We start from the raw sequence: 60,948 nt of genomic DNA on the forward strand, positions 1-60,948 counted from the left end.
TCAAAATTCTCATCTCATCTCATCCTCCAAGCATCCCAAGAAACACTTCATATCTTGACAAAAAACTTGAGAGTACTCAATATTGCCTTCATTCGAGTTGGGGTTTGAGCAAAGGACGATTAATTATTGTCATTGTTTACTCCAAACTTATGCAACATCACATAAATGAAAGAACTTATGAATGAAAATGGAGTGTGTTTTCACAATATGGTAACAATCCGGTGAAGGTATTTGTCCCATGAGTTGATGATGGACAGAAGAAATTGCAAGTGTGTTTATTATGCACAAATGATCCGTATTTGTAGACTACAAGACAGTACTGGTTGACAAAAGAGCATAACCATTGATAAGGGGCACAATCAAAGGATTGTGTCAAATGGTTGTGTCCAAAGCGAGACACTTAGTATTGACAAACCTCTTTTAGTGTCTAAATTTCTGTAGAATGAGCTTGAAGGTAATTTAACATGAAAATGAGTCTTATTTATGCATGATCAATCCTTTAAAACGAATAAACTATGATGAGAAAAGTTGCAAAAGAAAAGAGATCAGATTTTCAATATTTAAGAATGATATTATATATGTATCTATAAAATTATCACTAATCTGAAGAGATTAAATTGATGAAAAGAGATAGACTTGATAATTTATATTTTGTCTTATGAACACTACTTGGTTTTGTTTCATTCGTCTCAAAAAGGAATGGATAATATTATATATTTAGTCTCATGATTTTGTCCCCTCATTTTGATTGTTTATTTATTTTATTTTATTTTATTTTATTTAATAATTAAGAAAATGACTATTAGTAAATTTATATATTTTTATTTTTTTAAATATTTAAAGATGTTTAAAAAATATTTAAAAGAAAAAAAATATAATTACATTAGTGATAATTTTAAAGAGATCTGAATAGTAGCAGAAAGAAAATGTTGTGACACTCGTCTTTAAGCAGCCTGCAAGTTTCTTCAGTTTGCACAAAAGGAACAGCTAGGCTTTTGTCTCTCTTTTTAAAGTGTTGAATCTTGTGCTATACAGAAAAGCAAGTGATTTGGAGACCCTTTGGGATGGGGGATTCCATTTGTAAAGGCTTAAAGTAAATAAAAAGTAAAGCATTTGCATGCATGCATGTTCCTCCAAAAGAAGAACGAAGTCACTCTCCATACAGAAGTATCGGATACTGATATACCACGAAGTATAGTAACCCAGCCCTAGGGCTGTGCAGAAAAGGCCTTGGACCCGATCTGTCCGTCAAAACCGACTTGGTCCACCCGAATAAAAACGGGTTCATCGGGTCAGAGTTTAATAACGGATTTTAAACTATCAACCCGTCGAACCCGTCAAAACCGAAATCCCTCTCTTCATCACTAACTCATCACTCTCTTCTGAATCCCTTTGAAACTATTGCGGAAACCCTAGTCTTCGTCGCCGTCGCCGTCGCCATAACTGTTCTCTGACTTCGAGCTTCTAGGCCTCCGTTCCACTGCCTCGTTCCAAGGTTATCTCTCCATCTCTTGGCTCTCTCTGCTTCGGTTCTCTCTATTTTTTTTTTCAATCACTCAAGTAGAACAGAAAAGTAGATTCTCAATCTCTCTGCCTCGTTTCACTTGTTTCTGTTGTCCCTTAACACCATCTGATATGTAGATTTGCTTTTCACTTCCTGAGATGATGTGATTTACTTACAAAAAAATAGATCATGTGAATTCGGGGTAATTGCAATAGGAATGAAGATATTCTTTGAGGTTAGATGAACAGATGATTATCATCAGCTATTGAGGGAAAAACTGATGTTTGAGAATGTGAAGATTCTTTTGTTTTGTTGGGTATTATGCAACCCTTGTTAATTTTCTGGGTTTGGTTTTCTTATCCAAACTTTTAGTATTTTTTTTGTTTGGGTGGTGATAGTTTACTCCAAAACAAGATGGGTCTTACCTTTATTGGATATCACTTGTAGGTTTACAGATTAAAACCTTGAACCTTCACTTAATGAATGGAAAATAAATGTCATGGCCCAAAAAACTAGTTACCCCAATCTGTGAACCCCATTAACATAATTGTATCGTTGCTCGAGAGGTATGTCATATGGTTTCTGTAACTTGAAATTTGCTTCTGTTAATGGGACAGAGGTGAAGCCATAAGTAGGATTGGCACCACATGATAGATTGAACTTCTCCAATGAGCCTACTAGAACCGAAAAGATAACCAGATAACTGAAGCAATTATTCATTTTTCTCATTTACTCTCCGTATAGGAATGTCGAAGCACTCTAAAGATGCAGACAACTATATGTAGTAGTTATGGTGTAATTATTTAAAGTTCCATGAATAAATAGGCTAATGGGGAAATATATATAGAGATTGTTTTATTTCTTTGGACTAGTGTGAAGATTCTCCTATTCACCTACTCTGGGAATATGACTTCTACTCTCTTGCCATTTCAATTTTCAGGCCTGCTGCTTGTCATCTAGTTACCTGTTCTTCGTTTTTTCATCACCGATTGTGGGTAAGGATCAGTAGAAAAGCTCATGGCATTATAATTTTAGTCATTTTGTATCTATTATATGTTTAATTAAACGCACAATTGTCTAGCTATATTTGTCTAATGCTTTTTCACATTGACATGCATAAGGGGTTGATAGAGAGATTAGTAAGCAGGAAAATGACTATTAAGTGGACATGGTTGCCTCCAATTCTGGAAACTGCATACTGCATTGTAAATCGAAGGAACTCACAGTAGCTGAGAATATATACTAAAGACCCACGACAATTTGAGTGTGATGTAGCCAACCAAGTTAATATGAAAAGTAATGTTTGCAGTTTTTCATTTCAAGTTTTGGCAAAATATAATCATCTCTTCTCGTTAAGTCAAAAACAAATTAAAGACAAAAAAAAACCTTTATAAATGATTAGATATATGTTTAGAATAGTTATAATGACGTTCCATATTATTGCTATGGTTAGAACTATTAGGAAGACAAAACATTACCAAAGGAGTCTTGGTTTAAGCAAATATTATATATTCATATAGAAACATACTGCATTATGGTTATTTAATTTGGGGAAAATGGGAAAGTAAGAAAATAAAGGTGAGGCTAATAATGTAGAAAGTTATGATTGTAAGATTTGAAGAAATTTCTGCTTTCACTCAATTGGATAAAGTTAATTATTATGGACATGGTTTGCATTCATATTCTTCTCATGCTCTAGAGGTTGATTTACTTATATAAAAAAATGGTCTAGAGGTTGATTTGTTATTTCTCTTAAGGTCCAGAAAATCAAGTTAAATTAGTTTGGCAGGAACAGAATGTAGCTTTAGATAGGTCTTTAATTTGTTACAAAAGCTGTAGCATTTTTTCCTATATCTCTCTTCAAACTAGACCATTCAATTCAGTAGAAAATTGAAGAGGATCTTGATCCTTAATTTTTATTAATAATTATCAATAGAGAATTAAAGAGAATTTTGATCCTTATGTTTTTTCTCTGAACAGAGCAGTGATATTAGGCATTATTGCTCTATTTTCATTTGGTTGAGTTGAATATTTTGACATTTCCTTACTTCTTTTTGAGTAAAAGTATCTGTGCTATTATTGATTTTGTGTTAAGACTTTTTCATAATGGTAGATATAGAGGAAGAAATGGGAAGCTGCTGTAATTTGATCGTTGGATGCTCCTTAGTCTTTTGTAATAGTTGATATTCATATTTTCTAATTTAGATAGTTTTTATAATACATGACTTTTGTATATTTTTTTTTATTAGTTTTTGTACAAATTTAACCTATATGTTGAAGTGAGGTTGGCATAAACCTAGTCTACAAAAATATGACATTTCAACCGTTGGCGATACACAATAATCACTGTGAAAAAAAAAAAAAAACACCGATCCGACCCGCACAGTAACGGGTTGGGTTGGACTGGATTGGCATGCAAACAGTAACGGGTCGGATCGGATCGGGCCCAAACCCGGTTAATTGTCATCGGGTTGCAGCCCTAGGGCTGGGCCAGCGCTGCAAGCCGGATAGACTAGCCGAAAGTCCCATGCACAACGCAGGCCTGAGAAATAGAGCTAGCTAGCCCAGTTCGAAGCCTAACTCAACTCGATCGCAAGGGAGAACTCAGCAACATGCATGGTGCGTGGTTACATATATATATATATAGACACAGAGAGAGAGAGAGAGAGAGAGAGAGAGAGAGAGAGAGAGAGAGAGAGTGTTACTGCAGCGTAAAGCAGAGGCTAGCTTGGATAACCATCCCCCTCGACTTTTGGTTTAGCAGGCCAGCATGGCTCTAGTACTGCCCCCATGCATCCCTTTATGGACTTAATCATTGGTGCCCAGATCTCCTTTATATGCAGTTTTACACCACTTGGGAAAGACTAGGTCGTGATCATCTTATATATATCTACCGTCCCACATTGGTTGAAGATCGTTCTAAAGTCCCAAATCTCAGCTAAAGCAAAATATTATTCATTCTCATCACAAGTCCAACTGGTATAAAAAGATGGTTAATTAGGGGAAAATTTTCTATCTTTTCCTCTACAGTAATGTTACATACAGTTATGAAATACGCAAACGGCGTACAGTTATTTTGAAAAATAATAGAATCCACTATTAAAAAATTTAATTATTTTTTTTATGTGAGTCTCGTATATATTTACTTTTTTAAAATGATTGTACGGCATTTATGTACTCACGACTGTAACTATAATTTCTCTTCTTCATCATGCCCATGATAAAATAAATATAAGCCATAGAATTATAGCTAGTAATGATTCTGAAATGTCTCGACAATATTTAGTACTCTTTTTGAAAAGGTCACAGCTTGTTTTTGTTTCTTTTTTGTGATCACCTTTACATAAGGTGTCACTTTTAGAGGCCAGGTCATGAGTATTTTTGTTGTGGATCGAAAGCCGGTCACTCCCCTGATATTATGAGAAATGATAGTTATAGTTGTGAGTCCGTAAATATCATATAATTATTTTTAAAAAAATAAATAAATATTAGATTTACATGAAAAAAATTAATTTTTTAATAATAGATCTCACTCTTTTTCAAAATGACTATATAAATATACTTACATATTTCACGACTATACGTAGCATCACTCTAATATTATATATAATACCTTTGTGCACATGAGAAGCTATCTTAGTACTGACTTTAGGAAGACCTTGAGTAGTGCGCCATGACCTTTTAGAGCAAGGGTTAACTTAGAAAATGGAAGTGCATTTGATGAAGTACGCCACTAACTAGCTAGTGAATGCGCGCAACTCGTTAATTTGTTTTGTTGGCATTGACATCAACAATTAATAACATATACTTTAATTCCTCGACTATGATAATGATAATTATGCTATGATCTTTTGAAATATTGGAACAAAAAAAACGATGCAATTAGGTATGGAAATTAATTACATAAATTTAAACATATTATAAGAGTACTGTTTTTGCATAGTGATCAAAAGTGATTGCATGCACATAGCACATATTTTTTTTTTCTTTTTTATTTTTTGAAAATGAACATTTTAGACGAATGATATTAAAGTGTTTCTATGATCATGATTTTTCTTTGACTTAATTAATAAAAAAAGATTAGATTAATACCTTATAATAAATGAAAAAAATACCATTCATTATAATTCAATCCTAGAGTATTTAGATTATTATTTTTATTTATTGAGCAAAATACTCTTTAACGAAATAATTTAATCCTTGAGCGAAATAATATTTGAAAAACTACTTTTCTAATAGCTGGAATTAAGAAAGATCGACCTAGAAATTAAGGGAATCCATTAGCCTAATATATATATATATATATAGTTTGAGGGAATAATGAAAAAAGTTACAAACGTCTTGCGAAGTACTCAAATTAAAAGGCAGATCAAGGAAATAAAACAGGGCAAGTAGTAGTGCTGGATGTTGGCAAAAGTAGGCCAGGTTTTACATCTTGATCATTAATAAAACTATATATAATGGCCACAGCAGACCACATGCACTTCCTATTTACCATTAATATTCGTGGGCATGCTTGCTCTCACTCCTGTAACACTAACTTCTATCATTTTAGAACGTACCACAAAAGATACATCCGTCAAGCAGCAATGAATTAATACATGAGGCCGCCAATAATCATCATGCACAAACAATACTTGGGCAACAAAATTAATTAAACCTGGTTATAATTATTAAAAAAAAAAAAGTGCTTTAATTTCTTTTTATCCATATTTATGAGAGGTAATTGGCTCTTTAATTGATGGTAATTCCCAGGCAAATCAATCCTCTTGATCAACTTTCACCAAAATGTAACATTCTACATGATCTTCTTCATTACCCTTTCCTTTTGTCATTACAGGACAGCTTCCTCTGGATATATAATCAAGTCAGAATGTAAAAAACTAAAAGTACAGGGAAAAGTACCATATTTGATTAACAAAATTCGTCTGATCAAATTAACAAGTTATTTTTTTTTTTTCTCTCCTTGTGAAAGCCTTCTGATCTCTGATAAAAGAAAACTTGGTGTGATGTATATATAGAGAGAGAGATATACTACCTACGTACGTACTGGGATGATCAACAAGAGTGGAAGGACAAAGCACCGGGAAGATGAGAATGACTGCTGCCGTGGTGATTATTATGGTGATGATGATTAGGCTCCTTCTCGATCCGCCACCGGAGATGAAGGAAATCGTCGGCCGAGCACGGTAGCCTAAGAGGGCCGGTGGTGTGATACCCATAAATCTCATGTGCTTTCTCCAAAAGTCTCTGGAATAAAGGATGGTAGAGATAGGATATGGGAATCACAAAACGTTGAAACTCGCCGTCTTCATCTTCTAATCCCACTTGAACTGCTAGCCATCCTTTCTTCACCTTCATCTTCTTGTCCTCCTGCATCTCTTCTGATGATCTTTCTTCGTTTGAGGGAGCCTTGAACAGGAAGATCAAATAGATTATAGGTTAAGAATATCGAACGAGCTTGGAATTAAGAAGGTGTTCTCATGGAGGAGGATGCGTCAGAATGAAGTGAAGGTGGTTATATATATAGGAGTACTTGATCATTTGGATTTGTTTTAGACTTATAATTAAATTAAAATAGCTAGGTTTTTTTTTTTTTTTTTTTTTTGTGTGTCAGGACTCCAATATATATCCTTAATTAATACGGATCAATCATATGTATATTGGAATAATTTTTTTCGTAGGTCTCTTTTCTAGTATAGTACATTGATATTGATGGCATGATATTCCTTGCTATGCCGCCTCCCTCCCTTTTACTTTGGAGGGTTCCTGTCAGTGCGGGGCCGTGGGGGACCCACGTTTCATGTTTTTCCTCTTCAAAAGTTTGCACTCTTTGCACTTAGGAATCCAAACGTTCCCTACCTTCTCGGGTATATAGGATATGCCGATATGAGAGGAGAGGACGCGCGATCATGTTTCTGACTAGCTGTCCTCGATAAATTCTACATAGAAGATTTATAGAAGATTTACATTACGCACGTTTACTTAATTAATATGTAATTTATTATTTTTAACATTCTATCTTATCTTAATGTTTAAATATCAATGTGTTTAAAGTAAAAATTTAAACTTTTCCTTTTGGAACCCTCTCTCCCACTCTAAAAAAAACTTTCAGATCTAAGTTTTACTAAAGGAGGCCTCGGCTTCCTTCTCTTTCCCCCTCTCTTTTTCTCATTTCTCCTCCTCTTTCTCCTTCTCATTTCCTCATTTCTTAGTTTATTTTTCTTCCTTTAAGACAAGAAAAGTCAGATCTATAATTTTTCGACAACTCTCGAGAGACACGTACAGAACAAGAAGACTTCTAGGCCGAAAAATCGTTCAGAGGGTTGTGGAAGTTTTGCTGAAATCACCACGTGTGGTCCTGACATGCAGTTCACAACTGCATGTGGTGCTCACGCGCCACCCTTCCGGCAGCTCTTCTCGCCACAAGCATAGGATCACCGGAATCGCCACTGCCACACCCGTCAACGCCTATCGAAGTTGATCCAAACTGTAATCCATCATTTTTCATTCTTCTTTTCCTTATTGTATTGTAAAAGTAAAAAATGAGTTCGTCTTTTGGACGATTTTTTCGTAGAGGTTGAATCATTCCTTTCCGTAAAGGGTGAGGTAAAGTTTCTGTTTAGGCAAAGTACTATTATCTCTTCAACGTTATTTTGTAGAGAGTATCAAAAATAGAGAAGTTCAGACTAATCCGGTAGTGTATTGGTGGAGCTCCAAATAGTTGATATGAGAATATCTCCAAATGTATCCGATCATGGATAGAAGTTACTCTTGATGAATAAATGAATGAATGATGACATTTTCTTAAAAAAAAAAATATCTGTGTTTAAATAGAAGATTAAAAATGACAATTCATGTGGTGGTTAGGTAAAAGTATGTGTGTGTTTAAGACTGCTTTGTAACAAATCTATTTTGAGTCTTTGTCCTCTTCAATGTATTAAGAACGTACAAGACATAGTGATAAGTTTATTTATGTAATTTGAAATTCAAATAAGGTTTATAAATTTGAGTAGTTTATAATGTGGAATATTTAATTTTCTAGATTAAAAAAAATAAAAGGATCAGTACTAGTAGTGTAATTATATTTTGAAACAAGAAATTGCATGTATATTAAATATATGGTCAGACATTAATTGATCTTGATCAAAGTCATATTATATAAATATGGCCTTATAATTAATAATATGCTATATATATGTATGTATGTCTGTATATATATTTCTCGATCTGATCAAAAGGTCAGCATTTTTATGTACTCGAGTCACTATATATCATCTCTTAAACCATGCACTTTAATTTGTTGTTATTTTTTTCTTGATAATAAATTTCTCATCCATTGTATTGCATATGATTGTGTATTTAATGCTCTAGTATATAGCTTTAGTGCCGCGTACCTTCCTAGCTAGCTAGCCACTACATATACACGTGATTTTGTACGTAGCTTAATTAATTGCTTCTACTTATAATTGGTTTGGTATATATGATTGGTGGACTTTATATAATAAGCAAATTTATTCGTCTTTATTTTTCTCATTATCATCTCATCATTTTATAATGTAGTATTAGATGATTAGAAATTATATATTATAATTCATTTGTAAACCTATCATCTATGCCACATCATAAGATGATGAGAATTATGATGATGAATATCATTATTCTTATAAAATTACCAACATATTACTACTTTGTTTCTTGGTTTACCCTTTGAATTTATATATACGGTAATATAATATTATAAGCGGAGTGGATTTCTTCCACTATTGATAGTACTAATCAAATTCTCCTCTATCTATCGGATTGCCGATAAACTTAGCTAATTAGGTCGTCTTAGCATCAAATCACAATTTTTTATTCTTTTTTTTTTAAAGGAAGTTATAACTTTATTCTATCAAACTCTATATCAGAGTAGTGATACAGTTAGGAATTTTCTCTAGCTCAATAAGAACATCATTAATCTCAAGAGCTTTCTTAGCAAGACAATGTGCTAACATACTAGTAGCCCTCTTAGTGTGTTGTATAGACCAGTACTCAAACCTGCTCAAAATCTTCTTCACGTCTGTGATGATCAACCCAGTTTGGCCCCAATTATCTCCTTTCCCCTTAATATCATTCACAACCTTAAGAGCATCACCTTCAAGCACTATCCTTTTTAAGCCAATACTTGATGCCAGTATTGAAAACTGAAGAGCAGTATATGCTCTTGCCAAGTAAGGGTCATGAAAGAGTGATCTTTTCATTCTCATTGTGGCAATTAACTTACCTTCCCAGTCTAGGATGACAGTCATTATGCCAATTTTACATTGTTGTTTATCCACTGTAGCATCCCAATTTATCTTATAATAACTGTTGGGGGAGCTTCCCGTTGGACCAAAGTTGTAGATTCTGTCGATGGGATATCAGGGCTCTTACAGTGCAGTAGCCTTAATTCCTCCAATTTTTATGTGTTCCGTTTCAGTAGAGAGTTAGGACTAATGAATTCTTGCTGAAAGACAACCTCATTTCTTCTCTTCCAAATTCTCCAAGCCACCACAACCATCTCTGCCAATACCTCATCATTCAATTCATCAAGCATTTTGATCATAAACTCTCTAAAAGTCTGTTGCCTAATGCTTCTCTTCTGTAGCTGGATAGAACATTGGCTCCATACATTTCTCACATATTCACATTCCCATAAAGCGTGTTCAACACTTTCTTCATGCTGAAAACAAATAAGGCAGCTAGAGTCTGCTACAATCTTCTTTTTAAGCAAATTAGCATTTGTAGGCAATCCATTATTCCAAGCTTTCCACAACAAAAGCTTCTCAGCATTATGAGCTGGTAATTTCCACAATCTATTCCATCTTTCCTTCTGTCCAACAAGGTTAGAGGATTGGCCCTGAGCCCTTTGTTGGATCTCGAATTGCAAGTGGTAAACACTTCTCACAGAAAAGATGTCATTTGTTGTACACCTCCAAGAAATCCTATCAGAACTGTTGCAAAGACTAATAGGAATCTGACTAATAGTGACAGCTTCTTTTCAGAGAAAGTTTCATTGATTAGCTCCATCCTCCATGAACTTGTAACTAGATCAATAAAAGCATCCACAATTGCCTCCGGTTCAAGATTTTTCACTAGACTTTGAACTTTAAAACATGCTGGGCATGGCAACCACTTGTCATGTCATATTTTAGTACTGCAACCATTTCCAATATTCCAAAATAAACCCTCCTCAAGTAAAGGCTTAGCAGCCATAATACTTCTCCAAATGAGAGAAATGTTTTTGTTAAGAGCAGCCTTTAAGAAATTGCCATCAGGAAAGTACTTTGTTGAGAGGACCTTTGCAGTTAGAGAAGAAGGGTTCTGAATCAACCTTCATCCTTGCTTGGCTAGCATAGTTAGATTAAACTGCTCAAGATCTCTGAATCCAAGCCCACCACTTGCTTTAGCTTGCCTCATCTTTCACCAAGAACACCAATGAATCCTCTATTTTTTAGCTTTCTGACCCCATTAATATTTCTGCATTAATTTATTGAGCCCCATTAAAATATTTTTGGAAATCTTGAATACTTGCATGTTGTATGTTGGGATGTCTTGGATAACAACTTTGATAAGAATCTCTTTTCCCGCTTGAGACAAGTATTTTATTTTCCAATTGCTAATTATGCCTCGCACCCTGTCAAGTATATTTTCAAATCCTTTTGATCTAGACCTACCAACCAAAACTGCAAATTGCTCGTATAATTTGTACTACTCATGTTGTGTGTGTGTGTGTGTGTGTGTATATATATATATATATATATATATATATATATTTCTTATTATACGTACACAATTTATAGCCTAGCTGTTTGCAATTGGTAATTTGGTATATATTATATATAGTTTGTACATTATTATTATTATTAATAGTTTGTTTTTTTCTTGCTTTAGCCTTTTATAATGATTAATTAAGTAGGTAATTAATGAATCATTAATTATATGAATATACTTTGTCCTCTCATTTTGATCCCCTAATTTTGACCGCTCATGTATTTATTTTATTATTATTATTTTTACTTACTGATTAAGAAAGTGACTATTAATGTATTGATATATATATATATATATTTTAAATGTTTAAAGATGTTAAAAAAATGTGAAAAGAAAAATGAAAAAAATAAAAGACGAGTTTTGCCTAGGCCGCATGTCTAGCGGTCACTGCTGGGCGGCAGTCTAGTATTAGTCTTAGGCTTTGTTTAGATGTTGATCTGAATTTAGATGAGTTGAGTTCTTTATAAATAATAGTGAGTTGATATTGAGTTTTGTAAGGTCTAGTTAAGATGAATTTAGATGTACTTGAATGTTAAGATAAATTTAGATGTATTTATGAGAAATTAAAAAAGGTTGTGGGTCCTACATGGTAAAGATGTGTTGAGTTAAAAAAAATTGTGAGTTTCACGTGTAAAGAGATTTTAAATTAAGTGATATTTAATGATTTATAAGTTGTATGTTTAGATATTAAAATAGATCTAAAATAGAACCAACTGAAATGAGCTCATTTTAAAGATACAAACGAAGCTTTAATTATATATAGTAGTGCATGGTGGGTTTCTACTGTAACAATGATAATTAATAAGGAAGTGGAAAAGCCTCTATTATTTTATCTAAGAGTTGTGCTACTCTCTCGTCTGAGTAGCAGTACCACTCATAATGATAGTTAGTTATTATTATTTTTTTAATATATTTAAATATTTTTTAAAAATAAAAAAAATATATTAATATATTTAAAATCACTTTTTTAAGTATTAAGTAAAATAATAAAATTGTCAAGCGAGCGATTCAACTTGAGAAGCAAAATAGCATTTTCCTCTATTTAAAATGAACTCTGGTTAAAGAATAATTTGCATGACGTCAAACGTCAAACGTTTGATCCTTTTTGTTTTGCGTGATGCTCTCGGGCAGCATAGCATATCTCCTTTTCAACGTCTGATATTGGGACATCAACAAGTTGCAAAATACCTTTCTCTCTCTTTTTTTTTTTTTTTTTTTTAGGGGGACCCTACTTCTCAAGTGGGAACACAACGACCTACAGCATTAGTACCCCTTTTAAATGGCATATATTATTTCAATAGGAAAAGGCTAAGTTGACCGAGACATTCTTTCAGGAATTGTTCTATTGTGACTTTTTTTTTTTTTAATAGTTAAGAAAATATATTTTAATAAATTGTGATTTTATATTTAAAAAATAATGAAGTGATTTAAATAATATTTTTTTAAAAATCACATAATTAAAAAATATAAAATGCACTTACCGGATGACAATATCGAAATATCTCTCGGTGGTCCTCGCACTGATATATTTTAATATTATATATATGTATGGAGATGGAAGTACTGGTCGTCATATCACTGTACGTACGTGCTCTTTATCTCCGAAAACTTTCTTTTTTTTTTCAATTGCTTTTCTCGATCTATCTTATCTTGACATGTCGATTTCTGCTGATGAACGGTGAAAGTTTTTTGTTAAAAATAATGCTAATTATAGTGATTAAAGTGCAGCAAATGGAGTACTGGGCCAGTACGTCTGTAGTGTACATTTTTAATTTTGCCTAAAAGAAGAGATCACCATTCATTTTCTCGAAATCTACTTGTAATTATATCGAGTTGAAGGTACTAGATAGGGCATAATTTGTACACAAAAAAAGAAAGAAAGAAAGAAAGAAAGTGGTACGTACCCGCTAGAGGAATAAGTCAAAGCTGTATTAATATTCCAAGTCATCATCCGTACGATTTTTGTTCAGCATTAATGTTGATAATTAAAGTGCTCTTTAATTTTAATTTAATCTAATCTCTATATATGAGATACCGAAGAAAGATCAGAATATTAATTATTACAATAAAAATTAAGAAATTAAACTTTATGAGATCAGATCGGTCGATGAATATTAATAATTAATGGTTGTCAGCTAATTTGAAAAGATGCAGTGCGAAAGACTTTTCTAATGATCGATCGATATTTTACGTCTCAGAAACGTCGTCGTTCCATGCATCAAAATTGGTACCCATCTATATATTAGTAATGTTATCTCAATTCTCATTATATTCTTATCATCTTATGATATGATATTAAATGATTGAAGATTATTTATTATATTTTATTTGTAAATCTATTATCAATTAATGTCACATCATAAGATAATGAGAACATGATGAAACAAAAGATGATAAATATTTCTTTTTTTATATTTTAATGCTGTTTTAGAGTGTTGAAGGATTTGTTTAATTAATAATTACCACCTCTCGTAGTGCAGTAGAGTCGTTTTCATGGGTGCCTGCCTAATAAGCTGCATGCAGGCTGGTAAAACTGGTGGAGTAGTAGTAGTAGTATAGTACTGTTTGTTTTGTACTATATAGGGTTCATTTTGGCAATAGATATTAATTTTTCCAAATTCTTGTGCCTGTTCTGTGCTAGCTCCCGATAATCATGTCCTAGAGTCCTTGATATTGATCATGATCAGCAAAAGTGCCAGATTTTGGAAATAAAAATGCTTTCCGAAAAAGGTAGAAATAAAATGTTTAAAAATAATCCTTTTCATGATGATGAGCTAGCGATCGAGTGATCATGAAGAGATGATATTTAGTTTCAAATCATGGAAAAACTTGGAAGTCTGATTATCTTTTGACGGCCTTCAACCGACCTATCTATATATAATGAAGTCAAAAGGTGTCAAGTTGAATGGCCCAAAATCAAAAGGGAAATGCAGGTGTCTGACATATGGAAGCTGGTACGTATAACATGAAGGCACCCACTCTGATGATCAAGTGTCAACTTAAGATGAGGGATTATATATATAGCAGCAGCTAAAAAGGAGGGTGAGCAAGAAATATTGTTAATATTATCACCGATCTAGATCTTCGGAAAAGAAAGCGCAAGAGGTTGGTTGGAGATCCTTATATCATGCCAAAGATTTTGAGGGATTTCAAAAGGTGTATATATATATATATATATATATATATATATATATATATAAAAGGAATGGATCAGTTTAGTAAACTAAAAGTGGTGGCCAGCCTGGTCATGCATGTGCTATCTGGGACCATAACCTAGCTAGCTAGTGTGTTTGTGTGTGTGTTTTGCCTTGTTCTTGCTTGCTGTCTTTGTTATGTGTTTTGGGAGCTGGCCTGGAATGACTCATGATCATGAACTGCATGCCCATTGGTCGGTAGTGGCGCGCGCACTAAAACCCGTATCTCCAACATAATATGCCACCGTATTTCCATCGATCTCTCCTTGCTTAATATTATCCACAAATATCATCAAATTCATGTGCTACTGCCCAGTACCCGTATTTCAGAATCTCTCCTTGCAGCTTGTGGCTTGGTTGACTTTTCTTCTTCTTCTTCTTCTTCTTTTCACTAATTAACTAAATTCAGTACAGCATCTTACGAAGAATTCGTGACATCTCAACTTTTCGGTAGTACTATATATTCTCGGTCGATCCCATTAACCACAGTATCTCCCATCGAGAACTAATATTTAATTTGTCTCGGATCAAATTTGTCCCTGTTGGGTCTAAATACTTGCTCATGTAGGCGGGGAAAAAGCTGGAGACGGCTAATGAGAAAACTACTTGAGTGCATGGCTGGTGAGGAAATGATAGCGGGTGGCCGCTAAAAACTTAGTCCCAAAGATAAATCCTTCTAAAAATGATAAGGCGATTAAATGATAAAAATTAATAAAATGCACTGTACGTACGGTGCCAGGGATAGAGCTAGCCCAGTAGTCGCACTCGATCTAGAACCAGAACTAACTGAATCCTTCTAAAATTGGGATTCACGAAGATAAATCCAGTGAGATGCTTGCACTGGAAGAGCGCTATCCACAACCGAATCATACTCCTAAAAGATCAATCTCATTGTACCAGACCCCCTAGAATTACGCTCCCGAAGTTAATCCCTATAAATAAGTACGTAGCCATGTATAATTTTAAGATGGACTCTCCCTGGAATTCTTCCTATCAAGAGAAGTTAATCTCTCTAACCTAACTATCTGCTAGAGAAAAGTATTCCTCTGTTCTTCTATATTCATTTTTCTTGCAACTTTTCAGTGTTGGTTTACATATTTATAACCAGAAATAAAAAGGCTGTACATGAAAGAATATTCTAGACTCTAGGTTTGTTACAAATGGAATGAGGTACGCCGCTACATGTTGCAGGTGTTTGTTACGTGATGCTGTTATAATCCTTTGGCTGTGAGGCCTGTGAGCTAGGCTTTATAGTTGAAACAATATTAGCCTTAACATCCCCCCTCAAGACAAGCGGCAAATGTTGTAAGTGCAGACTTGAACACAATGAGGCAAAACGCATAGCAGAGAGAGGCTTTGTTAAGACATCGGCAACTTGATCTTTTCCGGAGATAAAAGCTACTTGCAATGACTTATTTAAGACCCGATCACGTACGAAGTGAAAGTCGATTTCGACATGTTTAGTTCATGCATGAAAAACTAGATTTGAAGAGAGATAAGTCGCGCACCCATATTGTCACAATAAATCAAGGGAGCACGAGTAAGGGTGATATCCAAATCACGACAGGGATGTTGGAGCCAAATGACCTCTTTTGTGGCGTTAGCAAATGCTTTAAATTTGGCCTCCGTTGATGAACGGGCGACGGTAGGTTGTTTCTTCGAGGACCAAGATACTAAATTATCTCCAAAAAAGACACAAAAACCACTTGTTGATCTGCAATCGTCGGGACATCCTGCCCAATCGGCGTCGGAGAACGCAATGAGATTGAGATTGGAAGATGGTGAGAATTGCAAACCGACCTGTGAAGTATGTTTCAGATAGCGCAAGATGCGCTTCACTGCTTGCCAATGGGGTACACGAGGGGCATGCATATATTGACTCACCTTGCTAATTGCATAAGATAAATCGGGTCTTGTGAAAGATAGGTATTGAAGTGAACCGACAGTGCTTCGGTATAGTGTAGGATCTTCAAAGATGTTCCCTGTGAAGGCACTTAGTTTTTCAGAGGTGTCCATGGGAGTCTTTACAGGTTTAGCAAACTGCATATTGGTCTGTGTAAGTAGATCGAGAGCATACTTCTGCTGAGTTAAAAACAAACCATTTGGTGTAGAGGTCACTTCAACACCAAGAAAGTAATGCAGGTTACCAAGATCAGTAATGGGAAAATCAGTGCTCATGGTGGTGATGAGTTCGGATATATGAGAAATTGAGGAGCCAGTGATCAACAGATCATCAACGTAGACGAGTACAAAAATTGTGCTGGACTTGGTCTTACGTAGAAATAGTGAGGGATCTGCTGAAGAGATTGTGAACCCAAGATCAACCAGACGACAACTTAGCCTTGAGTACCATGCACGTGGTGATTGGCGAAGTCCATAGATAGCCTTATGTAACCTACAAACATGAGATGAGAATTGAGGATGAGTAAATCCAGGGGGTTGGGTCATGAACACAGTTTCATGCAGGGGTCCGTGAAGGAACGCGTTCTGAACATCATATTGACGAATTGGCCAGCGACGAGTTACAGCAAGAGCAATGATAGAACGCACGGTTGTGGGCTTCACTACGGGACTAAACGTTTCATCAAAGTCAACCCCTTATTGTTGAAGAAAACCCTTGGCGACTAGCCGAGCTTTCCGTCGTTCAATGGAGCCATTAGCAAGCCGTTTGGTGCGAAATACGCATTTACATGTAACGGTGTTGGAGGCCTGTGAGGATGGAACTAAAGTCCATGTATGATTGGCTAGGAGAGCATTGAACTCGTTTGTCATTGCCTCACGCCATTCGGGGTATTTTTGAGCTTCCGTGAGGCTTGTGGGTGATTTCGGAATGGTGGTACAGGTACTGAGAAGAGCACGAGGCGGAGACCACCTAATGGTACCATCAGTGAACTGTCGAGGTTGAAGAGATCTGGTTTAGGACCGTGTTACCATTTGATGTGCAGGTGGTAGAGTATCAGACGAGGGGAACTCTGCGCTGGTGATGATGGTTGAGAGGAAGAAGAAGAAGAAGAAGGAGATGAAGGATGTGGGCCCAAGATGGAAGAGGGAGGTGAAGTCATGGTCGTTGGATTATTTGTAGGAAGGGATGGAAGGACCACATGAGTTGAGATAGTGGGCTCAGGTGTTGATGCATGTGCAAAGGGAAATGAGTCTTCATTAAATTGAACATCTTTAGATGTGTAGGAGCGGCCCGAGGAAATGTTATAACAAGTGAAGCCCTTGTGGGCTGGACTGAGACCCAAAAAGACGCAAGATATTGAGCGGAAGGAAAATTTGAGTTTGTTATAAGGTGTAGTGAGAGGCCAACATTCAGAACCGAAGACACGTAAAGTGCTATAATCTGGAGATTTTTGGTTAAGAAGAAAATAAAGAGAGGTGAAAATGAGTAGAGGCCGTTATGGATGGTCCCGTGAAGAAGAGGTCTCCCCGTGATGCATTCCTTGACACAAAAAGAATCAGCAAAAAATTCAAAGAAGACGTTATTGTCGACACAAAATTGACGAACGGAGATGAGATTTTTCTTAAATGAAGGAACACAAAAGATTTTGTTTAACAAAAAATTAGAGGAATTAAATGAGAAAGAGGCTGAACCAGAGTGAGAGATGGGTATTGTGGAACCATCACCAACACGTAAAGTGTCCTCGCCATGATACTCAGCAGCTTGCAAATTCAATTTGGATAAGTCACTGGTGATGTGGTTTGTTGCTGCTGTATCCGGATACCAGCTGAGATCTGAGGTATAGTCTGATGAGAAGTTGGTAGTAGTTGGGGAGGCAGCAGTATATGCCTTATTAAATCGGTACAAGCAGGTAAGAGCAGAATGCCTCTGACAGTTGCAGACCTGACAAACCAAACGACTGTCAGTGGAAGAATAAGGCATGTGACCATGGTTACCTGCAGGCGCCTCACAACCACGATTTGAGTGGCCACGACCACGGGAGTTGTTGCGACCCCAGCGATGTCCCCGACCACGTTGAGGGTTTGATTTTTGGCAGTGTAGTTGACAGATGGTTCACTGGAGAAAATACTGGTATTGGTGTGATGAAGCATACGAGCTTCATGTGCTAGCAGATGACCAAGAAGTTCAGTAGAAGGAATAGGCTCCAACCAAGTAGCAATTGACGAGACAAGTGCATCATAATCAGGCCTGAGCCCAGCCAAAAGGTAAGGGATGAAATCTGCATCTGGAAGAGGACGTCCTGCGGCAGCCATAGTATCAGCCAAAGTTTTGGCACGATGGAAATACGTCGAAATAGAATCAGCTCCTTTCTTAAGTGAGGCTAATTGTAGTTGGGTTTGAATGATTCGTGCTTGAGAGACGGAAGCATAAGTGGACTCGAGAGAGAGCCACACGGCACGGGTAGATGTGCATCCCACAACTTGAGCCATGATAGGTTCAGAGAGGGATGAAATGAGGGCAGACATCACGAACTGATCCTGCTGAAACCAGGCTTCGTAAACAGGATTAGGAGCACCATCGGCTAGCGTTGGTTTGGGAGGAAGAGATGAGCCGTCGACAAACTTGTAAAGTTTCTGTCCACGAAGATAAGGTACAAGTTGTACCTTCCATAATAGATAGTTATCGGGAGTTAATTTGACAGAAATTGTGTGAGAAAAACTAGGGTTAGAGAGGGAGGGAGATGATGAGTTTGAAGGAGTAGCCATGGACGTTGGTCCTATGAGGCTCTGTATACCATGCTAGAGAAAAGTATTCATATGTTCTTCTATATTCATTTTTCTTGCAACTTTACAGTGTTGGTTTACATATTTATAACCAGAAATAAAAAGGCTGTACATGAAAGAATATTCGAGACTCTAGGTTTGTTACAAATGGAATGAGGTACGCCGCTGCATGTTACAGGTGTTTGTTACGTGATGCTGTTATAATCCTTTGGCTGTGAGGCCTGTGAGCTAGGCTTTATTGTTGAAACAATATTAGCCTTAATACTATCGAAGACATCCTCCACCGGGCTTATTGTTCTAGCTTGTTGCATATTGGCCTGCTAAGTACGTTGCAAGCATCAGTACTGGAAATTGCTTCAACTCCCATTAAGTTTTTGTCTAAATTCGAGAGTCTCAAGTTGAAAAGAGATACATATATGAAGTGAATCTACAACAATAAATTTTGTAGGATCCACTTCATGCGTCTCTCTCCCATAATACGGTCCATATAATAAGAATTTGAGGGAATCATTATTACTCTTTTGACTTCATTTTGCCGTACTTCTTGCAAGAGAGTTTTCCCTCCTATTGGCCCACAAGGCAAGCCCACGAGGGGCCACTAGGAAGTAAGTCAGAGAGTCAGGTCAGGGCCAACGACCCTCCCCTAAAATGAGTTAGTGGGCCTTTGTAGAGTACTCGGCCTATGAGCGAAACCCACCCACGAAGTAACCCACGCATGGAGAAAGCGGACAGTAAAGTTAGATGGGACTTGCCACCCTAACACCTCCCGAGGACACCCTACCCCTTAAACCTGCATAGACAAGTGGGTGAAAAATATGAAGAACCCTTGATCTCTTGACAGCAGGCGTGGGTGGGCTTAACAGGAAACGTCTGTTGGGTAAAGTGAGTCAGGGAGTCACTCCGCATTAATGATACTACTACTCGGACTCCATGCCACCCCAGAAGCCACACCGCATTAAAAGGGTTTTGACAAAGGAACAGTAGAAATGATATAGGTTCTTTAGAGTCAAAGACGGGTGATCTCCACCAGAAACCTAGCATAAAAGCCGATCCCTAGGTACAAAGAACGGGCTCTAATTCCTTTAAACTTATGCACAAACTATTAAGGAAATATACTGACTTTAGCATTGAAGACTCATTGGCTACCACCAAGGTCTCCTAATATTCTCCGTGTTTGTGTAAGTGTGCAGGTGAAAACCCGAATACCCGAGTTGCTGAAACCCGGCCCAAAAGCGTATGAAACACGACGTTAACATTTTTCTTTTGCGTTTTTTTTTTCTATATGTTCTTGATATTGAAAGATCAAGTTGATAAAAAACATGAGATCATGTAATTACTGTGCCAGAATATCTACATTGACAGGGAAATTAAAATCAGTACCTATTTATTATCTCGATCGAGGAAGAGTACGTACCAACCGGACCCGATGGAGCAAGTATGTCGCGCGACTGATCGAAATGGGTAATTACGACAAAGTATGGTCTTGCTTCAGCTAACGGTATTGAACCAACCAAAATGGATTTGGAAAATATAAGATTTATGATTAAAGTATCATCATGTCGACTGATTGGAAGGCATCTAGGTCTACTGAAACTGTTTGGAAGTTGCTTATTATATATACATATGATACACGAAGTACTGTCGTTTACTAATTGTTGACCGATCCATCGAGCCATGCACTAATTATTTTTGGATCTAATAAATATATATAAATTGATAAATTATATATATATATATATATATAAAATAGTCCAATACCCTTGCGTCTTATAACTTACAATATAAGAAAAAGAGTATTTGTGACGAATTATTTATAATAAGAATGACTATTTACAACGAAAATATATTCATTTTGGTAAAACAATTTTGATAAAAAATAATTAACCACAAATAAATAATTTTCTTATAATTAATTAATTTACGCACAAAGATGCCCGCGCCCATGCATCAAGTTAGCACGATTCCCTCGTGGACTAGCTGGCTGATTGAGTTGCACGCTCTTTATGTGGGCTGAGTGTGTCTGATGATCTCTCTTGTCTTTGTGAATCATGCATGCATTTATAAGATCACGATCACGTTTAGTAAACGCTGGATTATTATTAATGGTATATATATATTAACCAATTAATTAATTAATATATATGGTCAAGTGTTTCGATCTTGAAGATTACAGTAGTACTGATCTCTTCCACCCACACGTTGAATGAATTAAAGATAATATTTTGAAAAAGCTAGCTAACAACATGATGATCATCAGTACCCTCTTGAATTCTTCCAAACTGATCTCTTTAAAGTGCAAGAATAATCCCTACACACTCTCTCTCTCTCTGTCCAATCAATCAAAAATGCTATATACTGTATGCAATGGAGAATCTTCAAAAATAATGTTGATGTATAGAGTTATCCACCACATGAATATTGTCGAGTTGAACAGTTTTTTAGGGTACCATTTGTCAAGAAGTCATGAAACACGGCCGGCCTTCAAATAGGTCAAATATGTCCAATATATGTGTGTGTATATATATATATATATATATAATAGGTCAAATATTGGTGCTTGAAAGACTTTTTGGCTAAAAGCTTTAAAATATTAGTGGATTTTGGAGTACTACTCATCAGTTTAGAGACTTTCCCGTATATATATATATAGTGATCACTAGCCTGAAACTACTAGCTAGTAAGTATCATATATATTAAGTGGTCAAGGAGAATTGCCTTGATGAGAGTAATTTAAGACTATCATGAGGTACTAGTCCATGTGGACGTTTATGTGTTTTCTTGAAGTACATTAATAATCCTATATTTGAATAAATATTCTTTTTAAAGATCATTGAAAAAGATATATATATATATAACAGTTATAGGATCTGTGTATATGGTAAGGCGGAAGAGAAACAAAGGATCTTAATTTTTCAAAACATGTAGTAGTCAAGGATGAATAGAGTTTGTGAGGTTATGGGAATCCCTCCAATAATTAAGTTGAGAAGTGGTCACCAAACATGATTGAATATTACTCTATATGATGAGGAAGACTTGCCTACATTTTCTTCAGTTCATCATGTGATGGTTATCTTATATATATATATATATATATATATATATATATATATATATATAATTCTTGTAAAAAAAAATATATTTGTAACTGTGAATTGTATAATCATTTTGAAAAAAATGAATAAAACATGAGATTCATATGAAAAAAATTAATTTTTTAATAGTAGACTTTATTCTTTTTTAAAATGATTACACGGCGTTTACGCATTTCACGATTATATGTAAAATTTCTTTTACTATTTACCTACCATTCATTAAAAATATGTTTGGAGAAAGAATTTCTTTAGATGCGTTTTAATAGAGTTTAGAAAATGGTGGAGCCCACTGGAAATATGTCTGGGAAGGCTATTTCTGTGGTTTTATTCCAATTCTTTGAAAGTTGTTTTTTGAATATATTTGTTTCGAGATTCAAGATAAGATGTTTTGATAAAATATATTTTTGAGATTATTTTGATAGAGAAATGATATTTGCAGTTATAGTATGCGCAAACGTCGCACACTCATTTTGAAAAAAATGAATAAATATGAAATTTACATGAAAAAAATAATTTTTTAATAATAGATCTTACTCTTTTTTAAAATGAATATTTAGCGCTTACAAGACCCTTAACTATATCTAGCATTATTCAATTTTTTTTTTTATATAGACATTTAACTTACATGGACCATTGAAGCCCAAATGACTCCAACAAGGACCCAATAATACTGCGGAGCCCGAATATTTTAACAACCTAAAAGATTTTGAACTCGGGATATGGGCCCCCCCAATTGAAGAGAAATTTGGAGTCGGACAAAACGCAGTCCGGATCCAGAATTAGAAGACCCAATTTCAGTGATTCCAAATAACGAACCGCAAGGGCTTTGGGATTTTAGCAATCAAACCAGAGGTAGAGCCTCGAGGAGGATTCGACAACAACGCTGTAAATCTCTCCTCCTCCCTCCTTCGATCGATACCCTCATAGGTTCACTTCCTCCCCTACTCTCTGGCTTCTGTGGCCGTGCTTATTCCTTTATGATTCAATTTCATCTTTCGTTGAGTTATGAGTCGTATCTATTGGTAATCAAGTTCTGATATTTTGATGTGATTTCAACAGTCCGTGCTTATGGTTCTACATTGGATAACTTCTTTTGCATGCTTATGACTATTTTGACTGAGTTCCAGTGGCAGTTTGCCCTCTTCTCACAAATTAGGAACCAGGACCCTAAACCCCAAATTTGCCGAAATTGGGCAACTCTTTCTTCCTCTTTCTTACTGCACGGGAAGCTACTCTTCCCGATTGCGCTACTGCTGGTGATGTTATCGTACACCCCGCTCTTCGGCTTCGTCCACTGACTTTATCAAGTTTCTTTTTCCTTCTACATCTAATTTTCCATTGCTCCAGAATCCCGTGGCTTATTTTGTTACACTTAATAATGAAATATTGCTCAATTAACCTCGGGAATATAAACTCTTAGCCCTTTGCACACAATGTTTGAAGATATTTCTTTTCCTTTCTTTTGACCTTTTTTTGCTTCCAATCTAGGAAACTTTTACATGATATGAAAAGAGGAGGAAGCAAGAGCTTAAATCTCATGATGCAGTAGAAAGATGTCACCTTTCTGTTCATTTGATGCAAAGATAGGAAGAATGGGAAGATTCTCGAGTCAACAAAAAGACTGCAGATAGTTTTTTTTAGTCGGACATTAAAATTACGAGTTTCAGGGTTGTAAAGACCCAAGGGAGACCTCAAACCTGAGTTTTATATAATTAGATAGGGAAGGGACTACGTACAAGGCTCTTAAAGGACTATTTATTCTTGGCTGTGGTCACCCTGCAGTCTTAGTCCTTGATCATGAATGCATCAAACCTTAGTCTTCTGATTTTTCTAAAAGTGACATCATACTCAGATGATCTTTTGTTTATTTCTGAGACCTTGTTACAGTTGAATTAGGATCGTTGGTGGTTTCACTTTGCTATCATTTCGGGAGTTCTCAGATCTAGTCGGAGTCTGTATTGCTATCATTTCGGGAGTTCTCAGATCTAGTCGGAGTCTGTATTGTTTTTTATAAGATATTTTCCATTGTTACTAACAAAAAAAATGATATTTGCCCACATGATATAAGCATCTTTTGTTCTCCTGTGCATGGTACGGTTGCATTATGTTATAGTTTTTTAATGATGCAATCATTTGTAAGAATAAAAATAGAATTACTTGAGGTTCTCTTGATGGCCAAATTATTTATTTTGTTGTTGCAGCTGATAGATATCCAGTCATGTCTTGGTGCACAATTGAGTCTGATCCTGGTATGCTTTGAATATCACATAATATTTTCTTTATTTTTTTAGAGACTTTGCATGAAATTTTTCATTCTAAGATTCTTTTCAAATGAAAAAGAATCAATTTATCGAATTGAAATAAGCTTAATCTTGCTGAATTAAAGTTATGGTAAATAATTATTGTTGTTTTATTTTCTTCATGAACTACACAACACCTTTCCACATGTTCCCTCATCCCTGTAGAATAATTCGATGATTTATTTCTCCTTCAATACTCAAGCCATGTCTACTTTGGACTCTATATTTGATGGATGTCTAGACTCAGGAGTTTCTTGTTACTTGGATAGAGATCCAATATTTGAGCTATAAAGTTGGCGTTGAATTTGTGTGTGGTTAAGTTAATGTTGAGACATGCATCATTTTAGATGGCATATGGCTGACTTCTAATCATGTGTGGGAGTTGATTCCTTTGCTTCGTACATGCTGATTAGTAATGGGTGTGGATAATGAATGAATAAGTTATCAAAGAGCTAAAGAACCAAACAGAAAGTTAACCCTTGCTTTCTTTTCAAGTAGAATTATCCCTGCTTGGAAAGGCAAGTGTGTAATTTTTTAAGGTGCTATTGTTTATGCTTCACTTGAGCCTTTAATTTTGGGAATTCTTCTTTGATTTCGCTTTCCTTTATTCTTTTTGTTACTGCAATAATATGTAATTGTTGTGTTCTATGTTGGTACAAGTCAAGCCTTCTGTAATTGGTCCAATAGCTCAGGTAAATCCAAAGTCAAGTAAAAGAATAATCCAAAATCAACGCATGCGTAAAAGTTGCTTGCTAAAAGAACATGTAATTGTTTGTTCTATATTGCTACAATTCAAGCCCTCCTTCATTGGCTCAATAGTAAGGTCACTACAAATTCAAAGCATAGCTGCATAAAAGGTGCCAATATCTAGGAATTCAGAGGTGGACTCTCTTTTGTGATATAAAAGTATTTGAATTCTATGAATGATGTATTGTTTCATAGAACTGCCATATATTACATATATTTATATTATCTGTCATATGCTAGCTTTCAAATGGTATCTCTTATTGTATGTACATAAGGTTTTTTTTTTTTTTTTTTTTTTAGTGGGAACTTTGTTGTGTAAATTCTCCACTCGTATTCCAGGTGTTTTTACAGAACTTATTCAGCAGATGCAAGTAAAAGGTGTACAGGTAAGTTTTTTGCATTTCTATGATATCTTTGGTTATAGCTCAATTATCTAGAGGCAATAAAAGGTATTAATTTCCTGGCAAGCTCATCTCACCGAGTGTCCAAATTGATTTACCACCCTGCTGTGGTACTGCCTATTTTTGAGTAATAATTCATTGTATGCGGATTTCAAGAATGGAAAATTGAATAGGATTTATGTGGCAGAAAAAATTGATATAAATTGGCACTATGCAGTGAAATGTTCTCTAATGGAATGGAAAAGTTCACCTCGGGGGTTAGATATTTGGCAGAGGTTAAAACGCCTTCTGGGGCAATACCTTCAAGATAATGTTTATTATTCTATTTTTTGCTTTTCTATGGGGGTGTCCACCAGTTCTTACCAAATAGTTGAATTGATTCTATCCCATGTTGCCTGATAGGGTGTCATTGTTCAAACATGAGTATGAATCACCACTTGTTTTATTGCCTTTCACCTTCACAGAAGCTCTCTCCACCTAAAGAGGATTTTTGAGCTGCTCCAGTGGTGAGTAAGGAGGATGTTCATTTGTCTTAGATAATCAAGGTCTTGAATAAGAAAGGACATGGTATGGACATTAATCCTGTTTGCATCTTGGCCGTTTCTTTGTAAAGGAACGGTAACAGAGCATTTGGAAAGGGCTTCAACAATCAAATTTGGATTCTAAATAATTGGGGGTTCTGTATGAATAGCTCCTTTCATAAGCAATTGGAGAATAACTTTAATAATCCTTGACGCTTCTTTCTTCTTCTTTGGGTTTCAACAATAACAGACTTCTTCTTCGACACACTAATGTCATGGGCAATTGCTAGACTTTAACAGACTCAACATACCTCTCTTGTAAACAACCTATGTATTTGGGGCTACGCCTATTTTCTATTTTATTAATAAAATTTCTTTTACTTATCAAGAAAATTAAAATTTAATAATCCTCAGAATTTTGAGGAACCAGAGAGCCAGAATCTCAGTTCAGATCCCTACTAAAGAGCGATTCATAAATCTCACTTTGAAGTTATCTATTCACTACCAGCATGGCACTTCCTCCATCACCATTGTACTTCTATAACGATGCCATTCATCATCATCATCACCAGGACCACTCCCTCTCTTTTCCCTACTACAGAAAAGAAAACAAGAGCCTAGCATACCTCTTGGTGTTTTTAAAACCATGGCTATGCTTGCCTTGAGACTGAATGTTTGTGAGGCTCACATGTAGTACCCCAGGGCCCCTTCCAAGCAAAGCTTCTTGGATGAGATGCCTCATAAGCTCATATCATGTGTTTTTAGCAAGGGTATCACTCCCCAAGGGGCTGGCCCAAGTGGTGAAGGCCTTGGTCTTGGGGTATCACTCTCTTCAAGGTCCAAGGTTCAACACCTCATGGGTGCAAACAATCCTTTAGGGCCACACCCCCTAGTCAAAAGCCAGCAATTTAACCAGTTGCGTGTAGAGAAACTTCTGAGGGTGCAGTGCACGGGATCGGGGTTTACTCTGCAGGGGTGGGTCTGAAGGGCCCTGCCTTGGAGAGGTTTCCTGACATTAAAAAAGAAAAAAAAAATGCTGAACAGCATTCTTATGTTTCCTCTTTTATAACTTCTATTTTTTTTTTCTTATATCTATAGGAAGCCTTGGCCTTTAATGTTACTGACACCACTGCATAGCATGTCATTGCAGTTGGTACTGTCACTATTACCTACTGGGTCAGTTGAAACTTTGTCTCCTCATTTATACATAGTTTTGGAACCCCTAGGGGTTGGCTCAAGTGGTAAAGGCTTTGGGCTTAGGGGTGTGCTCCCTCTAGGTTTAAGGTTCAAATCCCCTTGGGTGCAAACAATTTCTAGGGCTATCGGATTGGGGAATTTTCTCCTTGAATTACCCGAGGTGCACTTGCGGGAAACTCCTTGGCGAGGGCCTGTGCACCCACGGGATTAGTCGAAACGTTGTTCCGGACACCCGGTGCCAATAAAAAAAAAAAATTGTACATAGTTTTGGATGAAGGAATTTATCAATTTGTTCCCATTTCTTACTTCTCAAGGAAATCTCTGATGCTTCATATAAGCATGCATTAAAATCGGTGTTCATCTTGACCCGCTTGTTCCAGTGATTGTGTTTTACTCTCTCTCTCTTTCTCTCTCTCTCTCTCTCTCTCTATATATATATATATATGTTCATGTTAGGCTATGAGTTCTTTATATGTCTGGGTCTTCTTTTTTCTGGATTACAGCTTGTACATCTTGTTTATACAATTTTTATTATTATCTAGCACCGTACAGTAATCAGCTTGGGTAGGTAAGTTAGGGCTGGAAAATTTTAAGAGAGCAAGATAAAGAAATTTGAGTGAAATGATTGTTTATGGAAAATGCTTGGGCCGCCGAGAGGTGGTCCCTGAGACATTTTCCCAATTCATTTTTTTTTTTTTTTTACTTAGTGATTAAGGAAGTGTTTTTTTAATGGTGTTGTATTTTTTTTTTTTTAAATGTTTAAGGGTATAAAAAATTGTATGAAAAGAAAGGCCAAATGGCCTTATCAGGAGAATGTCTCCAGCTACACCCTCGGTGGGTGTAGCACGACCCTTGTTTTATCATCAACTTCTTTTTATTAAATAAGGAGTAAAAAGTTGATGGTGACTTGGGTATTTTCCATGTCTTGGATCAACAAGTTGGAAGCATGGAACTTGCTTGGTCCTTGGCTTAATATGATAGCATAGATACCAAAGAAAAAGTTGTAGTTGGGGGCTATATTTGGAATGCCAATTTGAATATTCTGTGATGGTGATTTGCTATTTGCCATTAATTGTGACAATGAGTTGGAAGCATGATGTTAACTCAATGCTTGGCCTCAAAGAATAATAGTATAGATAATAAGGGTAGAAAGGAAATGGTTAGTTCGAATGCCGATTGCACATTTCAATGCAGATCATCATTTCATTTTATAATTCATGTTTGTTAACTGTGAGTTCACTAATTTGCCCCCAGCTTCTTATTTTTTCTCATTATTTTTGTTATTTTTATCTATTTGAGGATGATGCCTTGATGTGTCTTCTTAGGTGGAGGAGTTGTATTCATTGGACCTTGATTCTCTGAATAATTTTAGGTTAGTTCTACCATATTTATACTACCCCAATGACCTTTCTTTTGATCCCTTATGGTGGACCCACATGTTCACTGTAATATATGCATCTGAAGATTTTGCTCTTTATATTTGGTGGTTTTTCCCTTTAAATTACAGGCCTGTATATGGGTTGATTTTTCTTTTCAAATGGCGTCCAGGGGAAAAGGATGACCGTGTTGTAATCAAGGATCCAAACCCTAACTTGTTTTTTGCCAGTCAGGTAAGTTTCCCTGAGGTTCAGTTTTGCCCAGGATTGAATGTGCAACTTTTCCTTGTCTTAAGCTTCTTTTGATCACTCGTAGGTTATCAATAATGCTTGTGCAACGCAAGCTATCTTGTCTATCCTCATGAACTGTCCCGATATTGACATTGGCCCCGAGTTGTCGAAGTTGAAAGAATTCACCAAGAATTTTCCACCAGAGCTCAAAGGTTTAGCAATCAATAATAGTGAAGCTATACGGACAGCCCATAATAGTTTCGCAAGGCCTTTTTTGTTCCAGAGGAGCAGAAGGCTGCCAGCAAAGATGATGATGTGTACCATTTTATAAGCTACTTACCTGTTGATGGGGGTTCTGTATGAACTTGACGGATTAAAGGACGGACCCATCAGCCTTGGTCGGTGCTCTGGTGGGCAAGGCGACGTGGATTGGCTGTCAATGGTGCAACCGGTGATCCAGGAACGCATTGAAAGGTATTCCCAGAATGAGATAAGATTCAATCTCATGGCAGTCATCAAGAATTGGAAAGAGATGTATACTGCAGAACTGAAGGAGCTCGAGAAGAGGAGAGAGCGTATCTTGCAGCAACTGGCTGCCCTACAGCCTGGTGGGCAATAGGAATGTTGAAGCGTTAAACAAATCTCTCTCGGAAGTGAATGCTGGAATAGAAGCTGCTACTGAGAAGATTTTAATAGAGGAGGAAAAGTTCAGGAAATGGAGAACAGAAAATATTCGCAGGAAGCACAATTATATCCCTTTTTTGTTCAACTTCCTCAAGATTCTTGCTGAAAAGAAGCAGTTGAAGCCCCTTATTGAGAAGGCCAAGCAGAAAACAAACAACTCTAGGTGAATCATATTTATTGTTAATTGTAACCTCTGTTTTATGGAGCTATTTTGACTTTAAATCAACATCCGAGGATTTCGTGATCAGCACTTATTTTCATCTTTGTTTCCTGGTTATGCATTTATTTTGAGGTATAACTAGTACCATATTTATTTGCCTTATCTAGGCAATGAAACGTGCTCTCAAATTACATTGTCAACATTTTAGGATGATGTGATAAGATAACGGAAGTGGGGAAACCAAGCCATGAAGATAAATCTGTCTGATTTGTAAGCAAGAGTATAGTTTATTGGTGAATACGTGTATATAAAAGAAACATTTGATGTTTACTTGCAAATCAGAGTGGAGAACATACCATTTACAAAGCAAATCATGTCATGTTAATGGTATGGAAAGTTTGTTTTTTTTTTAACACCGACTTGCAAATAAAGTTTTACGTATAAAAAATATTCAAGAGAAAACAAAACGTGAAAAAATGCAAGAAGCCGTGGATCGAGCATATTTGTTAGAAGTCATATGTCAAAGCTGTCGGTTAAAATAGAATATAACCAAAATTATGGCGCATTATACATTGGAAAAAATGGTAACTGTAGAAAATGGCTTTCACAAACACTGCTGTAATGTCAACAATGAGATCAAAATATACATCCTGTAATTTACTCCATGAAATGCCTGCAACCTTTCCAAACCAGATGATTGTATATAACTCTTACAGAAGGAAAACATCTAGGTTGCACTTTCACTTTGAATTAGATGGGCGGACCTATTTATGTTTTTAAAAAGTTATCTAAAATTTGAACAATTTTTTGTGAACCTTCAATACTAATCGACATGTCAATGAGATTCTGGTGGTAGTTCTATGGATGGTCCGAAGATCTTGAGTTCTGATTATTTCAACACCTCCCTCGGCTAATTGTGGCTGATCTTCTATAGAATGTTTCAGAGCTTCAAATTCATTTACAGCCTGAAAGAGAAGAATGCGAGGACACAATCCATAATGGACATGTCAGTTCATACAGAAATAAGTTCCAAGTTGAATCATAAATTGCATTTGAAAGCAAAATGTTATGTCTGTCTCATGCCATTCTCATTTGACCGAGTCAAATCCACCCGTCTCATAATCTTACCCCAGTATATTGTTGTACTTCACTATCTTTTATTCCGTGCAAGTAATCTGGAACCATTAGCACAATATTTTCAAAGTTTTAGTAATTAGGAAAAGCCTAAATAGACACAGGCAAAAGGCAACCAAAAACACTGACCTGAATATGCCTCATCCTTGAATATCAGTAAACTGCGAGGCATCAATAGGACAGAAAAAGGGTGGTGATCATCTAGGCATTCATCTTTCTCAATGTCAGAAGTTGCTCCATTAGAATTATCATCCTTAACATCATTTGTGCAGAGGCTCAATCTTGAATGGGGAGTGAAGTCCATGACAACAGATGATCCTAGTGACAGAATTGCTACAACTGGAAAGTAAGCAGGCCCATCCTGGTGTGGCTGTATGCCAGACAATCATGCAGATAAGGTGGGGGTTTACAACCATTATGCCGCAAAATGTTGTAGCAAAGTACTTTATAAATTCACATATCATGTGAATGCATTCAACATATCAAATGGTAGTTGTAAACATGAAGCAATAAAGTTCTCAAATGTAACACATCATCACTATAATTGTACTACAAAGTTGAGGTTAAAGACTTGAGAATATGAACAAAACAAACTATGACGGAAGGACTATAAATTATTATAATTGAACTAAGGAAGAAATAAATTTTGAATGAATGACTATAAATGAACTAATAGGGATTCTGTGCCAACCATTATGCCTTGGTTAGGAAGGTATTCATTGATAAGCACATGATTAATCGCTGAGGGGAACATCCCTGATTCTTCATATATCTTTTCTGTAATCTTTGTTAGCCAGGGAGGCACTGCAAGAAAGAGTGAGAGAGAGGGTCATTTTTGCATCTTGCTACCTTTATCAGTGATGTACTTCAATAATTTTCAACAGACGAAAAAGCTAATATCAAGAAGAGTGATATGTGCATCATGTTTCAGTCCTCGCTATAACAATTTATCAAGCTTCTGCTTCTAGTTTTTTTTTCCTCTCTTTCTTTTCTGCATTCCACGGTATGTTTCTTAGAACAAAGAAAGCCATACACAAATCCACATATCATTTCCTTCATGTAAATTCTACTTTTTCCTAATCTGGTAAATCATGATTCATATTCCTCAGCACATAGTTTCCTTTCATGTGCCCAAGCTTTTATCATTTCTGCAAACAAATCTAATAGGCAAAAATTTCTTCTTGCCTCAATTGTACGTACTCAGCTCAAAATGTGCAAATTATTCAATATTTTTCCAAAACAACAGCAGGATTCCCACTTGTCTGTTCCATAAATTACCAACGTAATCCTTTACATTTTCCCAATTTAGTCAGGTAACAATTGGTTAACTAAACTTGGACCAATCAAGCAAAAATAACTACTTAATATAATACACTACTTTCTAACAAAGTGGCCTGAGAAACATTTTTTTTTTTTACAAGTAATCAATAATATTATTAATAGAGATAGGCCTGAGAAACATCATATACTAATTTTACAATTACTTTAAACGCACAGGCCAAATGGAATATTTCGGGTTGTTTTGATGTCCCTAGAGGGTTGGGAAAGCAAGTTTGAAAGACGCACATTTGCATTGACACTTCTAAAGCATAAAACACAGATATTCCAAGTGCTACTAGTTATACTTGATGAACACAACTCAAATCCTATGGAATGTCCAAACAACCCTACGCATGCCTGAAGCCTCTGTAATGTGCACCATGCACTACAGTTTTTCACACCACACTCAATATCAGACAGAAAATATAATTGTCTGATGCAATACAGGCTAAGAAAACGCAATAAATCACAGTATTTTCCAACTTACGATCTTGTGGCAGAAGACCCTTTTCATGGACAACACCACCTGGCAGTGAGCATGGACCAGATAACAAACCTCAATCAATAAGAACGAAATAAACAAGAAGATTTCAATGTATGAAATGCCAACATACCCCAATTTTGCAGCCTCCTATTCTTCAAAGACTTCCACTTTGACATAGAGGCGCCATAAACCTATAAAGCATAGGTGAAGCAAGATGCAATCGTGAACTAACAAAAGGAAGCTAAACTTTGGGAATGTAGAACATAGCAAATGTAAGATAAAGATGGGATTTTTACATTACTTAGGAGCATGGTTTGTTCCGTCTCGGTGATGAAGTCCGGAATGTACATTACGGTGGGCAGAGACCCAACTTTGAAGTTTTTCAGAGTCTCTTTTGCTTCCATTGCTCAGTGATTACCCACGTCCCAAATTTTACTGATGTGTAAAGAAACAAAACAAAAGATTAAAAAATCTATTGTTAAAGTTTTTTCTTTTTTCCTTTTAAGAAAAAAAAGGAGCAAGATCAAGTAAAAGCTGATGAAATTTTAAAGGATGCATATCCTCGAAGAATCATGGACAGAAAATACAATGCTAACCAAGTGAGCTAAATCTTACACGGTCGAACGCTAAACCTTATAAAATTCAAGGGTTGGTGTTTCGCTTTGAATATGTAAAACTCCAATATGCAGAAAAGACCCAAATGATTTCAGTAGTAAAGATAATTGCTTTGTCTATGCAGTTCAACGCAGGGAGGCAAACTCAACGCATAAACAAAATGACGGCAAACCCAGCTCTTTTACATTGATGCACAATTCTAGAGATACTGCATACATATTACTTATACACGAATAAAAATACCGGAGACTTCTGACGAATTAAGAAGAGAAAAGTCACCTCCTCGTAAGCATTAGAAATTAAAGAAGAAAATTGGTTCGTACCTGCAAAACTCTTATGAACTGGTTTTCTTTTTGCTAGTGAAAAAATGTCTATTCATATGCCCCCCTTCACTGGAAATCCAGCACTTGGGTTTGGGTCCAACGCTTCAGTACACTATATAGAGACCGTTCCGTCAGGCTCAAAAGTGGCTTAAGAAAGTACAAGATAATGGCCCTAAATCCAATGGGGAGGAGCCCGGATGAATATTTCGGCCCAGTTATTAGAAAATTAGAAATTAAAATTAAAACCCTTTCTAACAAAAAAGATTCCTCTTGATAATGATAGTAAATATATGTTTGCGTTTAAGTAGTGAGGTATTTTTAAGTATTTTATGAATAGAAATAAAAAGTAATGATAGAATATTGAATAGTAATGAATAGTAATAAAAAATAGATAAAAAATAATGATAAAATAATGAATAGTAATTACCGAAACTAGGCACCTTAAATTCCAATGAAGCCCAGTCTGTCTCCAGCGCACCGTTGTGGTTGTGGTTGGGTTTGTAACATGTTTATCGACATGCATTTTGTTTTCGATTCGTAGAGTATGCTCATTGTTTGAATGTTTAATAACACTACTGTGCTTATTGAGGAAGTTCAACCAACGAGAAGCTATTTTGTTGAAGTTTGGGATATACCATTTTGTTTCTTCGTATAGTGTGTGTTCCATTATGACTTGTAGAGTATATGTTGTCCGGGTGATCTAACATTATTAATAACTGAAAAATTATACTTATTATCTCCAACATCACACACTAATATATGATTTATCATTTTTATATTTTTATTTAAATACACATATATTGACGTGTAAATATGTGTATTTAAATAAAATAATAAAAATGATAAATCAGATGTTGATACGTGCTGTGGAGATGATAAATAATATTTCTCAATTAATAATTTAATATAGTTGTATTTATTAAGAGTTTTTCTATTCAGCAATCCTACACTAAACACTACTAAGAGAGAAAAAAAAAATAACAAAAAAATGTACAATGCAAGACAGCTGAATCAAATTTTTCATTAATTGATCCAAACATAACTTGAGTTGTTTTTACCATTCTTTCGATTTTTGAGAAAATTCAAAATAGGCTCATGTACAAATACTTTTTGTTCCCCGAGTTTTCAGCCTGAGAGGAGAGAAAGGTCTTCTCGTTGTAGCTGAAGATTCAGGACTTGGGTTTGGCCACCTATTTTATACTCTCAGTATAGTAGATGAGGCCCATTCCCTCATTCCCAATTAGGGCTAAAAGAATGGTGTTGGGCCCAATAGGAAGGAAGCCAGTATGGATATTCATTTTCAAAACATATTTGTTTTTTTTTTTTTTGGGTAAAACTCTCTCTCTCTCTCTCTCTCTCACTATGGCAACTTTCGAGAGTTTAGACAACTCTCCCATATTCATCATCTGCTTTTCTGTCTGTCTCGACTCTATTGCGAAGTCTCTTCTCTGATTCAGTCCCCATTTCCAGGAGCGATTATTCCTGGGGGCATTCGCTCTCTGTCTCTATGTGATTCTCTTGCGGTCTTGCAGATAGGCTGAAAGTGAAGGGGCATGTTATCTTGCTAATTGTCCTACTACGATTATCTGTCTGCATATGCGCTCTCTCAATTCCCTTTCATGGTTTTCTACTTTCATATATCGTGCACCTGTTATGGAGCATTGTTAAATTGAGTGAGAAAGTGGGTGAATGGGTTGGTTTGGAGTTTACTTACAACTTTTCCACAAAGCTTAATAGGGAAGATACATATGAAATTGAAAAGGAAAACGTTTTTACAAATTCAATCTCTTGAACAGCTATACTCAGGTACTACGTTCCCCACCCTCCCTTATAGTGTCATAACTTCTCTTGCTCTTTCTCCCCCTTTCTGATCTGCTGTTATTTTAATGTTTAATGCACTATTTGGTCTTCGGATAGCCTAACATAATTTTGTTTGCCGTAGAGGATAAGTATCCTACAAAACAGGTAATGGAAGGCTATGCCGCCGCCTTGGGATTGACATACAAACAGGTTCGATAATAGAGAAAATGAAATGATTGTACAGTCGAATTCTTTTCCAATTAGGAGCCATCGGATTCTTAACAGACGGAATGGGTCTGCCAAGAATCTTTCGGTGCGGACCATGAAGAGTTTTTTGTCTTCATTATTCATGCACCCATCTACCGGACTACGGCTGAGAACAGGAATGCTACAAGAAAAAAAACGCGTCTTCTTATTCAGGATCTTTAAACTCCAGACTACATTCTAAAGAAAGTGTTTCGCAAGGATGGCCCGTCCCTTGGCTTGGAATTTGACTCTTTCGTCGGGCGCGTTTTTCCATCCTACAGGTATACTCCAGATATGTTGGAATATACAAAATCACATAGAGGAATTAGAACTAAAATCCCGAGAAGCCAAAGAAAGGATTTCACCTACTAGTAAAGCTGTTAATTGACAGTTAAGTTAGTTATGCAGATAAGTTGAGTTGGCCACATGTCAAGCATTGTATAGTCATGTTAATCAATCACAAGTGTATAAATAGATCCATTTGTATAGTTATCAATACTACGAAGTTAATGAAAAGTAATTCAGTTTTCTTCCCTCAAGTTCTTAAGTTCTCTATTTTTCTTCATTTGCTTATCTGTTTTTAGCAATTTTACATGGTATCATCTAGAATGAAGAATCTTCCACTGCTTTCTTGATTCTTTTTACTTTTATGGAAAGTCCCTCTGCTTCTGCGGCCAATTCTTCTAATTCTATAACAAATCCTTCTCCTATGGAAAATCCTTCTCCTTCTATGTCAAATCCCCCTGATGATTCATCAAGTCACTACTATCTGCATCCCTCTGATAATCCTAGATCTCTTCTGGTTTCAGAAATCTTCACTGGTGAGAACTACATTGCATGGAGTCGATCTATTTCCATTGCCCTCACTGTGAAAAACAAGATTGCTTTCATTGATGGAAGTTTGGCTCAACCTAATCTTGATGATCCTAGGTTTCAAGTTGCTTGGCTAAGAGCAAATAATCTTGTGTTATCCTAGTTGATGAATTCTATTGCCAAAGAAATTTGTGGCAGTCTCCTCTATTTTACAAGTGCATTTGAGAGCTGGGAAGAGCTCAAAACCTGATATCTTCGAAGTGATGGTCCAAGGGTTTTTACTTTGGAAAAGTCTCTTAGTTCCATTTCTCAATGATCAAAATCTGTCACTAAAAATTTCAGTGAATTCAAGACTTTGTAGGATGAATACATTAGTTATCGTCGTATTCCAAGCTGCAAATGTGGAAATCTTGATAGATGTTCCTGTAACATTCTAAAGAACCTCACTGATCGCCAACAATCTGACTATGTAATGAAGTTTTTAATTAGCTTGCATGATTCTTATTCAGTTATGAGAAGCCAATTATTGCTTCAGTTTCCGTTACCTTCCATGAGCAAAATTTTTTCTTTGCTATTGCAAAAAGAAAGCCAAAAATCCTTGACTAATGTAGTTGGCATTCCTCTTGATTCACATGCTATGATTGCTGCACAACCATCAAAACTAGCATCAACAAATGGGGTTCGATTCACAAAGCCAAGAGGCAAAACAGATGTGACATGTTCTCATTGTGGATATTCTGGCCACCTAGCAGACAAGTGTTTTCAACTAATTGGCTATCCACCTCGATGGAAGGGTCCATGAGGCAAAAGACTTCTTTCTACATCATCTGGAGGTGCAAATGTTCCAAGATTGCCCATTGCAAATAATGTCTCTTCTTTGGAGCAGAATTCAAGCATTCCCAACATGTTTTTTTCTCAAGAGCAAATTCAAAATCTGCTTACACTTGCTACTAGCCTATCCAATTCAAATATTAATCCTAGTGCAACAGCTAATGTTGCCTCTACCTTAGGTAAATTCTCTTCTTGTAATACAATTTCATTATCAAAGAATCACTTTACTTGGATTCTTGATATTGGGACGACAGATCATATGATATGTTCTCCTCAATTCTTTGATTCCATCAATTTACTTAGTACACCTTCTAAAGTTCACCTACCAAATGGCCAATCTGTTCCCATTATTTTTACTGGAAATGTTAAATTTTCATATGATATAATCCTACATAATGCTCTTTATGTCCCTTCTTTTAATATCAATCTTATTTCTACTTCAAGATTGACTAAAGATAATTCAATTGGATTGTTTTTTCTCCAATCCAAATGCATTATGCAAGACCTCAGCAAATGGAAGATGAATGGGCTTGCTGAAGTGAAATCTGCTTTATATCATCTACAAAATTTCTCTGCTAAAACAAACAATGTTGATTCAATCATTTCACCTTCTACTTCTTTAGCTGAAACTTGTAATGTCAATTCTGATATATGGCATTTTCGATTAGGACATCTTCCACCTGCAAGAATACAAATCATCAGTACTTTTGATTCTTCTGTAAAAGCTACTCACAATCATGTCTATGAGATTTGCCCTTTAGCTAGATAAAAGAAGCTACATTTTCCTATATTAAACAGTTATTCAAATAAAGCCTTTCAATTGATTCATTGTGATATTTGAGGTCCATTTTCTACTCCATCATATTCTGGTTATGGATATTTTCTAACAATTGTAGATGATTACACAAGGTTCACTTGGTTATTTCTTATGAAAGCAAAAACAGAGACTCGGTTTCTACTTACTAGTTTCATTGCTTATGTTCATACTCAATTTAACACAAATATTCAAACTCTTAGAACAAATAATGGTCAAGAGTTGAATATGCCTTTTTTTTTTTTATCAAGAGCATGGCATTATACATCAATTATCATGTGTTGAAACACCTTAGCAAAATCGTAGGTTTGAAAGAAAACATCAACACCTATTGAATGTAGCTAGAGTCCTTTTGTTTTAGTCAAAGCCATTATTGTCTTATTGGACTGATCGTTTGTTAACTGCCACACATCTTATCAATCGTACTCCTTCATCTATACTCAATAATCAGACACCATATTACCTTCTATTTCAAAAATACCAAATTATAACTATCTCAAAGTTTTTGGCTGCTTGTGCTTTCCAAGTACAATCACAAGTGATCGAGGCAAGTTCCAACCAAGGGCTTCAAAATGTCTATTTCTTGGCTATCCACCCAACATAAAAGGATACAAAGTCCTTGATCTATTCACTCTCAAAACCTTTATATCCATAAATGTGATCTTCCATGAATCAATCTTTCCTTCTATTCCAAACACCATTCATACACATTTTGTTTTTCCTGATTTTCCTCAAGTCTAATACTCAACAGTTCCAAACAATTCTTCAATAATGCTAAATAATCCTGCAAATCCTGAGACTAATAATCCTGCAAATCTTGAGACTAATAATTCTGCAAATCCTGAAACTAATAATCTTAGAAGGTCTGAAAGAATTAAACATTTACCTACATATTTGCAGAATTACTATTGTGGTAATATGACTAAAATAGCTTCAGCATCTCATGCATCTCTCAATTGCTTTTCTTCTGGTAAGCTTCATTCTATTCTATCTTTTCTTTCTAATTCCAAATTATCTCCTAAACACAAAACTTTTGTTTCTGCTATTTCATCTACTTTTGAACCCAAGACTTTCAAACAAGCCATTTCACACCCTTAATGGCAAACTACTATGGTAGATGAGATAAAAGCTCTTGAACTTAATAAAACTTGGGATCTTGTCATTTTGCCTCGAAATAAAATTGCAATAGGTTGCAAATAGGTTTATCATGTGAAATTCAAAACTAATGGTATAGTTAAGAGGTACAAAGCTAGATTAGTAGCAAAGGGGTATACTCAACAAGAAGGCCTTGATTTTTTTTACACTTACTCTCATGTTGCAAAAATGACAACTGTGCGTGTTTTACTTGTTGTTGCTGCAATAAAACAATGGCATTTACATCAACTTGATGTAAAAAATACCTTTTTGCATGGAGACTTGAATGAAGAAGTGTATATGCAATTACCACCAGGGTTTTCAACCCCTAATGATCCTCGAGTTTGTAAACTCAAAAAGAGTTTATATGGTCTGAAATAGGCCTCAAGGCAGTGGTTTTCAAAACTGTCTTCATCATTACTTCAGTTTGGTTTTACTCAAGGCAAGTTAGATTCTAGCATTTTCATAAAACAGACTTCAACTAGTTTTATGGCTTTATTGATATATGTTGATGATGTTATCATTGCTTCTGATAGCATAGAGCACATAGCTACTGTAAAGAAATTTTTACATGATTCCTTGACCATCAAAGACTTGGGTGAGTTGAAATATTTATTGGGTATTGAAGTGGCTAGAACAGCCAAGGGCATTACCTTGTGTCAAAGAAAGTATGCTCTAGATATTCTACAAGACAGTGGCTTTTCTGGTTGCAAACCAATGGCTTTTCCTATGGAGTCAACTCTAAAGTGAACTGAAAATGACTCTTCTCCACCATTACCTGACCCTACATCCTACAGAAGGCTTGTTGGCAGACTACTCTATCTGATCTAGCTTATTCAGTACAAACACTCAGTCAGTTTATGTCTAATCCTAGCACCATGCATCTTCAAGCTGCTGAAAGAGTTCTTCGATACATAAGGGCTACACCAGGTCAAGGAATTTTTCTAGCTGCAGCATCTTCCTTGCACCTAAAGGCTTACTCAAACAGTGATTGGGGGGGCTGTCTTGACACTAGAAGAAGTGTCACTGGATTTACAGTTTTCATAGGAGACTCTCTCATATCTTGGAAGTCAAAGAAGCAATCTACTATTAGTAAATCATCTGCAGAATCTGAATATAGGGCCCTAGTTTCTACAACTTGTGAACTTCAATGGCTGGTTTATCTCTTGGCTGACTTAAAAATAACTCATTCTTAAGTTGCATTACTTTATACTGATAGCAAACCTGCATCTGAAATTGCCTCAAACCCTGTTCATCATGAAAGAACAAAACATATCCAACTAGATTACCATCTTGTTTGAGAAAAACTACAAGAAGGCCTCATCAAAATCATTCATGTTCCATCCAAGTATCAACTGGCAGACATATTAACCAAACCTCTCGGATCTCTCAACTTTTATCATCTTATTTGCAAGATAGGAATGATCAACATTCATTCTCATCTTGGGGGGGTGTTGGAATATACAAAATCACATAGAGGAATTGGAACTAAAATCCCGTGAAGCCAAACAAAGGGTTTCACCTACTAGTAAAGCTGGTAGTTGACAGTTAAGTTGGTGAGAAGTAATTCAGTTTTCTTCCCTCAAGTTCTTAAGTTCTCTGTTTTTCTTCATTTGCTTATCTGTTTTTAGCAATTTTACAAGATACTTGGCTCTTGTATTGCTTTATTATAAGCTTGATTATTTGTGTAACAGGTGAATTATTACTTGTTCTGCCTGATAATTGAAGTTGAAATTTCATGAAAGTGTTATTAGGGTGTCCTCGTATGATTCTTGATGCTTGTAAATTAAACTTGTTAAGATCTCTTTTTTTTCTTTTTCCTTTTTTTTTTTTTTTTTTTATAAGTAAACAAAGATCTCTGTTTTTCTACTCGGGGTAGGATGGCAAAGTTATCATGTTATAAATCTACTCGGGTAAGACCCATGAACTGTCTCATTTTCTTTTTTATTTTTTCATGAAAAGAAGAGAGAGAGAGAGATGGATTTATTGGAGAGAGGGTTATCTCAATCTGGTTCACTAATTTATATCTATTATTGTTACGTTAATATAAACCCAGTGGCTACTCAAGAATGACAGTTTCTAGTACGGGCAACACCAGGCAATTCCTCGGGGGGGCGAGCCAGCTGTTTGCCACATTGTAGTGCAGCTTGTATCCTCTTGTTGCCTTCCTGACTGGTTTTGAGTATCTATTTCTGCTATGCACTTCTCTTTTGGGTTCTTTGTTGTATCCAATTTGCAGATAATTGTCTACTGATCTCCTAGAGGACAAGCTATCACTCTCAGAACTTGCATTGCATTCATTTAACATGATATGCAATATTCTAACGCTACTTTTTTTTGTAATGATAACTCTGATGAACTGCAGTAGAGAAAATGATCAGGAGTTTGCTTGGACAATACCTAAATAATTCTCGTCACAATAAAAGCTTTAAAATCTCGTCATTATACATGTGGCAGGTGGCCTTGATTCAAGCCTGTATGTTTACTCTGGCTCTGTACATGGCAAGCCAAGCTAGAATGGAGCACATGTACAGAGGAGTGCACTCGTATGTATCGATTCATACATAAATGTTATTTATTATATATGAATAGGTAAAAAGAATATAGATATTCTCAACCGAAAAAACCTAGGTTACTTTTGACCAATTCAAGTTTTCTGTACTGCCTATCCCTATCCGAAATTTCCAAAATTTGTCAAGGGATATAGATATCACTATATCCAGAGTAAACTTGTACATTGGAAAAAGGAGCTGAGCTTGCTACCCCTTACATCCTATTCTCTTTCTTTGAAAAATGCTATATAAAAACTATAAAGTCGAAGGCTAACTAAATAGCTGGTTTTTCAATTTGTTAAGAATATATCTGAAGAAGACTCAGCCAGGCAGGCCAGCTGGATTGCTTGGTCATCCCACTTGCCAAAATGGTTTTCTCAGCTTGAGCAGGCCAACCCCAGTTCCAAGCTGTTATCTTCGTCAATAAGATCACTGGACTTTGAAGAAGGTATTCTGTGGCGCTTCAAAATTGAAGAGGTGGCAATCTTTGCTAATTGATAGTTCAATACAATGACCCTTTCATCATCCAAATCAAGCCTCACGCTCTCTTCCCTACAACTATCCACAAGCCGACAAAACTGTTTCAGGTTTTCAATTTCTACCCCGTTGACTTTCTTGACCTGCACGACATAAATTAACATCTTTCAGCATACACTAAACCAGTAACCACGTATATGGCATAAATTACAAGTTGACTTTGTTTCTATGTTACCAGGAAGTATGCATTAAAGAAAGCAACCGCTCATAACATCAGTATGTACCATAAATCTCCTACTCCAAAAGTCACCTCTACGAGTGTTGCACTTACGAACAAAAGACTTTGTTCTCAAAGAAACACCTTATCATATAATCATTATCAGTAGATTGACTTTGGAGTTCAAACATAGGAGATTTAAGGCAAATCAAGATCACAGCCAATGCTTATTCTATACAGCTTGTCTGCACGTCTTTTTATTTCTTTTCACCGGTGTGTAAAGAACATAGCACAGATAGCCATCAAGTTAACTGACATATGAACAAGATAAATGTAGGCACCTGTAACTCAGCAAGACGTTCATATCCTGCATTGATATCATCCATCAGCACCTGAACAATATAGCACACGTCACCAAAAGCGTACTACTGTACCTTACAAAAATCAATACACAAAAATGTAATCTGAAAGTATAGCACACATCACCAAGCATCATATTTATCCCCTTCTACCAAAATTGATGTTTGATTTAACTGAAGGACAGCATAATGTTGGATATTTTTATTTTTTATTTATTTATTTATTTTTATTGATAGCAACTCATCTATATGACTCCATTTTTTCTTCTGGTAAGTAACTCATCTATATGACTGATATAAAAAAAACTACAATATATGTAAACTCCGATTTATTCAAACTAAGAAGCATGAAAACCTGAGAAAGGATGACAAGCTGTTCACCAGCCTTTCTTGGCAATTCCCTGAGTGCACGTTCACACAACCGACGTGGAGAGGTATTATACCAGTCTTCACCATACTCATGAAGGTAAGGCTGAGTAAGCGGGACAAAGACCAGACCAGCAAATATATAATAACTTGGGAGTTTATCAAATTGATGAACTGGTACCAATGGCTGCAACTGCAATTAAAAAAGGAAAAAAAAAAAAACTGAAAATTCAGTTGCATGAAGAGAGTAGTTGCATGACAGACCGTTAAATGAATACGATGAAATGGTGAACACTACGTCCATGGAGAACAAAGCCATAGATAATTGCAGCAATGTTATTCCAAAACAACCCTCCAGTTCCAGATAGCAAACAACCTCCCAATTTAGGACCAGGAACAAAACATTTTCACTATATTTTTTTCTTCCACTACTCCAATATTTTGAAATCACACTCATTTGAAATATTTTCAGAATTAATTAACTTCAAAGTTCTAGTGATTTATGTGATATATTATGGAGTACGGATCTAACCTTACTCTTATTCTAACAACTAGGGGTTGGCTACACGAAACCATATGACCAAACTCTGGTTGGCAGTCATGAAACCACAGAAATAACTTCATGAAACCACGGCAGAGCCCTTAGGACTCACCCACGGAAACCTAAACTCCTGGAGAGACTAGCACAGCAACCCACCGCTATGGCCTCCCACTTAAATTGTAGTTTGATTCCAGGGGAATCGAACCTGTGACATGTTGTGGCTCTCTTGATTTTGAACAGAATTACTTATCCATTGAAGCAAATTTGGAGCAAGGCTCCCTTGAGAGCAGCTTTCTTTAGTTTAGATGGTTGCACTAGGGAAGATCCTTACTTTGAACTTAAGAAAGATACATATTTTGGGTGATAGAATGATGTAAATGCAAGAGGAATGGTCAATCTACCTATCCGAAGAGAGGGGGGGGGGGGGGGGGGGGGGGGGGGGGGGGGGGGGGGGGGGGGGGGGGGGGGGGTGGTTAGGAGGAACTGCTGCTGCTTTCAAGAAAGCAACCTTCCTATTTCTTGTCTATTTATATAGGATCAAGCAATGGGTCTTAAGCATAAAATCGATGCAAAATGACTTACAGGTCGAAGGGTGATACTAAATTCAGATTCTTCACCATCTCTCAGGACTTTAACTGCTGCTGTTTCATCGGGTTTCTTCATCGACACTAGATAATCGAATGTTATCCGCTCTCTGTTACGGAAAGGAACTGCATGATGTGCAAATCTCAATACCATATCATGAACATAAGAGAATAAATCACATATATCCAAAAAATGACCAGGAACAAAAGCTAAATATTTAAAAAAACAAAGGAAAAACATCATTTATACAAACATATTTTACTGCAAGCAAAACCATCAATCTTCCTCTCATCTCCCACTTTGGAGGAAGGGATGCCACTGAAACAATACATATGCAGTTCTTTGCCCAAGGAATCCCCTCCGTGAGGATGCATCTAGGTATTACATTTCTTATAGTGGTAGTCAATTTATTTTACTGAGCAAATGAATTAGCAATTTTCTTACTTTTTTCTGATTAGAGACAAAGATGAAAGACCCTTTTAAATCAAAGGAATCACGCATGTTAAGGTAGTATAACTTATCATGAATAGAGTACCTGTTCCATCATTTGCTATAGGCACACCATCAAATGCGAGGATAATATCATCTTTTTTCAGGATTTTGTAGGCATCTGAAAGAGGGTTAATTTTGCTCACAAGTACCCCAGTCATTTCAGGGCGCATTTTAAAGTGGTTTCGAAGCTGTACATTTTCAGTAGGCTGGCACAATAAACCCAGAGAACAGAACCCAACATATTTTCCACTTTGTTCCACGCCAGAAAGAAAATGCTTTATTACTGGAACAGGAATAATATAACTGCACAGTCCAACATAAAGAAAAAGTTAGCAATAGATAATCATTTGAAATGGTTAGAATCATGAAAAAAAATATCTCAACTTTACAAAAAACCATATATGCGATAATTTCTGGCCTATATTTGTTTGCCTGCTGATTCGATCTCATTCAAGTTTCTATTAAATTAAATTCCAAACAACAATTATCTTCTACTAATCTGAATGGTGTAGTCCCACATATATCATACTTCCATAGTCTAAATCTATACACACTGATATCTCAACTAACTTTCATATGTTGGTGGGCTATCTCGTATATGTCCTGTATAGTTGGGCTCTTGCCTATTCTTGTGATCAAAAAAATTTTGTTTACCAATCAAAAATAAAAAGTTGGTGGACTATAATGATTTCAAACTCTCTTGATGCAGAACAATTTGGAAGAGGTGGCAAACCATAAGCTTTTAACCTAGGAAGAGGAAGAAGAGTTCCAAGAACTGCCCATCAGAGGGAGATGGAACCAACACCTCTAAATGGAGAGCAATCGACCTGTTGAAGATTTGTGCTGTATTTTGAGAGAATAGTTCTCACAAGACGTTTTATTTGGAGAGGGTTAATATATTACTAGCTGAAACCAATCATAGGCCATGTGTTTTTTGGTACATAAGCACCTTTTTTTAATTCTCTACTAAAATTCCAATATTCATAGGGATACTTTATACCTAGACTTACTTGGTTGTTAGTATAGATTGAATTTAAATCAGTGATACAAGCAAACTATATCGAATATTTACAACTATTAAAATAAAAAGGCAGAGGACCTTTGTCACATGTTGACGGTTTTGAAAGGATAACAAGGATGAAATTTGGTTTAGTCTATGACAAAAAAAGACACTCCTGGCATCAAATTTTTTAGCTAGGGGTAGTATATAATAGGAAATAAAAGTGGCAAGACTTCAGTAAATTCTGAGACCACATCCACCGACTTTTTCTACAATTTTAATTATTTCATTTAAAGGTACCAAGGAGGATGCAGCCCAATTACAAGCAATACAGAGGAGAGGAGAGCCAAGGGCATGAAAATAAAAACAAGAAAAATAATCTGAAGAACGATTTTTCTTTTTTATATATCTTTGATGGGTCATTATGAAGCATTCCTATATTCCTCTTCAAAGCAAACGTAGAGGAGCAACTTCCCAAACTGATCAAGTTTCCTTATTCCTGAATTTCCCATCAGATTGAATAACAAGTCATGAACTGATTTGGGCAGAACCCAAGACATCCCAAATTTGGCAACACAAGGTCGAATAGTAGAATGGTTTAGGGCATGTTTGGGTAATGAGATGAAATGAGAATTCTATGAATAGTAGTTAAATGGTTTGAGTTAAGATGTTTTATTTGGTTTTGGGAAATGAGAGAGAAAAAGTTGAATAAAAATATTATAAAGTTAAAAAACTGTTTGAATATAATTTTTGAATATAATTTTTATTTTGAAATTTGAAAAAGTTGTATTGTTTTTGTGTTTTGTTTGGAAGTTTGGGAAAGTTGTAATGATTAGGTAATAATTAGATGAAAAAGTTGAAGATTCGAAATTAAAAAGTGTTTTATGTTTGAGTGATGTTTGGGAAGGAAATTATGAGAAGTTTTGAGATAAGATAAGTATATCTCATCAACTTCCCAAACAACCCCTGAGTGTACCGAGAGGTAGCCATCTCATTGCAAGTGATATATGAACATGCCCTATCACCAGAAGTGATAAAGGCTGATACTGAACAATTTAAAACTCACCCAATATTCTCTGCACCTGAAAGGTTTTGAAAAGCTACGCCAGCAACCTTATTGCCCATGATTGCGGGACCGCCACTATTCCCTGGATTGATGGCTGCATCAATCTGTATTGCCATCAGCTGGGTTGCACCATGTACATATTGTGTGGGTTCAACCCGGGAAACAACACCTTTAGTAACAGAAATGTTGTCCCCACCTGTAAGACAGCTAAAACATCAGCCAAACTTGGGAATTGAGGTGTAAATTTCCATCATTTCTTCATTACAATGAACGACACTTGGAACAATCTACGTATGGTGTATATATACATATAATATATATATATATATAGGATGGTGTATATATTTACATATTATATTTTCTATATATATATACATATAATATCTTTTTAAATTTTGTTTCAACCTCATAGTTCTAAACAGAGAGGAAAGATACAAGCTTAAAATTTGTCTCCAAACAAAATGGTGAAACATGGGGTTAAGGCAAAGTTATGGATGCTAACCCTTGCAGAGGGTTTCGGTCAGCTGGTGAATAATTTGTTTTTAAGTTACGATTTGTAAATGATAAAAAATGGTATTGCCCCAATACACACACTGTATATATGAGATACAAATAACCAGAAAGACAGAATAAAAAGAAAAAGAGGAAAATCTTCAAAATTAGCAATAAAAAAACCAAAATGAGTAGTCATACAGTGTTAAAGAGTTTCAAAAAATAAATACTTGAGGTGCGCAACCATCTTTCCACATTTATCAAAGCTCCGGTGGTTTCACAAATACATACATGCATGCATTTAATATAAAGGATCGCGTGGTTCAGTTCCAATGGAAACCTTGAAGGAATTATCAAGAAAGCCAAATGTAAAATGCAGGCAAAACATCCATAGATTGGCCAAAGGTGCTCATTTGAGTGATATTAGGCACTGATGATCTCAAATAAGTTGAAAACTTTAGCTGAAAAAGAACAAAATAAGCATATTGATCACCATTGCCATCTCATCATCACAATCATAATGTAGCGTCAGACTAAAAAGGCTAGTTGTCAAAATTAGTGCAGAAAATGAGAGAGGAAGCAAGATAAATTAGAGACGATGCCCAATGATCTAAAGAACACTGCCTAATTTAGAAAGGTCATGCAGCAGGCAGGATTATGTGAATATGTCTCACATAAAGCCTGTCCTGTATGAGGGCCTACTTTGTTCAAGGTTAGGACACATGACCATTCATCACAAAACAGATGACATAAATTACAAGAATTATACAGAACAAAATAAATAATAGCGTTACCTTGAGGATATCCAACAACGGCAACAGCTTCCTGTAGAAAAGGGATGTCTCCTAGTTCCAAAAAGGTCATACCCTCCCAGAACTCTTCACTTTCAACAACCAGAATAGCTAAGTCACACTCATGACCAACAGCTTGTACTTCTGCTCTATACTTGGTAGGAGAGCCGTGCTTTCTTACGAGTACAAACGTGTAATCAGCCACTACATGAGCATTCGTAAGAATTTTTCTCCCAGGGATTACAAACCCTACATTACCATCATAGAGAGAGTTTAGTTCGAAAAGACCGTATTCAAGTAAACAACAACTAAACCAAAGCAAAAAGTTTTCAAAATTATACTGTTCCAAAAGATCCTAGTTGGCTTTATCCGTATGCTACTAGCATGAAGATTACAAGTAACTCCAAGTATTTCTTAGTTAAAACCCAGCACAATAACCTTAACCCTTTGCAGCTTTAACGCTTCAAGTTTCCGGGAGATGAATGCAGAAGATAAAACCTTTCTTTAAGGCATATAGGTTCTAGTTAAAACTTCAGCTCATTTACTTATTACGCCCTTGAAGCCTAAACAACTCCGAAATCTTGGTAACTTTGCAATCCCAGTAGGGAAAGCCATGCCAACACCGTGCATTATTAAATTGGGCGTCTTTTTTTTTTTAAGCTTAACTCAATTGGCAACAATTACACCCCTTCAACCCATTTACGCAATCGTGCACATTTCAAGACTCAAAAGAGAGAAACTTCAAAGGAGTGTTTTTTTTTTAGGCAGTGCTGCTAGAGGTAGAAACAACGAGTATGGAAAGGGAAGAGGGGTGTACCGGAACCCATGGACTCGCGCTGGGACTTGTTCTGCCAGGGGAGGGTGTAGTTGGGGCTGCTGGACACCGTGAAGATCTTGACCACCGAGTCCAATGCCAGCTCTATTGCCGAGTACGCATCCGTATCCGTGTCCACCGCCATCTTGCTTAGCTGCTGCCGAGCTCGAACCCATCGTGGCCTGGATCTCGGGACTGCAGTTCTGCTATTCCTGAGCGGGTGCGCAGCGGTCACAAATGAAGAAGAACACGGCTCAATCTCATTGCTATAGTTAGTTCGATACGCGCAACGACTGGTGTCGATGATAGAAGACGTAGAACAATTAGCTTTTAGCAAAACACAGGAGGAGAAAGAGAAGAACTGCCGTCGAATCGTACGGAGATTCGAACCCAGTATCATTTTCAGCTCTCCCCCTCTCCCTCTCTCTCTGCAGAACAAAGAGGAGGGAACAAAGGTAGGTTTCAAGTAGGGGCTTAAACATTGGGCCCATGGAACAACTGTTGTTATGGGCTTCGCTCCAGACATATTTGGGCCAAGATTACATTATGGGCTGGGAAAATAATGCTTTATTTTCATATCTCCTGGCCCGAATTCAATTCTAATTTTTAAGATTTTCTTTTGAGGATATTATACTTTAATAATCCCTATGATTACCATTCATTTTCTAACATGGTTTCTAAAATATTAAGGTTGTCGTTTGACACTCTAACTCGAAACATAAATTAATAGTGATTATTAAGGATATTTAGAGTTTAAATAATATCGATAATGAATTTTGATGATGATCTCTAAATATATTATAATATTGTAATGGAAATGGGAGATAATTTATTTTATTTTTTTATTTTTTAAGAGAAATGGAGTGTGGAGATCATGAGAGTAGAAAGCAGATTAGGGCCAAGAGGCTGAAAGATCATTAGCTAAAGGGGTATATAGTTGGGGCCGGGAGATCCTGATGATGAGTACTACTACAAGTATTGTTTTATTTGTTTTTAATTTGTTTTAGTGGTCAATTCGATTGGGAGGAGTTGTGTGTTGGACTTGGGTGGCCGGATTGATGTGATTGGCTAAAAGTAATGGTAGAAGATTAGGTGGTGATCAATCCCCAAAAGATGCCAAATGTGCACACCCAAGAATCTGATTAATTTTTATACCCAAAATACATTGGGAATTTCTCCACTACTTGCTAATATGTTGGCTTATGCATATATGCGGATGAAATTGCAGGCCTAAGACTAGTCCTGATCTCCCTGCATGCATATATATATATATATATATATATATATATATATAATGCTCTAGATCAGATCATCAGCAGATCAGTACTTGATCTTCACATGCATTTGCCAGAAAAACCAAACATTAACCCATCAAATAATTATATTTCATTTCTATAAATGATCTCAGCTTTCAACAGCTAGCTAGAGGATTAAAAAGAGAAATCAGATCAGTAAATCATGAATGGTAAATTAGGAGGTGGTCATGGCAGGAGGATCTTGGGGATTCCAATTTATGGGCGAAAGGAGAAAGATCATGAAGAACTGGTTCTATTCAAGGAATTGCATAAGCGTGACAAAGAACGCATCCTCAACCTCCTTCAGCCTGTTTCTGAGGACTTTGAATCTCATGCTGCTTTATCTGCAGGTAGTACCGGTACGTATCCGCTTTCATTTCATATAGATTTTGTTTTTGTTTTGTTTTTCTTGTCTTTTCAGTCGGATTTTGCAAGTTCTACTCTGTCTTTTTTTTTTTTAAAAAAAAGGGATCAAAATACAGGAACTTATCCATTCTATAGGATTCCATCTGCAAAGAAAGGACCCGGGCTTGAATTTCTTGCTGAGAATGGGAAAAATGATTATGACTGGTAAGCCAACCATGCATGCAATATCATAGTCTTAATGTGTGTGTCAAAGATATATTTCACTTCCTTGGTATATACTTAATTAGTTGATCTCTATATATATATAAGTGAATGCATGCATGACAGGTTAAAAACACCACCAGCAACCCCATTGTTCCCATCTCTGGAGATGGAAGCTGCAACAGCCCCTGAACTTGTCGTTCAAAGGGAGATACCAATCACCCAACCTGTTTCACGGGTAAGTAAATATATATAGAGAGAGAGAGAGAGAACTAATTATTGTGCTTGTACACATTGTAATTTATAACATGGAGATTTTGATATTGAACTGAACGTGCCACAACCATGCAACCAGTTTGGAGCTGTCAATTTTGAGGCACCAAAGGCAAGCAATATCAATGGAAGACCAAAATCTCCACGTCCAACTCCAAAAGTCCCCCAAAGATCCACCACTCCAAGCCAGAGACCAAGAATCTTATCAACTGATCAACCTTCGACCAAAGCCACCACCACAGGAACATCAATTATTACAAACCAAAAACCAGTGACCGATGTCATGAGTAAGCGAACAAATATGGTAACCAACATAGCAAAATCCACCAACCAAAAAGAAATCCTCACCTCAAACCCTTCCAAAAACACAGCAACTCATGATCCTCCAAAAACAAAGCCTAGAAGTAGTAGTAGTAGTAGTACTAGAGGCGTGTCGCCTCTAGTAAGATCGAGAATTACAGCTCAAATTCCAGACTTTTCCAATGAGACACCTCCTAATCTAAGAACAGATAATGATCGTTCAATCTCAGCTACAAGGGGTCGTCCAGCCAACCCAATACTTCCAGTTCAGCAAAAATCAGACCCCCCTGCAAATCCAAGGAGACAATCATGCTCACCAAGCGTAACGAGGGGTCGGAAAGTAGTCCTGGAATCCAAGCAAGCTGACAGTAGCCAAGGGAATAATAATGTGACTGCTCAAAGAGGAAGGACTACATTAACAGGAAATGTCCTGGGAAGTAGGATGGTAGATAAGGTAATGAATGCCAGAAAATCAGGTGCTGAAGGAAGAGAATCAAAGCCAAAATCTCGAGGTTTCAATAATAAGGCTGCAGATCAAAGCTCTGGCTTTGGAAGGATGATGCAGTCCAAGACCACCTCATTGGATATGGCTATGAAACAAGGGGTATGTTGATTTTACATTATTACTTATCTTTATTAATTATATATAATATTGGACCAAATGAAAGCAGAAATTTTTAATTAAACTACATATATATAAATATTGATCCTCTTAACCAATTTAATATTATTTCTTTCATTTCAACAAAAAAAAAAAAAATATTATTTCTTTCATTTGCTATATATATATATATATATATATAGTAATTTGTTTCCATATATAATCCGAATAGAGGGTTGAGCTTCTAATTACGTATAAATTTCATTTTAATCAATTTTGTAATGTTGAAGACGATTTGTGGTGGAGCCATCAGCCATCCATACATGTTACAGTAGCCCAGAATTCTTAAATTCACTTAAATGCAGTTTGACAGTTGGTTGAATTTCGACTGGCAATTACCAGATGCATGCATGTGGCAATATATTTACACACAAGTTTTTTCATCTACCCCAGAAAAGAACCGATCAATCAATGTGATCATTACCATTAATTATATATTCTCGGAAATAATATTATATATATATATTATATATCTCTTCAACCAAGCAGTTAAAATTATCAAAGTATGATATATATATATATATATGATTTCAACTTTTGTATATTTTCCGCTAATTTTCTAATGACTGCCGAACTTTTGTACAGCTTTAGCCTAATTTATAGATTTGTTTGTATTTTTAAGGAAAAAAAAATTATCTTGACCAGTACTAATTAAACAACGTCTGATCTTATATACCATAAAGAAAAAAACTATTATCTTGTAAATATTCAAACTGATCATGAAAAATTACAAAAATTAGACGTTATAGTACCCATAATTAATCAAACCATGTAATGGCATGAATATCCACATGATGCAGAGGATTTCTGGCAATACCACTCAATAATGCAACTTTTATCTTCATCATCAGCTAGATATTAACTGATGCGTGGGACTTCAAACCAGGATATATATATATATATATTCTTGTAATTAATATCCTGCATGCATGTTTATATTCTAATTATCAAATTATCAACTAGATCTCATGCACTATATATATGCCTACTCATCAAGTGTAGGAGATAAAGCGAGATTGCTCTAATTCCAGTCATCACGGTGTTGTTCCGGGAAGAAGATCCGGCAGAGAGTAGCTGGCTTCATGAAAACGACTTTGCCAGCCATTCTTGAAATAGAATTGCAAAGGAGTGAGAGAGCGATTGATGATTAATCAATGGGCAATCATCATATATATTAATTTTTCTTCCTACTTATCTCCTTTTCGGTTTTCCATCCGGGATGATCAGAAGAATGTTTTCCTTTGCAATCAATCGCGAATCGATGATTTCTATGATGATCTCCTGTAACGCCCAAGTTATTATAATATTTATGTATCTCTCATCTCTTTGATCAGAAAGAAAGTTCTATGCATTCAAGACTGCAGGAAGGTCATGTACGTAATTAAACAAAAGAAATGTCATTTCATTGTTCCATAATGTATTTGATTAATGCGAATTGGCTCGGCCTAACTCCAAGAAGAAAAGATATGTAGCCAATTAATTAGCATGATCTTGTTGACTTGTTCAGCGCGCTAGCTAGCTAGCTAGCTAGCTTCATTTTCAGAAAGCTGTGGTAATAATTAAAATTATTCTCTTTGACAACAAAAAATATAGCCACCATATCATTCGATATAAGACCTTTCTACGTACGGAGACCGAAAGATCTACCAAACAAATATTCAGTGCATTTCTGCAATTTTTTTCTTAAATATTAATAAAAAAAAAAACTACAGATCTTTTTTTTTTTTTTTTTTTTTTTGTTTAAGAAATGATAAACTTCATTAAACTTAATCAAGAGTTACAGAATTCAAGATTTGTGGACTAACATGCAACCAGGTCAACTACATCCTGAGGTAGTAATAGAGCAGATTTTGCAAGTTGATGAGCAGAAGTACTACTAATTAGCTGCTCTTTTAACAAAAGAAACCTTCCAGTTCAGTAAAGAGGATAGAGTAATCTTAGTGTTCCTAAGAATAATTCCCACCCTATCCCATCTATATATCCATAGGTTGCTCTAATCCTACAGATCTAAATGCACCATTCGGTATATTAGTTCAACACTGACTCTAATGGTCAAGGAGAATAAAAAATAGGAAGGGAATACAAATTAAGCACCTTTTTTATAATTAGGAAAAAAGAGATGCACCTACTTAGCTAAGTTGTGTTTTGTAAGCTTTTGAAAGCGCCAAATAGAAGTAGACAAAAGTTATATATGTATGAAGTTATAGGAATCAAATGTGGGCTTGTGGTTTTACCCTGTACTTCATTGATATTGATATTTTGTTCAGTAATTTTGATGCTTGAATTTTAATTTTTTACTGATTTATATCTCTTAAATATCTTATTGTAATCACGATTTTTCTCTCGTCATAAATGAAGACAATCAATAAAATTAAGATATCGTCTTTTATCTTCTTAAAAAAAAAATGTGGGCTTGTGGTTGGAACTAGGAATGGGATAGTCTTCTCCTTAATTCTTTTAGTACCCATTAATGATCGACCTTGGTTTTACCTCAGCACAGTTACAAATCTGCTCGGAGTAATTAGATATTCTGGGATTGTTAAGGTTTTTAAATCAAAATATTTATCTGTTTTAATGATAGGGTAATGTTTGGCTATGATAAAGCCAAAAATGTCGGACTCCCACAGAAGGCCGTACGGAGATTTAATTAAGCTGTAATATTTTGACTACTTCTTTTAATGTATGAATATGGTTTAATTAAACTTTTCTTGAATTGGAAATTCTTACTATTTCCATTAATATTCTAGATCTGTATAACTGAGACGGAAGGTCATCATGAAAAGGCCTTCCTTTCTCCAGTCGAATCCTCCTTGAAATCATCAACTTTGATTTGACAGCTACAGATCATCTAAACATTGCAATCTTCGAGCGGATTTATTCTGTTAATTATTATTGTTTTAGAACCATTCATTTGACAATTATATTTGCGATAAGGGAACAAAATATATTAGGATAATTGTCAAACGATCGAGTTAATTCCCTCATTGCAATATTTCTGATCTAGAATATATATTAGAAAAAGTGAGAAATTATTTTGTTGATATATTTGATAAATTGGAAGTATATATTGATCTTCTTCTTTTATAAAAAACATAAAAAAAAAGAAGAGAAAAATGAAATGATACATTAGTTGACTGTAAAAATATTTATAATAAAATTTTATAAATATTAATTATTCTATCCATATTCATTTGGCACGTACGTTATAAGAAAATTATTTATTTATAATTAGTTATATTTTTTGTAAAAATAATTATTTTTTATTAAAGTAAATTTTTTTAATTACAAATAATAATTTTCATAAATTTTTTTAATTACAAATAATAATTTTCATCACAAATAATTTATTATAAATATTCATTTTACATACGTACTGATAGACCTAAATTAGAATCATGGGTTTTTTTTTTTTTTCTTTTGGGAAGAATCATGAAATTTAATTGTTAATAAATGACCACTCCGGCCAATACAAAAAGGAACGATCTTTTCTTGAATTTACAAATTAAAGCAAGCATGATCCCAATCCATTTGTGTACGGTAACTTATAAGGCTGTGCATAAATTCTAGACATATACCTAAACATGATCATGAGAATGTCTTGTCCGTCCCCTGTTATTGTCTTATACTGACAATGAATGAAATTCGATTGTTGCTTGGAGCTCCAGCTTGAAATATCCAACTTACCCTTTGAAAGTTGATGAAGGTATGGAACCCTAAAAACTGGCTCAAAAAGGGAAGACAAACAAATTAATTTGCTCCAAAGGAATTGAAGGCAAAAGAAACTAGGGTTTTTCCTTTTTCAATGCAAGAAAAAAGAAATTGATTGTAATACAGAGAGTAGGGCAGACAGTAGGCGACAGAAAGCACAACCTGAAAGCCTAAAAACACTCAAGAAAGAAAGATGCTACGCCCATAGCTAGACTTGTTCGTACTGTCAAGATGGGTCATGTCAACTACCACAAAACACAAGCATATCTACTACGAACAAATATCCCTGATCATAAGATAATAGTGTGCGTCTGTGCCTCAAAAATATATAAATGGCGGTGATTATAATTATAAGAACAACCCACAAAGCTTAGCTAGCAGCCACTCTTCCCCTTCTCTCTCCGAGTCTAACTCACGCTGTGTGTTTGCTTTCTCCGCGTCTCCTTAGCCTCTGCTTCTGGGGGACTTTCCCCCGCCTAGCCGATATTACCTCTCTCACCCACCACTATCTGCTCAAAAGACGACATTCTCTCTTTTATTTCTCTCTCTCTCTCTCTCTCAGGACTATAGCTGCTGCCTTGTGAGTCTGTGACCATCATCATCTTTATATGCGTGATCCCTGCCATTTGTTTTTCAGGCGGAAATGTAGAAGCGATAAGACCGCCAAAAAGAAGACAGATTTTGCATGAACAAGAAGGTTGGATATCTAGTATTAATATTCTTACTTCAATCGGCTTAAAAGGAGCTAGGCCAGGGTCTCGATTCTCAACTAGCAAGGAAAAGCTCCCTCACAAAAGGGAAAAAAGGAGGCTATCAAGGAAATAGAAAGAGGAAAGAGATGTTATAGTCTGTTCAAAGGACGTACAGCCAAGAAAGACCGAATCAGGGAAGGGGAAAAAGGAGGAGCCGACTGAGAAAAGCTCCTAGGGCTTTAGCAGATTATCCATCCCACTTCGACTATCATCATCAATATCAATAATAGCGTATCAGTAGTTTGAAGAAAGAAAAAGGTTTGACCGAAGAAATCGAGGACTACTCTTCCTCTCTTTTTGTTCTTTATTTTTTATTTTTTTAATGTTATTATATATTGTAGTACTCCCAAGACCAAAGGGAATAAGAATTAGAGGAGGTGGGGAAGGAGACTCTTCCATAATTCCGAGATCTCACCTCAGTCAGAATCAGACAACTCTTTATTCTCTTCCCATCTCTCCCTTTCATTTTTTTTTTTTTTTATAGCCATTTGCTTCTTTTACTACATATACAAATAGAATCGAGTATGATATCGTGTGTAGTATTCTGCGTTGGTTCATTCCAAGCTCTCCCATCAAAACCTCTCTTAAAAGTCTCATATCTTTTAAGGAACATTGGAGTAAAATATGCGTAGTTCTATGAAATTCAAGAAAGATTTGCTTCCCAACTTTTCATAGGAAAAAGTGAAATATACATAAGCTTTCTTCCTCGCGAGATCCAATCCCTCCATACGTTTACACAAAATATATCCATCTTTCTTCCTTCTCCCATTGCTTTCTGCCGATCCCTCTCCAAACACTACAATATTACTAAGGTACTCAGACCCTCTCTCTCTCTCTCTCTCCTTTTTTTCTCCCTCTCACTCTGTCTCTCTCTCTCTAGCCCCGTTTTCTATTCTGAAGTACAGCCTTGTATCTCCACCGCTGGTTTAGGGTTTCTGATTGGTGAGAGAAATGGAAATATAGCCTGATATGTATAGTATCTTATTCATGGGTTCTTTGGTGTAGTTGCTTGATTTATGCAATTTGACCATGTATATACGTACCTTCACCTTTTAGCCAGATCTCTTAAACTCTAGCCGAAAAACCGAGAACATTTCATTTTGATTCCTTCTGAAAACAAATCAGGAAAGAAAATCAGTATCATTACTACAGATCCTGCAAGAGTATATATCTCATACCTATTTTTATTGACAAACTGTATTTTTACTCGGAAGTTATTTCTCATTTATAAGACCGGCCGTCACCTTATAATGCTTGAATCCCTTTTGTATCATATTTTAAGGGAAAATTATAATCTTTTCTAATATTTACTTGGTATAAGATCATCTTGCAGATTTTAACTTTGTGATGCTTTACCCTTTTAGACACTACAATTATAATCGCAGTACTGTCATCATGTCGTTGCCTGTCAATTATTTTCTGCAATCTTTTGGGATTCTTTTCCCCTTTTATCGTTAAACAAATTTAGTTGGTGAAATTCTTGATCTACTGGAATATCTGATCTATTCAATTTTTTTTTTTTCCCTCTTATTTCGTCGTCCCCAAGATTCAAATCCTCGACATGTTTCACTTCATAATCTCAAAGCAAGCTTGATGCTTTCTGGTTTCTGTTTATCATGAAATAATTATACAACAAAAATTCTTTCACATATAAAGATCACTTTTTTAGTTTTCTTGAATTTCTAACGACCTTTCCTTCTTATACTATTGTCGCATTTGATGTTGGATCCTGTTTGATTTGCAGAGGAGAAAGCGGAGCATGGCATCATCATCGAATTCTCCATGTGCAGCGTGCAAGTTTCTGAGGCGTAAATGCCAGCCGGAGTGCGTTTTTGCACCGTATTTCCCCCCGGACCAGCCCCAGAAATTCGCAAACGTGCACAAGGTGTTTGGTGCAAGCAACGTGACCAAGCTTCTGAACGAGTTGCACCCACACCAGCGCGAGGACGCCGTGAATTCTCTCGCCTATGAGGCTGACATGCGTCTCCGGGACCCTGTCTATGGCTGCGTGGGAGTCATCTCTCTCCTCCAACACCAACTCCGGCAACTCCAGATGGACCTCAGTTGCGCCAAATCTGAACTCTCCAAATACCAAAACTTGGGCATCACAAGCCACGGCCTAATAGCCGCCGCCGCGGCCGCTGCCGCCACGAATCACAACCACCAGCAGAACTTAGGGATTAATCTGATCGGTGCCGGCCGCGACCACCATCACTACCATCACCAGTTCTTTCCGAGGGATCAGCAACAGATGATAAGGAGCTTTGATTCGGGAAACAACTATGATGCAAGCCTTTTAGCCATGAACGTCTCGGCAAGCATAGGGCAACTGAGTCAGTTTCAGCAACCTAGGACTGCTACTGGGGACGACCGACGCACCATTGATCCCTCTTAGAGTTTCTTTACTTCCATGGATAAAAAAAAACTTGCCCAAACCCATAATAGGTACATGTCCAAACTCTTACGATCGATAATCATGACATGAATCGATGTTTTAATTATTAATGCTATCCTTCATATTGTTATTGTGGTAATAACAAAAGTAGTTCTAATGATACTAGTACAATTATATCTACTGTTATTAATTATTATGGTAATTATCCTATGATCATAACTATTTCGGTGCTAGTGTGGGAGTTTTATCACGAGTTATGACTAAATTTTTTATCTTCTGACCCTTTTTATTTAGATTGCAAGGCAGAAAAGAAAGGTGGGTTACTTTTAGTTTAATGTTGGAATTAGGGTCCTGAAATTATGCTATTTTTTATGTAATTAATATATATATATATATAATTGATACAAATTAAGGTTGAAACTAGAGTTACAATTAGAGCCTTACTAGTTATAAGCGGTTTGGTATACTAAACTGCGTACCTACACTTACATGATATTTTTTATTAAAAAAAAAAAAAAAAAACTTTCGAGAGAATAGAAAAGCATTTATCTCATAAAAATTATTTTTTATCTATAATTTAGACCGTTTTATTAAATAAATGTCTTATATATCAGATGCGCAAATTCGTTTGCAATAACAATTTTCCTTACAGTTAACATGAATTATTTATGTATTAGAGAGCTCGATCTTCTGATGATATCATATATAATACAACAACGTGGGATCATCGACTGAGCTCTCGATCTCTTAAAAGAAAAAAAGAATTAAAATATGCAGACACAAATTCCAGTACTGTTGAGGTGTTGACCAAAAACCTACCAAACAATTAGCTAGCTAGCTGTATAATATCATGTACATATAGAGAAAATATGGCTCTGAAATAATGTATCCGCGCGCGCATGACTAGTTTATTGTCCTGATCAGTTGAGACTGTGTGGTTCAGCGACCTGACTCCAGACTCTGCAGTACTCTTTTTTCTTTATGATGATACAGCCTACAATACGCACGGTTGTGTGACAATATTATACTCAGTACTGCCATTTCAGTGTCTCATACAATTGACCCTCGGTTTACATCCCTTTTGTGCATTTATATATTATTTAGGAATATTTAATTAACTCGGGAATATATTAATTATTAACTCGAAAATATATTCTATATATCGTTAATATTAATTAATTGTTTTTCTTTTGCTTTCACATGCAGGGTTTGGACCTTGAAGGATTCAGCTTCGAAAGAAGATTTAGGGAGAGAGAGAGAGAGAGAGAGAGAGAGAGAGTTGGTTTTTTTTTTTTTTAATCTTAATTATTGATACATGACTTTAATTTATAGATAATTTTGGCATATCTAGCTAGTTTGGATGTCACTTAATTTAGTTCTTACTTTCAACTATTTTCTGATGATAATCGTGTTATAAGTAGCCAAAAATATACTAGCTCTTTCACTTGCACTGTTATTCCAAAGAGTACGTGGGGTTTTCCTCTTAAAAAGTGCCATGACAGACACGTCCTTAGTCTCTTTTGTTTCGACTCCTTTGAACTTTTCTGATCCTGTACAGTACTTGTCCAATAAACCGACAGCTATATTAGTCACAAGTTGAAGCACGAAATGTAAGTGCTAAATGATGAACCTGGCATATATGCATATGTGCACGCATCTATATATTTCTGTCACACACACATATATATATATATATGCACGATGGTGATCACGGGCCTTAATTATTGAGAAACTTGACTGGCTTATAAGATTATATATCATATATATATATAGTCTGCCCTTCCCAATTAGGAAAACAAAATATAGTTTTTAATACATAAGGACTGATCCCCAGAACAGGAAA

The 60,948-nt window shown here is 35.9% G+C and overlaps 5 protein-coding genes and 1 pseudogene across 20 annotated transcripts; 3 read left to right on the top strand and 3 right to left on the bottom strand.

The window, feature by feature from the left end:
* Window positions 1–6,562: 6,562 nt before the first annotated feature.
* Window positions 6,563–6,883, bottom strand: LOC121249510 (auxin-induced protein 6B-like). Its single transcript, XM_041148210.1, has one exon. It carries the CDS (start codon window positions 6,881–6,883, stop codon window positions 6,563–6,565), a length of 321 nt encoding a protein of 106 aa, XP_041004144.1.
* Window positions 6,884–23,016: 16,133 nt separating this feature from the next.
* LOC121248943 lies at window positions 23,017–30,088 on the top strand (annotated as a pseudogene).
* A 385-nt stretch (window positions 30,089–30,473) lies between these two features.
* LOC121248944 (alpha-ketoglutarate-dependent dioxygenase alkB homolog 6) lies at window positions 30,474–33,875 on the bottom strand. 3 transcript variants are annotated; one of them, XM_041147568.1, is made up of 8 exons: window positions 33,765–33,875; window positions 33,123–33,261; window positions 32,957–33,017; window positions 32,830–32,868; window positions 31,714–31,826; window positions 31,152–31,392; window positions 31,017–31,063; window positions 30,474–30,853 (listed from the first exon to the last, which is right to left on the bottom strand). In XM_041147568.1, exons 2-8 carry the CDS (start codon window positions 33,228–33,230, stop codon window positions 30,677–30,679), a joined length of 786 nt encoding a protein of 261 aa, XP_041003502.1. In that variant the 5' UTR covers window positions 33,231–33,261; window positions 33,765–33,875; the 3' UTR covers window positions 30,474–30,676. The 3 variants fall into 3 exon arrangements, with proteins under 3 accessions (XP_041003502.1, XP_041003501.1, XP_041003503.1); XM_041147567.1 differs by having other exon boundaries at window positions 32,830–32,874; XM_041147569.1 differs by lacking the exon at window positions 33,765–33,875 and having other exon boundaries at window positions 32,830–32,874; window positions 32,957–33,028; window positions 33,113–33,163.
* A 1,940-nt stretch (window positions 33,876–35,815) lies between these two features.
* On the top strand, window positions 35,816–53,634 carry LOC121248942. 11 transcript variants are annotated; one of them, XM_041147563.1, is made up of 8 exons: window positions 35,816–36,091; window positions 41,248–41,315; window positions 41,459–41,948; window positions 50,645–50,808; window positions 50,932–51,019; window positions 51,143–51,254; window positions 51,372–52,193; window positions 53,253–53,633. In XM_041147563.1, the coding sequence occupies exons 3-8, from the start codon at window positions 41,776–41,778 to the stop codon at window positions 53,322–53,324; spliced, it is 1,431 nt and encodes a 476-aa protein (XP_041003497.1). In that variant the 5' UTR covers window positions 35,816–36,091; window positions 41,248–41,315; window positions 41,459–41,775; the 3' UTR covers window positions 53,325–53,633. The 11 variants fall into 11 exon arrangements, 6 of the variants coding, with proteins under 6 accessions (XP_041003497.1, XP_041003499.1, XP_041003496.1 ...); XM_041147560.1 differs by lacking the exon at window positions 35,816–36,091 and adding an exon at window positions 36,728–36,740 and having other exon boundaries at window positions 41,097–41,315; XM_041147564.1 differs by lacking the exon at window positions 35,816–36,091 and adding an exon at window positions 41,044–41,096.
* LOC121248941 (protease Do-like 10, mitochondrial) lies at window positions 41,954–49,606 on the bottom strand. Its single transcript, XM_041147559.1, has 8 exons — window positions 49,158–49,606; window positions 48,344–48,589; window positions 47,058–47,253; window positions 45,035–45,294; window positions 44,497–44,624; window positions 43,363–43,566; window positions 42,990–43,040; window positions 41,954–42,574 (listed from the first exon to the last, which is right to left on the bottom strand). Exons 1-8 carry the CDS (start codon window positions 49,552–49,554, stop codon window positions 42,332–42,334), a joined length of 1,725 nt encoding a protein of 574 aa, XP_041003493.1. The 5' UTR covers window positions 49,555–49,606; the 3' UTR covers window positions 41,954–42,331.
* Window positions 53,635–56,154: 2,520 nt separating the features above from the next.
* On the top strand, window positions 56,155–60,402 carry LOC121248945 (protein ASYMMETRIC LEAVES 2-like). 4 transcript variants are annotated; one of them, XR_005937553.1, is made up of 3 exons: window positions 56,155–56,968; window positions 58,455–59,155; window positions 60,312–60,402. XR_005937553.1 is itself a non-coding variant. In XM_041147570.1 (2 exons), exon 2 carries the CDS (start codon window positions 58,470–58,472, stop codon window positions 59,103–59,105), a length of 636 nt encoding a protein of 211 aa, XP_041003504.1. In that variant the 5' UTR covers window positions 56,157–56,968; window positions 58,455–58,469; the 3' UTR covers window positions 59,106–59,283. The 4 variants fall into 4 exon arrangements, 3 of the variants coding, with proteins under 3 accessions (XP_041003504.1, XP_041003505.1, XP_041003506.1); XM_041147570.1 differs by lacking the exon at window positions 60,312–60,402 and having other exon boundaries at window positions 56,157–56,968; window positions 58,455–59,283; XM_041147571.1 differs by lacking the exons at window positions 56,155–56,968; window positions 60,312–60,402 and adding an exon at window positions 56,975–57,652 and having other exon boundaries at window positions 58,455–59,283.
* Window positions 60,403–60,948: the final 546 nt, after the last annotated feature.

This window comes from Juglans microcarpa x Juglans regia, chromosome 2D, assembly GCF_004785595.1.
Source record: "Juglans microcarpa x Juglans regia isolate MS1-56 chromosome 2D, Jm3101_v1.0, whole genome shotgun sequence".
Taxonomy (NCBI): Eukaryota; Viridiplantae; Streptophyta; class Magnoliopsida; order Fagales; family Juglandaceae; genus Juglans; species Juglans microcarpa x Juglans regia.

Coding starts and splice junctions, on each gene's coding strand:
- LOC121248941 (XM_041147559.1), bottom strand. CDS start 49,554: ATGATACTGGGTTCGAATCTCCGTACGATTCGACGGCAGTTCTTCTCT. Junction 45,295..47,057: donor TCAGGTGCAGAGAATATTGG/GTGAGTTTTAAA, acceptor TGGACTGTGCAG/TTATATTATTCCTGTTCCAG. Junction 44,625..45,034: donor TATAGCAAATGATGGAACAG/GTACTCTATTCA, acceptor CACATCATGCAG/TTCCTTTCCGTAACAGAGAG.
- LOC121249510 (XM_041148210.1), bottom strand. CDS start 6,883: ATGCAGGAGGACAAGAAGATGAAGGTGAAGAAAGGATGGCTAGCAGTT.
- LOC121248944 (XM_041147567.1), bottom strand. CDS start 33,230: ATGGAAGCAAAAGAGACTCTGAAAAACTTCAAAGTTGGGTCTCTGCCC. Junction 33,018..33,122: donor AAACCATGCTCCTAAGTAAT/GTAAAAATCCCA, acceptor TATGCTTTATAG/GTTTATGGCGCCTCTATGTC. Junction 30,854..31,016: donor AAGTACAACAATATACTGGG/GTAAGATTATGA, acceptor CTTCTCTTTCAG/GCTGTAAATGAATTTGAAGC.
- LOC121248945 (XM_041147570.1), top strand. CDS start 58,470: ATGGCATCATCATCGAATTCTCCATGTGCAGCGTGCAAGTTTCTGAGG.
- LOC121248942 (XM_041147562.1), top strand. CDS start 41,776: ATGATCAGGAGTTTGCTTGGACAATACCTAAATAATTCTCGTCACAAT. Junction 50,809..50,931: donor TTTATCTGCAGGTAGTACCG/GTACGTATCCGC, acceptor ATCAAAATACAG/GAACTTATCCATTCTATAGG. Junction 51,255..51,371: donor TCACCCAACCTGTTTCACGG/GTAAGTAAATAT, acceptor CCATGCAACCAG/TTTGGAGCTGTCAATTTTGA.